General features: G+C 53.6%; 22 protein-coding genes across 22 annotated transcripts; 12 read left to right on the top strand and 10 right to left on the bottom strand.

Annotated features, from left to right (window-relative positions):
* The first annotated feature begins 1,310 nt into the window (after positions 1-1,310).
* On the top strand, positions 1,311-4,548 carry CONPUDRAFT_137736 (uncharacterized protein). The gene is made up of 15 exons (XM_007771343.1): positions 1,311-1,651; positions 2,003-2,058; positions 2,118-2,318; positions 2,474-2,654; positions 2,724-2,750; positions 2,813-2,971; positions 3,031-3,055; positions 3,124-3,152; positions 3,216-3,238; positions 3,305-3,577; positions 3,645-3,761; positions 3,812-3,854; positions 3,907-3,938; positions 3,997-4,143; positions 4,196-4,548. The coding sequence occupies exons 1-15, from the start codon at positions 1,585-1,587 to the stop codon at positions 4,262-4,264; spliced, it is 1,449 nt and encodes a 482-aa protein (XP_007769533.1). The 5' UTR covers positions 1,311-1,584; the 3' UTR covers positions 4,265-4,548.
* Positions 4,549-5,429: 881 nt separating this feature from the next.
* On the top strand, positions 5,430-5,734 carry CONPUDRAFT_154649 (uncharacterized protein; the record flags this gene model as incomplete). The annotated part of the gene is made up of 2 exons (XM_007771344.1): positions 5,430-5,526; positions 5,583-5,734. 2 exons carry the CDS (start codon positions 5,430-5,432, stop codon positions 5,732-5,734), a joined length of 249 nt encoding a protein of 82 aa, XP_007769534.1.
* Positions 5,735-6,470: 736 nt separating this feature from the next.
* CONPUDRAFT_82779 (uncharacterized protein) lies at positions 6,471-7,481 on the top strand. Its single transcript, XM_007771345.1, has 4 exons — positions 6,471-6,680; positions 6,744-6,893; positions 6,960-7,133; positions 7,201-7,481. Exons 2-4 carry the CDS (start codon positions 6,771-6,773, stop codon positions 7,345-7,347), a joined length of 444 nt encoding a protein of 147 aa, XP_007769535.1. The 5' UTR covers positions 6,471-6,680; positions 6,744-6,770; the 3' UTR covers positions 7,348-7,481.
* A 398-nt stretch (positions 7,482-7,879) lies between these two features.
* On the bottom strand, positions 7,880-8,919 carry CONPUDRAFT_82780 (uncharacterized protein; the record flags this gene model as incomplete). Its single annotated transcript, XM_007771346.1, has 4 exons — positions 8,619-8,919; positions 8,469-8,556; positions 8,242-8,418; positions 7,880-8,173 (listed from the first exon to the last, which is right to left on the bottom strand). Coding segments are annotated over exons 1-4 (838 nt in total), but the record flags the coding sequence as incomplete, so codon positions are not given.
* A 365-nt stretch (positions 8,920-9,284) lies between these two features.
* Positions 9,285-10,809, top strand: CONPUDRAFT_137738 (uncharacterized protein). The gene is made up of 4 exons (XM_007771347.1): positions 9,285-9,453; positions 9,535-9,581; positions 9,634-10,481; positions 10,534-10,809. The coding sequence occupies exon 3, from the start codon at positions 10,001-10,003 to the stop codon at positions 10,376-10,378; it is 378 nt and encodes a 125-aa protein (XP_007769537.1). The 5' UTR covers positions 9,285-9,453; positions 9,535-9,581; positions 9,634-10,000; the 3' UTR covers positions 10,379-10,481; positions 10,534-10,809.
* A 42-nt stretch (positions 10,810-10,851) lies between these two features.
* CONPUDRAFT_82782 (uncharacterized protein) lies at positions 10,852-11,937 on the bottom strand. Its single transcript, XM_007771348.1, has 3 exons — positions 11,480-11,937; positions 11,339-11,426; positions 10,852-11,270 (listed from the first exon to the last, which is right to left on the bottom strand). The coding sequence occupies exons 1-3, from the start codon at positions 11,912-11,914 to the stop codon at positions 11,065-11,067; spliced, it is 729 nt and encodes a 242-aa protein (XP_007769538.1). The 5' UTR covers positions 11,915-11,937; the 3' UTR covers positions 10,852-11,064.
* A 308-nt stretch (positions 11,938-12,245) lies between these two features.
* CONPUDRAFT_166106 (uncharacterized protein) lies at positions 12,246-15,059 on the bottom strand. The gene is made up of 4 exons (XM_007771349.1): positions 14,957-15,059; positions 14,583-14,889; positions 12,939-14,475; positions 12,246-12,872 (listed from the first exon to the last, which is right to left on the bottom strand). Exons 1-4 carry the CDS (start codon positions 15,053-15,055, stop codon positions 12,365-12,367), a joined length of 2,451 nt encoding a protein of 816 aa, XP_007769539.1. The 5' UTR covers positions 15,056-15,059; the 3' UTR covers positions 12,246-12,364.
* A 1,297-nt stretch (positions 15,060-16,356) lies between these two features.
* Positions 16,357-17,806, top strand: CONPUDRAFT_73716 (uncharacterized protein; the record flags this gene model as incomplete). The annotated part of the gene is made up of 4 exons (XM_007770929.1): positions 16,357-16,509; positions 16,583-16,674; positions 16,750-17,021; positions 17,085-17,806. The coding sequence occupies 4 exons, from the start codon at positions 16,357-16,359 to the stop codon at positions 17,804-17,806; spliced, it is 1,239 nt and encodes a 412-aa protein (XP_007769119.1).
* A 548-nt stretch (positions 17,807-18,354) lies between these two features.
* Positions 18,355-22,448, top strand: CONPUDRAFT_57746 (carbamoyl-phosphate synthase; the record flags this gene model as incomplete). Its single annotated transcript, XM_007770879.1, has 9 exons — positions 18,355-19,015; positions 19,072-19,331; positions 19,411-19,637; positions 19,700-20,156; positions 20,235-20,784; positions 20,848-21,043; positions 21,108-21,742; positions 21,816-22,218; positions 22,280-22,448. The coding sequence occupies 9 exons, from the start codon at positions 18,355-18,357 to the stop codon at positions 22,446-22,448; spliced, it is 3,558 nt and encodes a 1,185-aa protein (XP_007769069.1).
* A 3,952-nt stretch (positions 22,449-26,400) lies between these two features.
* On the top strand, positions 26,401-27,317 carry CONPUDRAFT_73718 (uncharacterized protein; the record flags this gene model as incomplete). The annotated part of the gene is made up of 7 exons (XM_007770930.1): positions 26,401-26,499; positions 26,645-26,677; positions 26,741-26,840; positions 26,895-26,923; positions 27,076-27,100; positions 27,156-27,232; positions 27,282-27,317. 7 exons carry the CDS (start codon positions 26,401-26,403, stop codon positions 27,315-27,317), a joined length of 399 nt encoding a protein of 132 aa, XP_007769120.1.
* A 1,519-nt stretch (positions 27,318-28,836) lies between these two features.
* CONPUDRAFT_56804 (glutathione transferase) lies at positions 28,837-29,738 on the bottom strand (the record flags this gene model as incomplete). Its single annotated transcript, XM_007770802.1, has 4 exons — positions 28,837-28,995; positions 29,082-29,196; positions 29,291-29,455; positions 29,521-29,738. 4 exons carry the CDS (start codon positions 29,736-29,738, stop codon positions 28,837-28,839), a joined length of 657 nt encoding a protein of 218 aa, XP_007768992.1.
* A 1,530-nt stretch (positions 29,739-31,268) lies between these two features.
* Positions 31,269-33,010, top strand: CONPUDRAFT_41728 (glycosyltransferase family 49 protein; the record flags this gene model as incomplete). Its single annotated transcript, XM_007770790.1, has 7 exons — positions 31,269-31,511; positions 31,695-31,974; positions 32,143-32,213; positions 32,297-32,478; positions 32,563-32,710; positions 32,764-32,816; positions 32,923-33,010. Coding segments are annotated over 7 exons (1,065 nt in total), but the record flags the coding sequence as incomplete, so codon positions are not given.
* Positions 33,011-33,640: 630 nt separating this feature from the next.
* CONPUDRAFT_90767 (alpha beta-hydrolase) lies at positions 33,641-35,360 on the top strand (the record flags this gene model as incomplete). The annotated part of the gene is made up of 3 exons (XM_007771350.1): positions 33,641-33,770; positions 33,879-34,318; positions 34,470-35,360. The coding sequence occupies 3 exons, from the start codon at positions 33,641-33,643 to the stop codon at positions 35,358-35,360; spliced, it is 1,461 nt and encodes a 486-aa protein (XP_007769540.1).
* Positions 35,361-40,574: 5,214 nt separating this feature from the next.
* CONPUDRAFT_73721 (uncharacterized protein) lies at positions 40,575-42,284 on the top strand (the record flags this gene model as incomplete). Its single annotated transcript, XM_007770931.1, has 10 exons — positions 40,575-40,641; positions 40,699-40,731; positions 40,788-40,807; positions 41,032-41,060; positions 41,193-41,211; positions 41,269-41,313; positions 41,543-41,645; positions 41,706-41,937; positions 42,022-42,103; positions 42,129-42,284. The coding sequence occupies 10 exons, from the start codon at positions 40,575-40,577 to the stop codon at positions 42,282-42,284; spliced, it is 786 nt and encodes a 261-aa protein (XP_007769121.1).
* Positions 42,285-42,454: 170 nt separating this feature from the next.
* On the bottom strand, positions 42,455-45,785 carry CONPUDRAFT_90770 (uncharacterized protein; the record flags this gene model as incomplete). The annotated part of the gene is made up of 9 exons (XM_007771351.1): positions 42,455-42,973; positions 43,038-43,481; positions 43,512-44,223; positions 44,304-44,442; positions 44,495-44,543; positions 44,600-45,357; positions 45,424-45,519; positions 45,583-45,658; positions 45,714-45,785. 9 exons carry the CDS (start codon positions 45,783-45,785, stop codon positions 42,455-42,457), a joined length of 2,865 nt encoding a protein of 954 aa, XP_007769541.1.
* Positions 45,786-47,435: 1,650 nt separating this feature from the next.
* Positions 47,436-50,073, bottom strand: CONPUDRAFT_73723 (uncharacterized protein; the record flags this gene model as incomplete). Its single annotated transcript, XM_007770932.1, has 4 exons — positions 47,436-47,648; positions 47,905-49,223; positions 49,317-49,728; positions 49,786-50,073. The coding sequence occupies 4 exons, from the start codon at positions 50,071-50,073 to the stop codon at positions 47,436-47,438; spliced, it is 2,232 nt and encodes a 743-aa protein (XP_007769122.1).
* An 870-nt stretch (positions 50,074-50,943) lies between these two features.
* On the bottom strand, positions 50,944-51,288 carry CONPUDRAFT_24349 (uncharacterized protein; the record flags this gene model as incomplete). Its single annotated transcript, XM_007770767.1, has 1 exon — positions 50,944-51,288. A coding segment is annotated over one exon (345 nt), but the record flags the coding sequence as incomplete, so codon positions are not given.
* Positions 51,289-51,653: 365 nt separating this feature from the next.
* CONPUDRAFT_154659 (uncharacterized protein) lies at positions 51,654-53,387 on the bottom strand (the record flags this gene model as incomplete). Its single annotated transcript, XM_007771352.1, has 1 exon — positions 51,654-53,387. The coding sequence occupies one exon, from the start codon at positions 53,385-53,387 to the stop codon at positions 51,654-51,656; it is 1,734 nt and encodes a 577-aa protein (XP_007769542.1).
* Positions 53,388-54,183: 796 nt separating this feature from the next.
* Positions 54,184-56,022, bottom strand: CONPUDRAFT_57853 (MFS multidrug transporter; the record flags this gene model as incomplete). Its single annotated transcript, XM_007770886.1, has 4 exons — positions 54,184-54,597; positions 54,652-55,374; positions 55,428-55,742; positions 55,801-56,022. 4 exons carry the CDS (start codon positions 56,020-56,022, stop codon positions 54,184-54,186), a joined length of 1,674 nt encoding a protein of 557 aa, XP_007769076.1.
* A 3,539-nt stretch (positions 56,023-59,561) lies between these two features.
* CONPUDRAFT_154661 (uncharacterized protein) lies at positions 59,562-59,865 on the bottom strand (the record flags this gene model as incomplete). Its single annotated transcript, XM_007771353.1, has 2 exons — positions 59,562-59,620; positions 59,670-59,865. 2 exons carry the CDS (start codon positions 59,863-59,865, stop codon positions 59,562-59,564), a joined length of 255 nt encoding a protein of 84 aa, XP_007769543.1.
* Positions 59,866-60,019: 154 nt separating this feature from the next.
* Positions 60,020-61,408, top strand: CONPUDRAFT_57480 (uncharacterized protein; the record flags this gene model as incomplete). The annotated part of the gene is made up of 2 exons (XM_007770853.1): positions 60,020-60,232; positions 60,287-61,408. 2 exons carry the CDS (start codon positions 60,020-60,022, stop codon positions 61,406-61,408), a joined length of 1,335 nt encoding a protein of 444 aa, XP_007769043.1.
* Positions 61,409-62,738: 1,330 nt separating this feature from the next.
* On the top strand, positions 62,739-63,761 carry CONPUDRAFT_57557 (uncharacterized protein; the record flags this gene model as incomplete). The annotated part of the gene is made up of 4 exons (XM_007770861.1): positions 62,739-62,987; positions 63,038-63,116; positions 63,175-63,503; positions 63,564-63,761. 4 exons carry the CDS (start codon positions 62,739-62,741, stop codon positions 63,759-63,761), a joined length of 855 nt encoding a protein of 284 aa, XP_007769051.1.
* Between the last annotated feature and the right edge of the window lie 845 nt (positions 63,762-64,606).

The following is a 64,606-nucleotide window of genomic DNA, read 5'->3' on the forward strand; positions in this document are numbered from 1 at the left end:
CATCCTCTACCGTGCCCTATCGCTGACAAGGCGGGAGAGGTACGGATCACGCATCGAGGCAAGAGGCTTTCAACGTTTTGATACGTAGCCCTCAATAACAATCTGAATCTTGGCTCTGGATTGGATGGTGCATGAACGTATGGCTTGCAGTGCACAAGTATAGACGGAGCGCGCGTTTCGCGTCTTCCCTGTCCCGAAGGCAACTTTGTCGTCCATACATCCCGGGCGTGTAAACCTCGTCTTCGGGCGTTCATGGCAAGGTAAGTAGCCGTTTTGCAAATTGCGTTCAAGGAGTGATAGGCAATTCATAACTTCCCCGCACCGCAGTTTGAGTGGTCGTGTTGGCACAGACAGCGGCCGCGTGTTTTCTGTTACCACGTTCTGGGGACACAAGTCCAAATACGCACAAAACACGCTGGTCCCTTTTGCACCGGGTCCGAGGGATTGTAGACATGGCTTGACAGGTCTGACGTGTTCAAGAGGCAGGACTTTGACGTCGATCGCACTTTTCTGACATCGCCTATGCAGCTGAAAGTCACCGGCGAGCAAGTAGGGCGGTATGGCGGTACAACTCACGGTGAGTTTGGGTGATCCTCGGTGCGTTTCTGTTAGGCGACAGGAGACGAGGAGGGCATGGTGATCTTGCTGGTCAAGGCGTTTTGAACGATAACGATTAAGCTTTAATGTTAGAGGCGTCTCATGTGTTGCAGACCTTCGGCCAGGGCGAGAAGCTCACCGGAAAGGGTACTTTGTCCTGTCACGATAGGCTCGAATGACTTTATCGATGTGCCTATCGTTCTTAGTACTGCATACAGATATCAGCTATCTCGAGGCTCTGAGATCTAAGAAGCTTGGTCGTGGGTTGGATAGCGGATACTTTGTGGGCATTACTCAGGGGCTTACTTGCCTTTTTTGATCCTCAAATGTCAGCGACGGCCCGTATGTTTTGTCAGCTGGGCATGTTGACCAACTGCTGCTGTCCCATGAAGCCGAAGGACACATCGGACTTTCTCGTGACCTTGTCCAATGTCCACAGGCCGCGCACGCAACTCGGCGCTGAGGTCGGTTGAAACAAAAAGTGGCGGCGTTGCTGCGCCCTGCCGCGCCTCCAACTCGGGTAGCACAGACGTCACACCGCCGCGAGCCTTGGCTCGGCGTTCGGCACAACGCGCTCTTCACACCGCCGGGCTCCCCTCCATGTCACTCTCAATACCCATCCACTTCTCGGTCCATCACGTTCACTAGTCTCAGCTTCGTCGTTAGTGCGTGCTCGCCTTCTTCATGCATTCGTCGCGTCTGGTCTCGCGTCTCGGTTCAACGCGTCGCGTGGCTTTGCCATCCACTTCAAGGCCAACCCTCACTCGCGGACGGAGGGTTGTAGATCTCGAGTGTGCGGATGCCCACGTCGGACAATGGCAACCCGTTAAGCGCCAGCCCTATTCGACAACATCCCAGAAACCCACGAACTCGAGCGACCCACATCCCGATGCTGGTTCGTCAAGTTCGCAACATACGCACGACCAAGCCACGCGTTCTACACCCCACTTTCAACAACGAGATGCGAAGGATGGAGACAGGCAGGGCATGTTCTCGTTCCCGACGTCGCCGCTGTTTGATTCGGCCTTGACCACTTTGGTGGGCATTGGTATACGTGAGTACCTCGATCTTTCGTTCGACATGTGCCACTAGCATTCCGCGTTACATATACACGAGGATGTCTGCGTCATTACTGGCGGCCCTGTCTACGCTCTCGAGTCCTTCTTCCCCGGATAGGATGATCAACAGGGTCCTCCGTTCGTGACTGTATGCGCAAGGCTGTTCGAGCGGACACATCTGGTTTCTGGCTCCGAGCCAAGTGCACACTCCGCGAACAGGGCGAGGAACATGGCTTCAGCGTCATGCTGACAGGCCTAACGTTTCCTGGCACGCGCGCATATATTCGCCATGCGTCCTGTTTCAAGTGCTCTCTTGATGCACGAGTGCTAACGTGACGCATATCCAGTGTTCCTCGGTGGCGTCGCTTACGTCGAATGGTACAAGAAACGTGTCCTCGACAAGGTGACATTCCAATCGTACAGAAACCGAGATCGCGTTTGCTAAGCCGCCAGTCACTGTAGATCGAACTCGCGTTCGCTAAGGGATACGACCCGGCACTCGAGCTGGCTGACTTGCCGCATAGGGTGAAGAACGAGCACTGGGACAAGGACATACCGCTCAGGGCATGGACCAGCCATCTTCGCCGCGAGGACCAAGACGTCATAGATGCGATTGTCAAGGGTGAAGCTGTAGGGAACTATTACTGCTTAATGGGCCCAAAGGTATGTTTCATGCGCCTCGCCGCGTCCTCGGAAATCAAGAGGTCGTTGCTGATACCTGTGCTCTTGTTCTTCCCGGTCATCGTCTCCATTTCTTGCTGCCATTAATCGCCTCGCATTTTACGGATTGTACGTGAAATGTCAACGATGCATCACAGGGCGCAGGGAAATCTACCCTGATCTTCGATGCGATGCGAACGATCCAGGCAGAGGGTGTGGCTGTTCTCGAGGCCCATCCAGACCTCGAAGTTTTCCGCCTGCGTTTAGGTAAGGCGCTGAATTTCGAGTTCAACGAAGATACACAGACAGGGCTGTTCCAGCGGCGAGACCCTAGGGAAGGTAGAGTTTTCATCAGACATGCGTGTTACACGATTGCTTACTGACGTTGATGCATTTTACGTCTTTCAGCCGGCCCCGAGCTAGATATTGAACGAGGTTGATCATCGCTTCTTCGCTCGATCCTTCAACTTACTAACTCGAGCGTGCTTCGTGTGCAGCGCTAAACAAGTTGGAGAAGGTTGCCTTACGTGCCGCTAGGAAACGAGGAAAGCCTTACGTACTGATCTTCAACAACGTGCACCACTTCAAGAATGATGACGCCGGACGGAACATGATCTTGCAGCTTCAACAGCGTGCAGAAACCTGGTCGGCGAGCGGTATATTCTCCGACAGCGTGTATCAATCCAGTGCTCAAGTCCTATTTGTTCTCATGCAGGTATAGTCACAGTCGTCTTCGCCACGTGAGTGCTCCGTTGGTGGCGTTTCAGAAGTTACCACCCACCATATGTTCTAACTTAACTTTGCACAGTGACGATTTCTGGCCTTTTCTTGAGCTCCGTAGGGATTTCTCAATTCTCCGTGCATACGCAGCCCACTGATGTGATACCCGTTCTTCCGTAGGTCGTGCTGGGAGCCGAATGAGGGTAAGCATCACCCCATCTTTCTGAAGTATTTTGTTAGTTTCTCACACTAGACCGTGTCACATGCAGATCCTTTCGATTCGCGACCTGGACCGCGCTCAGGCTTGTCATGCGCTCGCACTCTTCCGGCACGACCGGCACGGGCAATCCGCCACGCAGGAGGCGATCGAGCAGTACCACAACGCCGTATCACTCATCGGCGGGCGACTCTCTGTTCTTACGCGCATCGCGCTCGACAAGGACGTCGATGCGTCCGCGCGCAAGCTGGTTCAGGCTGAGAAGGCGTGGCTGCAGAGCCTGATTGGTCTTATCCCGGATCTCGACGACGACGTCATGGATGAGGTATGCTTCTTTGGCCCGAGTTATATGCGATGCGTGAGGTGTATGCTGCTGATGACGATGTGCACAGCAAAAATGGAGCTCATGTTCGTGGCTGCTCTTGAAGGAGTTTGTCGAGCAGCACCGTGAGCAGGAGAGGTTGCACGAGGGTTCGCGTGACCCGATTGATTTGCCCAAGATACCATATGTTAGTCACTTCGCTGAATCGTCTTGGGAGACTTACTGAGGACTTTGCAGTGGCGTTGCCGGCAAATCATGACGCGACCTGACTTCCTAGAAGGTAAGCAACGTCTCTTAGCCAAAGTAATGGACCGCATTAATGGACTCTGTAGACCTTGATAGAGCAAACATAATTTCCATCGACGTAAGCCCCTTGTCCGTTCGTCGTCTTCAGGCCCTGAGATGAGTTTATCCGCGTTCAGGTCAACCTCGACGTTCGGCCCGACTCGATGTTGATCTTACACGCCGCACGTGAAGTCGTTGAGGAAGAGAAGTTCGACGACATGCTTGATAATGTTCGCGCTCGTGTCGATGAGATTGAAGGCTTGCACCGCACTCGGGAGCTTACCGTAATTCTTACTCCGAATGACATGCAACCTCTCACTGATGTTTGCGTTGTAGTTCAAGAATCTGAACGAGGACGACGTTCTCCATCTGGTTGTTGATAAGAAGGAGCGCAAGAAAAGCTGATTTTCGGACTAGATGTTGACATAAACTCGATCATAGGACGATTGAGCACTTGAAGCCATCGTAGGCTTTCGTGGACCTTTCGCATTTTATTATGATAGAATTTAGCTAATACCCCAGTCTAATCGCACATATTTTCGTTCCTTTAAATGACGTTTGGACGCCGCTATCGTCCCCAGCCGCGCTGAACATTCCCGAGATTGAATACATCGATCTTCGATTCATTAGAAAACAGTGAGCCCTGACGTCGTTTATGTTATGCCCCTAGGTTTTGAATTGTATTCTTTCCAGTAATGTCATGGGGTTTCCTACTACTGCACCGTTGATTATTATCAGCCATCTGGCTTCATCTGCCAGTTTGGCAAGCTGTTCTCTGGTTCCACCAGCGCATTTGCAGTATCCCCAGGACGACGACAGCCCCAAAGGGTCGGTCGTGGCTATGTCTCGAGAGCTAACTTTGTGTTCCTTCCAACATGGCAACTCCACTAGATCTCCATGTTATTCCATTGCATTCGGCATGTGGTTAACGCGGTGTTGATGGTGCGTGGTTTTGTGTGGGCTAGATGTCACCAAGCTGTGCGATTCTCATCACGAGAGCATTGCATGCTTGACATTTCAAAGCCTCGTATGGAGGTGGAGTGGTCATGTTTGAGCGATCAATTCACTACCTTCTTCTATGGCTATCCGCTACGGCGCACTTCATATCCAAAGTGGGTCACTGTTAGCATGTTTCTCCGCGTATGCCATTCCGAATTCGCAGCTTCTTTTGAATAGGCCGCTGGCTTCGGCGAAGTCGTTCTAGCCGAGGCCTCCGTGCCAAGAAATTACAACGCGCGGTGGTCAAGTTGTTTCTGGAGGACGTTGAGGTGAGGACTCGTCTTACAGCACCGCCTCTGATGGCAAGTCCCCCGACTACAGCACCGCCCGGGGCAGGTAAGTTTGACTTTGAATACACTTTGCAGGCAACAAGGCCTGTACATCCGCGTCGGCAGGAAGAGTTAGCATTCTAACTTTGGTCATCGAAGCGATGCTATTCATGTTTTATGTAATCCCAGGTATGCGGTCTTCAAGGGGATGAATGCAGCTCGGAAACGAATATATAAAGCGGTCTTTTCGTTCGCTCAATTCTCCGTCCTCCAACTACTCTCGAACTCCAACCACTCACATCATGAAGCTCATCACGTCGATTTCCCTTTCTGCAATCCTCCTCGCCGTCCAAGTGGCAGCTCAGGACTATAACCCCATTGGACAGCCTTGCGACTCCCGTAAGTTATAACCTCGCTTCTCTTGAACCTATGTCTTACGCGTATTCGCCCGACAGCTGGCGCCGAGGGATGTAACGCCAACCCCAGCCAAAACGGTGGCAACGCGTACATTTACCAGTGTGGTCCGGCCGACACTTTTGTTTACCTGGCGGGATGCGCGTGCCCGACCTGCTGCTCGGCCACCGCGACAGGCGCTTACTGCACGTAAACGTCTCGGATGGATTGAAATGAGAGGTGATGTAAGATCATATTTGCTTAAGCCACCTTGGGCGTACTGACACCGCACCTTCAGAAGGTCCCTAACGTATGCGTTGGGTCATGTGGATGTCGCCCGCTGGGATAATGAGATACGGTTTTATCAGCTCTTGGGGATACTATGCGAGGATTGAATAATGATTCTTTGCGATCGAGTTCTCCTGAAACGGCTTACAGTCAGCGGTTTTGAGCAATTTCCTTGGCATGGTGTCTATGCGCATTGGCATGACAGCGAGTTACAAGTAGCATAGTATTGCTGCATTGATTCTGGTCTTGGAGAAGACGGGTAACAACTAACAAGTCGTTCGCGATGTCGACGGCAAGTCCCGGGCGGGAGCCAGACCGTGTAACGATGCCATTCTGGCTGGGTGTCTTTCTGTTCCTTGTGTTCCGTTTTGTCCGTCCGTTCATGTGCACAGCTTTGCCATTGTGTACCTGAAGGCAAGGCGCGGAGGCGATCGAGGCCCTGTTTTGCCTCCGTTCCAGCATGTTCTTAAAGATCGGTAAGTGGCGCCCGTAACTTCTTCACGCTGACAAACAGGCATGTAACAGATTCAGCTGTCACTTGCCACTCTAGACCGCGCACATTACGACCTTCATACTCTTTCTTCGCCTTACGCAGGTAAAACCTCGATCCACGGCTACCTGCGGTCGGTCCTGCCCGGTCTCAGGGACATGTTTTCCTGACGTACGACAGACGGCTCCTGGGATACGCCGCTCCCTCATACCAAATGGCAAAGCGATGCATCCACCCTGATGCCGAATCCATACATACTTGACATATGTCAATCGCCCAACGGGCATTTTACCCCGCATTGCTCGCGACATTCGGGTGATACCATCGCCATGGCTTGGCGAGAGCGCCGACCATGTCTCACGACACGATGCACTAATCAGAGGTATAAAAGGCACACATTGGCAGCGTTGGATTCTGTCTCACTTTCGCCCCACTTGCCTCACAGACCCTTTCTGCTTCAACTTCAGTCAACATGCAGCTTATCTCCACTGCCCTCATTTCCCTCGCCGCTGCCGGTGTCGCGCTCGCTTCGTGCGACGAGGCCTCCCGCTTCGGCACATTCAGCATCACCCCTACAACTGTCAAATCCGGCGACGTAAGTGCGCCATGCTTTGGTCGATATTCTCGCACCCTCACCCTCCTTGCCCGCCGACCTGCGTAGACCATCACCGGTAACCTGAACCTCTCCTGCGCGCACTCGTACGCGGGGATCTACCCAAAGTACATCGACTACTACATCGAGGTGCCGCAGAACAACAACGGGCACGAGGCACCGATTCTCCTCGCGCACCACGAGCCTGCGGCGGACGCGCTCACGGACACGTTCACCACCCAGGTACGGGCTCCGCTTGACATACCTGTCAAGCCATTTTACAGTCGTCATATCTGACGACATGCAATAGGTTCCTTACGCGACGTACTTTAACGCGGGCTACGATGTGCTTGCGCAGCTGACGTACGCGGTTGATGGCGAGCAGCCGGACTCGACGTATTATGTTACTGGCGGTGTCTTTGCTGGTATCAGCATTACCCCCACTGTGTCTAACTAAGCTCTTTAGAAAGGGATTTTGTTTGGGGATATTATCTAGTTTACCTTCAGTATAGGGTTAATCTGTGCGGGACTCATAATATTACTTGTTGCCGGGAATCACTTATCTGCAAACCCATGGTGCCTACCCGTTTGTCACGGTACTGTCTCCACCACTCGCTGCTTGTGGTGCTCCACGTTCTCTGTCTTCCGCGTTCTCGAGCGAATGTGCACTCGTTGGTGGATCCCCAGTATATACTCTCGGTACAGGTTTTTGGACGTATGAGCTCCCGAGTGACCTTGCCGCGTGGTATGTGCAGGTGCCCACTTGTGCCGTATAGGTCTGGCATCAGCGGAAAGTGCGAACAAAGATACACGGCTGGCGCTGATTAAACTTGATTATACATTCTGACATGACGGATTTGCGCTGCGTAGATTGCCGCAAATGAAGCGAATGTAACACCGAAATACATGACTCCAGCCTTTTATCCGCTCATTACCCTACTTCAACAACGTCAGCGCCAAAAAGAATGAACCGGCCTAGCACCACGTACGGTCGGGCACAACCTGCACCGCCCGCTCCTCATGAACCTGCAGCGCGCGATCTATCGCAACCTCAATCGAGCGCGGCGTCGTCGACGAGTCCCACGCGATGCCGCGCGAGACGCGCAGCATGACCATGAGCGGCGCGGTGATCTGCATCTGGCCGAGGACGGACGTGGTCATGTACCGCGCGGGGTTGTTGAGCAGATACGTGACGAAGAACAGGATGGTGAACACGGTGAGGGGGAGGTACGACTCGATGAGCATGGAGCCCATCGAGGTGTAGTGCATTGTGTCGGGCGAGCCTGGGGAGACGGACGTGAAATGTGAGTGTGAGTGCGGGAAAGAGGGAATGGGGTGGGTGGACGCGTACCCCAGTTGGCTTTGAAGCGACGTCTATAGAGGAAGAGGCGGCCGGCGATGAGGGCGGTGACGTAAATGTTGAGGCAGAACGAGGAAGAGAATATAGCGGTGATGAGGTCCTCATTGACTATGTTGCCGGCCCATATGGGATGGTTGCTGAAGATGACGAAAACGAAGAAGCCGGGGACTGGGCCGAAATTGGTGACTTAGAGGATACTATGACATCGTGACACGCACTTAGTATTCCCAGATAGCAGAGAATAGGCACAGATACGAGATAGCGGTAAAAGCGCGAGTTGAACCAGACGACTTTAAACCGCCAGATCTGGTAAGGAAAACATCCCAAAACATTAGTACGTGCACGAGGCGAAATGATCCAACACGCACCATCATCCCGTCCGTAAGCATAAGAATGACCCAGTACGCCGTATTTCCAACCGCCGAAGCCCCTCCCGGAGCGGGAGTCTGCGCTTGCGGGCTCGCGAGCGCGCTCGACGCGTGGTACACGAACATATCGACCCACACCGCCGATATGCCCCCTATCAGCACTGTGCCCGCCGCCCAAAGCGTTCCGACGTAGGCGAGAAGAAACGCGAGGTGCCGTCGTGACCGGCACTGACGCGTCTCGATGAGGGAGTGCACACATAGCGCTGCGGTGGTCGACATGAAGCCGTAGAATGTGCCGCCGACAGTCATCGAGCCGATGATTTCGAGGCTGGCCGTGAACCGCGCCTGAGCCTCTAGGTCGAAGTTTGTGCTGTCCAGGTTGTTCAAAGTGGATGTCATACCCCGAAGCTGGGCGGCTCTAGGGGAGACGGAGGAGGCAAAAGAGGAGGCATGGGGTAGCGTGACGGTTCTGAGTTGGTTTGATTTAGCGCACGCTTGTCATGTCAGGAGTGGCTGTGCTGTAATAATGCTTCTTTTAGGAGATGCGGTCAGTGTCGTCGGCGTTAGGGGTTGTCGCATTTTCGTCATAGTCTGAGCTGCATAGACTGCGTAGACTATTAGGAAAGTGGGCAAGGTGCCTCTCTTCCCTGTCCAAGTCGTTGTCAAGCCAGCAATTCGACGGTACCTGAGGGGCCTTGCCAGGGGCTTGTCTGCTCAAGCTGGCTCGGCGCATGCCTTCTCGTTGAAGGGGCCAAAACGCAATGTGAGTACATCCAGCCATGTACGAACCATGTTCGAGCTCGGTTGTATGCACGCAACATCTGGAAGTACCAAGGTAAGCATAATATACGTTTCCCGACAAAAATCGAGTTACTAGCCCACCAGCCTGATAACTCACCACCCGGTGTCCTTGCAGTCGTGCGCACAAATGTGTCCAAACCCATCCGAGCCGTGTGTGTTCGTGTTCGCACTCCTTTCCCTGTTCGCGCGGTCACCGATAACCTACATCCATCAGGATGTCGACACCTCGCTCTTCCACGATGCTATCGCCACCCACGCTTCTTCATGCAATCTTCATCCTGGCTGTAGTCATCGTCATCCGGCGCTCCAGTTTGGTACGATGACCTCCAAATCTTCGGGTTCAACGATCGGATCGTTCTCGTGGATTGGCCATAGCGCAGAGTCTCTCGCCACCCAAGTCGTCGGGAGGCACGGCTAAAGTGCGATGAGGCTTATGATTCCGAGTGGCTAGGGTACAAAGGGAACGGGAAAGTAGGCAGGTCCGTGACGGCCTACCCCGGCAGTTGGCGGTACTTGGCGCTGAAAATCGGGGTTCTCCTGGTCTGGAGCTCAGCGGCCATGCGCCATTGAAGGTAGCCGCGATGGAGTCGCAGTTGCGGTGGGTTGCGCTGGTAGTGTCGTCTTCGTCTCCCTTGACCGGCGACCGCGCTCCTCCGCCGTCTAACTCTCCGCGCTCTTCACCTCCCCATCCAACGCCGTCACGTCCGCCCGTCAAATCAGACGACACCGTCGCCCACCCCTACATATCCCTCTCCTACACCGGTCTATCACACGAAGTTGGATCAATACCAGCAGCTTGCTCTCGGTCCGAGACGGTCCGGAGACCAGGCATCCTGCCAGTTGCAAGCCGCCAAGTGCCTTTGGGCGCCTTGAATCTCTCACTCAAAGCGTCTTGGGACTGTATGTATTACACACGGATGGTAGGACGGGTGAAGGGAGATACGTACGATTCAGACTGAGGTTTCTGTCCAGGTAGGTTTGGACCCGAAGCTTGATGAGAAGGAGACCAGATACTCGCGAAGGCAAAGACAGTGGACCTCTCTCGGAATTGGCTGAACCATGGTAAGTTACAGAGCTTCCGCAGGCGAAATACCACTGAGAACGGAGTCAACAGCGGCGCTGTCGAGCGCATCTTCGCCATTCTCATCTGCTTCAACCACTATCCTTCCTATACAGGTGCCAGGCGTTGTCCATGCACGCGAGTGTCCAACACAAGCCTTGATCTCCCTCCCAAGCGCGTTGTCAGTCTATTATCCATTGTACAATATCAAATCATACATCCCACACCAACACATCTACGCATTACTCATCCTTACCATCCGCTGCTCATGCGCCTCCAGCGCCCGATCCACCGCGCTCTCAATCGACCGCGGCGTCGTGGACGAGTCCCACGCGATGCCGCGCGCGACGCGGTGCATGACGAGGAGCGGCGCGGTGATCTGCATCTGGTCGAGGATGGAGGCCATCATGAACTGCGCGGGGTGGTTGAGGCGGTACGTGATGAAGAACGGGATCGTGCAGAGTGTGAGGGGGAGGTACGACTCGATGAGCATGGCGCCCATGGAGGTGTAGTGTTTTGTGTCTGGTGTGCCTGCACGAGGGGATTGGGATGGTGAGGTGAGGTTGCGTGTTAGCGAGTGGGGATTTAACGAGGGGCGGGATGGTACGTACCCCAGTTGGCGCGGAACCGGCGTCTGTAGACGAAGAGACGGCCTGCGATGAGGGCGGTGGCGTATACGTTGAGGCAGAACGAGGAGAGGGTTACGGCGCTGATGAGGCGCAGGTTGACGTTGTCGGGAGGCCCCCATGCAGAACGGGAGTCGGAGAGCACGTATACGCAGAAGCCGGGGACTGTGTGCGACCGGGTCGGTCAAAGCTTCAAAAAAGAAAGAAAAACTGCACTGAATGCTGGCACGTACTTATTATGACCAGATACAGCAAAACAGGCGAGACCATGAGGTAGCGATAAAAGCGGGAGCCCGACCAGACGACTTTGAACCGCCAGATCTAACAGGAAATAGTATTAGCACATGCACCGCAACGTTTGCGCGAACACGCACCATCGCCCCGTCCGTGAGCATAAGAATGACCCAATACGCCGTGTTCACCACCAGCGCCGCCGCGCCCTCCGCCGGCGCCCGCACATACGGGTACTCGAGCGCGCTCGCCGCGTTAATCACATACGTCTCGAGCCACACGCGCGACGTGCCCCCGATGAGCACCGTGCCGAGCGCCCAGAGCACTCCGACGTACGCGAGGAGAAACGCGAGGCGCCGCCGCGAGCGGTGCGCGCGCGTCTGCACGAGCGTGTGCGCGCACAGCGCGGCGGTCGCGGTCGTGAAGCCGTAGAACGTGCCGCCGACGGTCATCGAGCCGATGATCTCGATGCTGGCTGTGAAGCGCGCGTTGGCCTCCATGTCGGCGGGGTTTCCGGGCGGGCCATCCAAGGTACTCAGGGTGGGGAATACGAGTATGCCCCGAGGGTTGGTGAGCATGGAGGGGGTGAGGAAGGATGCCGTGAAGAGGCCTGAAGGAGAACGGGGCACCGAGGCCAGGAAACGTCCATCAATCAATATCCGAAATTGCTGCGGTCGTTCTGTCAGCTCCATGTCGCCAGCCGATATCGGTTGTTTTACCCGAAAACATATCCGCAATAATCGAAACTGACCCACCCGCGGCTGTGCATTTCTCCGAAGAGGCTCGCTTCATCTTTTTTGAACGTCGGCGGAGAAATCAGTCATGGTGCAGGGCGTATGAAAACAAAACAGAAAAAAGCCAAGCCCCGAGTCAAACACACAACAAAAACGAAAATATATGTTTTGCCTCCGCAATTTTACTTCCGCCCCCCGAATACATACGTCAAAACACAACACTCTACGTCACAGGGGTATCGATCGTCACTAACAAACAAAATTCCCAAGCGTAAGTAAAAGTGGGGGAAAATATCACCACCGCATCCTCTTCGCAGAACTAGGCCCGTCCTCCGGCTCGCTCGAGTCCCGCGTCCGTTTAAGCGCCCTGTTGGTAACAGCAGCATGGGCATCGCGCGGCTCGCGCCCCCAGTCGGCGGCCGTGTACGTGTGTGCAGAGGAGGGGGTGGACCAAGTGGACGCGGATGCAGAGGGAGGAGCGACATGAGCAGCAGCAGCGGGAAGGGGCGGCGACGACGACGCCAGCCCGTCCTCAACCTCTGCCTCGCTCGCACTGGCTCCCCCACCCGCGTCTGTGTCCGCGTGCGTGCGAGAATGAGCAGACAGCGCAGCAGCGGTTGCAGCGGCGGCCTCTGCCGGCGGCGTGGGTGTGCCCTCGAACGCGTCCACGCCGTCAAACGGGTCGTCGAAGTCGAAAGTGCCGTCGTCTGCGCCGGGGCTGAAGCTCGGGCTCGGACGTTGAGGGTCCGGCGCTTGCGCAAGCTGGGCGGGTGTAGGCGAGAGCGGCTCGTACATCGGTGAGCTGGTGGCGTTGGTGTCAGGACGAGAGTGCACAAGAGGATAGATATTAGGGGAAGGGAGAACGAACTCGTTCAAAGCTTGGGCCTGATTACTCGCCGTCGTGGACGCCGGCCGCGCGACTTGGTCCTGTCCGGTAGCGTGGCTGCGCGCATGAGCATCTGCGTTCCCGCTCCTGTCCCTCTTCTCGTCTTCGTCCTCGCTCTTGTCGTTTTCCGCGCCCTTGCCCACCCGGCCAGCGCCAGACGCGCTCTCCCAGAACGCCGGGTTATCCCCTCTCCACGGCACCACCACCTCGCCCCCATCACCAAAGACATCGTCATCGTCTTCGTCGTCTCCGCCAAAGACATCGTCGCCACCAAAGATATCGTCATCGTCATCATCATCGTCGTCCTCGTCCTCGGCGGCATCGAGCTCCTCCTCGGTAGGATTTCTTACCGGCCACGGCACCGAGCCTACCGGTATACCTGCATAAGGATCCTCTGATTGCCCCAGCGGCTGCTGTTGCGCGTGGGGCTGCGCGTGGATGTAGCAGTGCCGGTTCTGGTGCTGGTGCTGGAGGGGACCGACGGTCCGTGCAGACAGGAGCGGCGTGAACTCGCGCAGGACTGTTCCGGCGTCGTCTAGGTACTCGAGCTCGGGGCTGGGGTTTTCTTGCGGGGGGATGCTGTGCGTCTGGGGCGGGGGCGCGAAGGTGGTGGGGTTGGGGTGGCGGGGGTTGGACGTCGGCTGGGAGTGTGGCTTTGTGCCGCTTGCACCGTCGTTGTCGTCGTCGTCCCCTTGATCCCCACCGCCGTCGCCTTGCTCACTGTCTCCTTCCTCGTCATCCTCACCCTCCTCACCCTCCTCACCCTCCTCATCTCCTTCCTCACCCTCGCCCTCGTCCCCCGCATGCATCTCATCATACGGCACCCGCTTCCACCTCTCATCCTTCTGCCGCTCCACCGCGCGCTGGCTCATCGCGCCCAGCTGCATCTCGCTGCTCAGCCGCAGCTCGTGCATCTCCCCTATCGCTGCCCACCCGCTGCCACTGCCACCGTTGCCACCGTTCCCGCCATTGCCACCACCACCACCACTAGCACCACCGCTGTCACCGTTGTTGCCAACGCCACTGCCGCCGCCGCCGCCGCCGTTAGAGATAGCATCGAGACGCGCAGCCTGCTCCTCGAGAAGAACGTGCGTCTTCCAGAGCGCCTCGTGGATGACCGCGTTGGCTTCGTGCAGCGCGAGGATGCGCTGGTGCGGAGGGGGCGTTGGGCTGTGGGAGCGAGTGTGATATGGTGGGGATGGAGAGCGAAATTGGGGTCGGGATTGAGAGTGGCGCAAATGAGAACGGGGATGGGGATGGGGATGGGAGCGCAGTTGGGAGGAAGAGCTGGCGTGGGCGCGGCCAGAAGATACTGAGCCCGCGCGTCCGTTCGAGCTGGGCGCGCGCGCATGTGAAGAGCGCCGAGAGGCGCGCTCGTGCGATGGTTCGGAGCGCGCGACGGTTGCTGGAGGCGGGTTCGCCGATACCAGCACCGGCAGGGGTAATGCCGGCGGGCGAAAACACGTAGGCGAGTGTCCGTACGTCTGTTTGTACTGTTCGTACGGCGACGGTGTGGGGTCTTTGTACAGCGGGTCCGTGTCGCAGGTATCCATAGTATCAGAGGAAGTCAGAAGTCAGCATTGACTTCGGCGGCAGCCTCCTCGAGACCCGGCACAGCAGACGCACCTCTATTAGCGCGCCCCCCGGGCGCCTTCGGCGGCATGTACGGCGTGTCCTCTTCCTCTTCGACGGCGCCCTGGATCTCGGGAGGGCGGGTGGACTGGCGCGAGCCTGTCCCGCGTTCTGCGTCGTAGTGCGCGCGATCGGAGGCGGCGAACGAGTGCGCAGAGTGCACGACGTGCAGCGACCGCGCGCCCGCGCTTGCATTAATATTGGGATTGAGATTGACAGCGATGTGGGGAGGCGGGTCCGCGAGCAATATGTCCTCGATCAACTCGGCTTTGGGCCGCTTGCGCTTCGCTATGTTGCGGCTCTAGAACCGGCCCCGATGGGTGAGTTCGTGGTATAGAGAGATGAAAGTGAAGTGAGACAGGACGTACGCGGGCTTGGTTCTGGATTTGCGCGTATGCGAGCGCCTCGAGCTGAGAGCGCGTGAGCGGTTCTTCCGAGGGGATGTGCACTGGGAGCTGGGTGTGCATCGGGGTGCCAGAGAGGGGTAATGTCATCGTCTTCGTCGGCCTTTAGGTTCCTGTTGGACTGCGGGTATACAGGATGGGGTATGGGATGGGGCGGTCGACTGTAGAGAGGTATAGAAGGGTATAGACTTGATCTCTAGGTATCTAGATGCAGAGAGACTCTCCAGGAGTGCACACTGTCAACGGCGTTCGACGAGCGGGAGGAGTTGAGCGGCTCGCCCGACGAAGTGCGCGTGTGCTTTAAGCTTCTCCATCTTCGGTATGACCGCTCTTGAGTGAAGCGAGGGTGGCACAAGGTGCGTGCAAAGACAAAAGAGAAGTTGCAGAGGATGGAGGACCGGGTGGACGGCGCCTTGACCTGTTTCGCGGGAGGACAAGAGCGCCTTGACAAACGCTTGACGTCGGCTCGCCATTCCGCTCTCCGACACTCCGACCAGGTGGCTTTCTATGAGACTACGATGACATACGGAGACTTTGGATTCATTGTGAGCACTGTCATTAACGAGAATGATTGTCTTTCATGGTTTCGCAAAGGCTGACATTGAAGCTATGTCGCGGGCACTCCCATGTTTTACGATGATCGACGCTGTCGGCGCTAGTATGTCGAATTGGGAACAATAACCATCTCCGCTCCCTCGTTCCTTCCTCGTCCGCGTGCTTTAGGCTCAGAAGACATACCACCCGGGAAAAGCGATGTCTCACTCCTTATTGTCTCTCCGTCGTCGCTCTGTTGGCATCTTTATCATCGTCTCGACGCTCTCTACGGTTCTCTTGCTCGTTCCGCGCCGGACACGGTCCCTCGCGGTGGCCAGGCGCCAGCGGTAATGGTGCCTCGCTGTCATGAATGTAAACCCGCAGGCGACATACCAAGCGGCACATACACAAAAAAGCGACAGACCCGATGCCCCACTCGCTTTGCTTTGCGGCGCCTAAAAGCGGCATAGCACGGTACGGTACTAGTACTGGTGACACCTCCCGAGAACAAGAACAAGAACAAGAACAAGCGTCACGTCATAATGCAGCTGTGACCTGTCTCAAAGGCGTCCATCACAAAGCGGATCTTTGTTCTGGACTTTGCGCTTGCGCTAGGCCCCGGATGCAGATGCAGATGCAGATGCGGGTGGCAAGAGCAGGGGTCTGAGTTATTGTTTCGGCGGCGGGATAACAGCCCGTCTGCTCTCGCCTTGAAGGTTCATACTTCCACTACCATCTACACCCATCTCAGCTCCCTCGAGTCTCGCCCACAGCACTAGCTTTCCTCGCTACGATAACGCCCACCGCCCATCCGCATCCACCACACCGCAATGTCCCGCTACGACACCCCCACCACCTCCGAGATCGCTATGGCGCACGCCATCGAAGCGGACATCGAAGCCCGCAAGATCCAGAAAGACATCGTGAAAGCTCAGCGCAGGCTCTGCGCGCTCAGCCGCGCGCAGCTTCTCCGCTTGGCCAAGGTGCGCTATAATTATGCCTTACGTCCCCTGTTATACCGCGGTCGTGCGGTACTATCCAGAGAGCTGACCGCAGACGCAGACGCACGCGCTCTACAGACACCTCGCGGACGCGCAGATTGTGGCGCTGCTCTGTCGGCGCGTGGAGAGGGGGAAGGCGATCGGCTGGTGAGTGGGCGGCTGCCCGGCTTTTCTGATGCCTTGGGCTGGTGGGGAGATGCTGACGATGGTGCGGGATGGTAGGCACGCGATACGCTCGACTGAGAAGGGTCTTCGGCGCTCGAGCGCTGACCACGGCAAATGCAAAAGCAGAGGTGTAGGAAAGGGGAAGGGAAAGGCCATCGACAGAGCAAAGGGCAAGGGGAGAGAGAAAAAACACCTCTCCTCCCTCTCGCGCATCCTGCGCTCCCCTTCGCGCCAGCGGCATGCTGTGCCGTTTTCCTCGCGCTCCAAGCCCCACTCGGAATCGAAGGCGAGGAGACAGCGTCTGAAAGACGAGTATTATCAGCGGCAACGTGAGTCGCATCACAGTTACGACAACTTTATAGAAGTAAGAGCTGACACGGATGGGCGGGCAGTGCTTCACGCGCCGGATCCATCGCAGGTTGCTGGGCCGAGCCGTTTGCCGGCTGTCTTGCGTCCTTCCCAGTCTCGGTCTCGGGCCCGTGAGGAGGGAGTACATGGGCGCGAGCGGGAGTGGCGGGGGATCGCAGGGGCGGGGAGCGGGGGTAGACGGAATGATCCCGACAATGGCAGCCCCGACGGCCCAGCCAACGGCCCACACGCCCGCACCCTCCGCACCTCCCTCCACACCGCCCTCTCCACCGCCCGCACCTCGCTCACCCGCGCGCGCGAACAGCGCCATCGCGTAGCATCGCTCCGCACGGACGCACAGCGCGCGGAATACGAGCTGTACATCGCGCAGGTGCGGCGGGCGCGGATGGAGCGCGAGCTTGTGTTTTTCCGGGACTGGGAGGAGGGTGTAAGGCCGGTGGTGGGTGTTGAGGAGATGAAGGAGGGGGAGGAGCCGGAGGGCGGGATGAGGGGGTATGGGTATGGGGAAAGGGATGCGGCGTATGGGGAGTGGAAGAGGGGGGTGAGGGAGAAGAGGGAGGAGAGGAGGGTGGCTGAGGGGAGGGAGGGAGATGATGATGAAGAGGAGGAGGAGACGGACGAGGAGGAGTGGTTGGAGAGGGAGCATGAGATGGTTCGGACGGGGGAGTTTGCGAGGGATCCGAATGAGGATTATTTGTTTGGAGATGAAGACGAGGAGGAGGAAGATGAGAGTGATCAGTCATAGAATCAGATATGTTTTCATGTGAGAGTACTTGATATGTTATAGCCGTCGAGGAGATATATCTTCAGGGACGCTGTCTGTGTTAATGACGATTTGATCGGATTTCGATGCCCTGATGATATCCTCCGCCGAACCACTGCAAGCTCAATGTTTATCTTGTGACAACATTTCAGAGAAGAGAGTTCATCTTGTGACTGTTTTTGTATACAAATTCTAGTGCACATGAGAATAAAAGAAGAGAATATGTCGCAAGTGCGAGGAGAGAAAGCGCATTTCGGAGTTTTTACGCGTGTCTAGTTTTGGCGCGAATCGCGTTGAATGAAAAACGGGTCGTGACTCACTCGACGTTTTTTAACCCGCCCGTCCTCTTTTTTTCCTCCTCCAACCACTTTCCTTTCACCGTAGCAGTCGTCGACCAGAGGCACTAGGTCTGTCTTTTCTTTCTGCTTGTGTTCTTGTATGCTCATTCGTCTGCAGGAGGCTGCCATCGGGTTCGCAAGGTAAGCAACGCTAGACTGGTCAATGTAGTATGCTCATTCTGTTCTCGCAGGATGGCACTCCGCCTCTCATCTCGGCTCTTCGGGCCCCTCACGCACACTCGAATAACGGCCCACCGCACCTTCCACACCACCCCCTTCCGCTCCCTCCTCGCACCCACACCCGCCCGCCGCGCAGTCGCCCGCCCCGCCGTCGGCTCCTACAGCGGCGGCGACGGCAAAGACGATAGTAGCGAGGGGGACGAGCGCACGCTCTCCTCGCCCTCGGAGCTCGCGCGCAAAATCTCCGCAAAGGTCCTCCCCAAGCTGCCCAAACCGGACGTGAAAAAAGTCGTCATGGTCGGCTCCGGCGGGCTCTCCATCGGCCAGGCGGGCGAGTTCGACTACTCGGGCTCGCAGGCGCTCAAGGCGCTCAAGGAGGAGGGTGTCGCTGCGGTGCTCATCAACCCGAACATCGCGACGTGGCAGACGTCGCACCAGCTCGCGAGCGAGGTGTACTTTTTGCCTGTGACGGCGGACTATGTCGCTTATGTGCTCGAGAAGGAGCGCCCGGACGGGATTTTGTTGACGTTTGGGGGGCAGAGCGCGTTGAATGTCGGGATTGAGCTGGATAAGATGGGCGTGTTGGAGAGGCTGGGGGTGAAGGTGCTCGGTACGCCGATTCGGACGCTCGAGGTCTCGGAGGACCGCGATTTGTTCGTGCAGGCGCTCAAGGGTGCGTTTGCCCTCCGCTTTCTTCAAAGTTGTGCATGCTGATTGGAGCGCGCGCAGAAATCGACATCCCGGTCGCACAGTCTACGGCAGTGTCCACGGTCAACGCCGCCCTCGAGGCGGCCGAGAAGATCTCGTACCCGGTCATTCTCCGCTCGGCGTTTACGCTCGGCGGTCTCGGTTCTGGCTTCGCGAACAACCCGGAGGAGCTCCGCGATCTCGCGGCCAAGTCGCTCTCGCTCAGCCCGCAGGTGCTCATCGAGCGCAGCATGAAGGGCTGGAAGGAGCTCGAGTACGAGGTCGTCCGCGACGGTGCTGATGTACGTCCTCTCCTCTCCCTCTTCCCCCTTTCCTCTTCTGTTCTGGAAAATCTGACGCTGACGAATACAACCCGCGCAGAACACGATCATCTGCTGCAACATGGAGAACTTCGACCCGCTGGGCACGCACACGGGCGACTCGATCGTCGTCGCGCCGTCGCAGACGCTGCCCGACGACGAGTACCACATGCTCCGGTCCGCCGCGCTCAAGGTCATCCGCCACCTCGGCGTCGTCGGCGAGTGCAACATCCAGTACGCGCTCAACCCGACGTCGCGCGAGTACTGTGTTATCGAGGTCAACGCCCGGTGCGCTCTCCTTTTCCTCTCCTTTGAGAACGTGTCGCTGACGGTGTGCGCGTCCGATAAAGGCTCTCCCGCTCGTCCGCTCTGGCATCCAAAGCAACCGGCTACCCGCTCGCATACACCGCTGCGAAGCTCGCGCTGGGACACACGCTCCCCGAGCTGCCGAACGCCGTCACGAAGACGACGACCGCATGCTTCGAGCCCTCGCTCGACTACATCGTGACGAAGATCCCGAAATGGGATTTGGCAAAGTTCAGCTCGCAGGTCGACCGGCACGTCGGGAGCGCGATGAAGTCCGTCGGGGAGGTCATGGCGATCGGGCGCACGTTCGAGGAGTCGCTTCAGAAGGCGATACGCCAGGTCGATCCGCGGTGGAAGGGCTTTGAGGTGTATATTGAGCCGGAGGATCTGGACGATGCGCTCAGTAGGCCGACGGATATGAGGCTGTTTGCGATTGCGTATGCGATGTATAGGAGGGGGTATACGGTTGATAGGGTGCATGAGCTTACGAAGATCGATAAGGTGCGTGTGTCTGGGTTTCTCTCTCTCTGTCTCTCTCTCTCTCTGTGGGCATGGTCGTGCTAACGTAGAGCGGAATAGTGGTTCCTGTACAAGATCGACAACATCGTGCAGACGCGCAAGGCGCTCCAAGTCGCCGGCACGCTCGACGCCGTCGCGCCCGAGCTGATGCGCACCGCCAAGAAACAGGGCTTCTCCGACGCGCAGATCGCGGACCTCGTCGCGTCCACCGAGCCGCTCGTGCGCGCCGCGCGCAAGGCGCAGGGCATCACGCCGTTCGTGAAGCGCATCGACACGCTCGCGGCGGAGTTCCCCGCGCACACGAACTACCTGTACACGACGTACAACGCGTCCGCGCACGACGTCGAGTTTAACGAGCACGGGACGATGGTGCTCGGCTCGGGCGTGTATCGGATCGGGTCGAGTGTGGAGTTTGATTGGTGTGCGGTGACGTGTGCGCGGAGTTTGAGGGAGATGGGGGAGAAGACGGTGATGATTAATTATAATCCGGAGACGGTGTCTACGGATTTCGACGAGGCGGATCGGTTGTACTTTGAGGAGCTGGGGTGGGAAAGGGTTATGGATATATATGAGCTGGAGGGCGCGAAGGGGGTTGTTGTTAGTGTTGGTGGTGCGTTCCTCTTTTGCTTTACTAGGACGAAGGACCCTGACGCGGTGCATTTTTGTGGTAAAGGCCAGCTGCCGCAGAACATCGCGCTCAAGCTCAAGGAGAGCGGCGTGAACGTGCTCGGGACGGACCCGGATATGATCGACAAGGCTGAAGACAGGCATAAGTTCTCGAGCGTGCTGGACAGCATCGGCGTCGACCAGCCCGAGTGGGCCGAGGTGACGACGCTTGAGGCCGCCAAGGCGTTTGCGCAGCGCGTCAGGTGAGCCTCCCTTCTTCGCTGTGTCACACGCACCACTTACTCACTGAAATGCGACCTCGACCAGCTACCCGGTGCTCGTCCGCCCGTCGTACGTCCTCTCGGGCGCAGCGATGAACGTCGTACACGAAGAATCCGCTCTCGAACACACGCTCTCCGCCGCCGCGGCCGTCTCGCCGCTGCACCCGGTCGTGCTCACCAAGTTCATCGCGGGCGCGCAGGAGATCGACGTCGACGCGGTCGCGCACGACGGCGCGCTGCTCGTGCACGCTGTCAGCGAGCACGTCGAGGCCGCTGGCGTGCACTCTGGCGACGCCACGCTCGTGCTGCCCCCCGTGTCCTTGCCCGCGGGCGATATGGCAAGGTTGAAGGAGATCGCGGCCAAGGTGGCAAGGGCGTTTGAGATCAGCGGGCCGTTTAATATGCAGGTTATCCGTAAGCCGCCCACCGACGCTGAGGCTGCGGAAGGGAAGGAGGCGGAGCTGAAGGTGATCGAGTGCAATTTGCGCGCGTCGCGGTCGTTCCCGTTCGTGAGCAAGGTGCTGGGGCACAACTTTATACGCACGGCGACGGCGGCGATTACGGGCAAGGATGTGCCCGAGCCGGTGGACGTGATGGAGGAGGAGCGGGGGTATACGGCGGTGAAGGTGTCGCAGTTCTCGTGGACGCGGCTGGGCGGTGCGGATCCGTTCTTGGGCGTCGGTGCGTTCTCCCCTCCGCTCCTTTAACCGTTAACGACGGACGCTGACGATCGTTCGTTTTGGTGATGATGCAGAGATGGCGTCGACGGGCGAGATCGCGGCGTTCGGAAAGGACATCTACGAGGCGTATTGGGCCGCTTTGCTCTCCCAGACGGGGTTCAAGCCCCCGCGCGCGGGCTGCGGCATTCTGCTCGGCGGCGACGTCGTCGCGTTCCCCGCGGAGCTCTCGCGCGTCGCGCGCGGGCTGACGGATCTGGGGTTCAAGATCTACTGCGCGACACCCGCCGTCGAGGCGTTCCTCAACGGGGGCGGCGTCGGCGACGAGCTCAGGTATGTGTCGGCGAAGAAGATATTTTTCCCGACGAAGGATAAGCGGCTGCTGAGGGAGGTGTTTGATGAGTATGAGATTGGCGCGGTTGTTAATCTGGCGAGGGAGAGGGGGGCGAGTGTGACGGATGAGGATTATGTTGCGCGCCGGTGCGTTTATGTTTTATTTGGTTTCTTTTGGGGAATGGGAGAAGCTGACGTGCGGTCGTAGGAACGCGGTCGACTTTGGGCTGCCGCTGCTGAACAATCCCAAGACGGCGGAGCTGTTCGTCGAGGCGCTGAAGCGCAAGATGCCGCAGGGCGCGCTGCGCGGGTACACAGAGGGCCGGATCCCGAGCGAGGTGCGGTCCTGGGCCGAGTTCGTGGGTGCGCACGTGTGAGCGCGTGGTCTGTCGCTCGGGGGAGAGGAGGAGGCGTGACACTCAAAAAGAAAGCCGTTTTGAGGCTTTCCAAGTTTTTCGAGGAGGAGCGGTGGCTTGATGTTGGAGTCAGGTCGGAACGCGATACCGAGAAGCTTCTTTGCTGTATTTACCCCACTTTTTCCTTTTTACATAGATCGCATTAACACGTAACTTAGAATAATAACTGACTTTCTCTTGCAACCGTGCATGGTCTCGATAAAGACAAAGTGACGTTCGAGTAACGTCGAGGGTGAGATGGTTGGTATGCTGAGAGTGTTACTTGCAAGCATGCCAATCTCGAGGTTTAGAGGCCAGAGTATAGCTTTCGGGGCCATGCAGAATAGTTCACGAATAGGTGCGCCAGTCGCTGTGTTCGTGTTCGGGGAGGAGGTTATCCGAGGCAGGGGAATTGATGCGTCTAGTGGCAGGTGCCGGACCATATAATGTTTTTTAACTAAAGTAGCGAGTTAATGCGTCTAGTGCCGGACCATATAATGTTTTTTTTTTAAAAACTAAAGTAGCCCGCGTTGTATTTGCTGTCTGGCAGTGGCAACCGGTCCGAGCGGCCTTGCTGGCATGTACTTAGAGCACCGAGACGATGACTTCCATTGAGCACTTCTCCACCCGCACCCGTCGATACCCGCTAACGTCTACGACGAGGCAGATGCACCGCGCTCTCGACTTGCCCGAAATCAGGCGGGAGATATGAAGCCAGGCAGACTCGCTGCGCTCACTTGCGGTGCTTGTTCGGACTTGCGCAGCGTTCAAAGGGCCACAACACTCCGCCACTCCGACATTGAGCATGTGCTCTCAACTTATATCTCGGGGCGCAGTCAGAGACATACGGTGCTTACGAGGCTGGATTTGTTGGAATCCGCATTATCGGAGGACTTGGCTGCGTTTACTGCCATGCCGGGAGGTATTTTTGAGGGGCTGAAAGGGATCTTTACCAGACCTACGAGCCAGGGGCCCACTATGACACGGACACATCTCCCTCAATTGCGTAAGGTAGGGTTCGAAGGTGTAATGGCTTTTCAAGGTGAAGATGGAGTAGAACGGAATCCTACGCTACCTTAGCAGATGTTTCGTAGGAAATGTATCGGGCAGAAGGAATAGTACGCGATGTAATGGTGATATATCACTACTATAAGCTCACAACTAATTAAAGAGATCAAGTATCATGCAGCGGCGCTCTTAGTCGATTGAGCAGTTCGATGGAACGCACAGAGTCCAGTGCACCACAACGTCGGCGACCGAGCGCGCGTAGAATAAGAAATGTACTATATTAGACTGTGTTGCGTGCGTATTTCTGGTGGCAATTAATTATGGGTCGTAATCGCGGGGTTGAGGTCGCTTGCGTCGTTTGTTGACTGTTGGTATGAAGTTGAATGCGTGTCATAGTCAGCAGCAAAGAATGAGATGTACAGGGGAGGGGTCTCTGTGTAGCTCGCCCTTGCAATCCTCGACATCTGAGGCGACGATAGTCGCCAGTTCGACTGCAGCCAGCTAGTCCTCTTCCTCAACCACGCGCACACGACGGTATGTATGCCTGAAGGCGGCGGTTTTTATAGGAGCGTTTTCTCGCGGACGACGCTGGAAACAGAAGAAAAGCAGATTCACTCGGCGAATGTTTGAGCTAGACATGGCGAGCAATCTATGGTACTGTATGCTCGACTTATACATCGTATTTCACTTTAACGAACACGCGAATGCAACCAGGAGTTCGTAAAACACAAGCAAGCACCGTACTCGCACCACTCTCTGCAACAATGGTTCTAATTTACACCTCCCTATGAGTTAGGTGGAAGTTGGCTACTGGACTCAATGTAGTTGATAGTTGACGCTGGTAAGAAATTAGCAAGCCTGGAAAATATCTCATGCGTTCACTGAAACACCAGCAACCAACCTCGTTATTCCAGCAGTGCCAAGCCTTTGCGAAATTGGACTCCAGAGCTGGAAAGTCGGCTTCCGACATCGCTAACGTGCGCATGATATTTTGTCGGAGTAACGACGCGTGCGAGAGCGCCAAAAGCAAGATGGTAGCGAAGAATCGGCCGCCCGGAGCTGGAGCTATCATGTCACCATCCATCTGCCCCAGTCTGATTTCAGGCATCTGCTGAGGTCGACCCTACCAGTACGACGAGGTCCAAGATGTAAACGGCGTAAAAGCACGGAAGAGTGTGTTCAATAAAACCGAAGAAGATGCATCATATGAGTTAGCTACCAGCGCATCGTCAAGAGGATGAAGTGCTGACGTCTCGATCCCAACTATTCCATGCTTCTGCAAGGATTGGTCCTAGACTGGCACACTCCTCGTTGGTCATCGCGAGGGCATGTAGGAGGTCTCGTTTTATGAGTGGTGCACAGGCCAGCGCGAGCAAAGACGTGGAGGCAAACAGTTGGCCGCCCGAAGCACCGCACGGAAGACCTATGCCGGTCTCGTTCAGCGCTGCAGATTTCTGGAGTGACAATGACTCCATTGTGGTCTCTTCAGTGTGTAAAGAAGTCTTGAAAGAAGTGTGGCAGTGACGTGCTTTTGAAGCTGTGACATGCGACACACATTTGGAAGCCGTTACCTGAATGCATTCGCACGCACTGGCAGAACGCCTCGGCTCCCCTCCGGCAGTCGAAGGTTTCACACAGGTGGCTTTGCTCCGGCGGTACTCTCTACGGTCACTTTCTGATCTTGATTAGCTTGGGGGCTCGTCATTCTTGGCAACATGCACAATTCCCGGTTGCGTTCGTGGGATCCACCGACCGTCGGTATTCTCAGGCAACAGGATTTCTGGTTCATCTTTGTCGTGACGGTATTGTACGTGTTTCTAGTCTTGGCGGTCATGATCTGGTCTGACACCATTCAGCTAGTCGACATGAATGATATGTTGAATGTTATGTCACACGTAGCTGAGAAAGATGAGGAGGGTCACATCGTGCGTAGTCCTTTGTTTCATTGCACTCAGCCGTCTCACCACGTCACTTACCACTCAGGACGATTCGTTTCTGGAAAGGATCAGGATTGGAAGCGCCTCATTGGTTTCACGATTCTTATACGGCCTCTCATGATTGGCACCGAGCTCTAGCTCACCTATACCCAAAAAAAACCCGCATCAATATCAGGCCACTCCAGAGACTTTTGTCCCCGTCGTCTAGGCTCGCTCAAGTCTTTCCCAAGCTTCAACAACTGCCCCTGGATGTTCACCGGATCCCGCTCGACTGTCTGCCCCCTTGCATTGACTTTATCCACCGCAATCTAAGCAAGCTCTGAGTCACCTTAAAATACGTCCCGCGCTCCGAAGCTCCCATGCAGGTCTTACGGAGTATCACCGAACGCTGCCACTGGTAGAATCTGAAACATTTCAACTATATACCAAGCGTGGTGATGGCGTATAGAGATAGCGGTATCTCACAGCTCTGGAGAGATAAGGACATGCCGAAGTGTCCAAGATTTCACGGCGATCATGACCATGGAAGATGACATAGACAGCGTGATACGCCGCAAGGGCTATGAGAATTTTAGCGTGGGAGCAAATGTATATCTCGCACACGTTCAATTACTTGAACTATGAGCTCAGATCTAGACAGTCAGCCGCAAACCTCTGGTGGGTAGCATCAGGGCGTCTTGAGTCGCGATTTTACTCACCGCTGAAGACCTTGAAAATGTGCTTACTCCCGGGGGATATCCTAACACCAACGCGGGTTGACCATCACTCCATGAACCAGTGCATCAGTGTAACAACCAACACGATTATGAAATTTGTGGATATGTCAGTGATGCTATGCTAAAACTTTCTTCCTATATATAAGAATCGTCGCATCGTGTAGAACATACAAGCTCCTCTCCTTCCCATACATTCCAAGTACGCAACCAAAAGATCAGGTACCCGACTTTTACTCGAACGATAACCAGTCTTATTGACTTCGAAAGCGGCCGATGGATCAACTGGTTGATCTCGCGACAGGTTTTCGGACAAGTAACGTGCGCGTCCGATTTCAAGCTCCATATGTTCAATATGCTGAAACTTTCATGTATGTACGTGGCAGTATCTCGACGGTAAGCAACTCGGAGTTCTACAAAACTGCTTCATTGACGTCAAGCGTTTCCAAGTTTCCATATGCACCCTTTTTGCAAGTTAAACTACTATTATACATTGCTGCTCACGCTCATCAAGCTGTAGGTATACGACTACATCTTAAATATTCCCGATGAGGTAACTCAAATGACATCCGTTGTTTGCTGGTCATACATGATAAGTGATCCTTTCGACCTTCAGATCGACTACCTGTGGAAAGGGGGCACACTCGGACCAGGAAAAATTCTATACAGCTTGGCTCATTATGTGCCGTTTGTAACAATACCACTGGCGCTAATTTGTAAGACTTCGTGGCATATGAATTTCAACTTCATTGTACTCATCTGTTTTCTAGTTCATCTGGTTCCTGGCCTTGATATTCATGTGAGTATTCATACATTGTACTTTGGGAAGAGAGGTCAACAACGATATGACAGAGATGCACATCCATTGCATATGCCTTGTACTGTGATATTTTCTATTCCTTATCTGCCACCTGTAACGTTAACATCCTTAAATTATGGTCAGTCATGCAGGGTGCTGGAGTCACGTTCTGTGAATGTCAGTCCTTATATTGAGTTTTCTTGCTGATCAAGTAACATAGTATTAACTGCAGGGCTATTCTGGTTCAGAGCTTGCATTATGTGGAATTATCACAGGGTTGTTGTCTTTGTGTGCGTTGCGCACGGCTTAGTAAGTGCAATGAGTTCACTTATTTTTGATCTTCCACCTTACACAACAGCACAGCTATCTTTGTTTTTGGTACCGACGGTTCTAGCGTTATTTGTTCCAACTATAAAGTGTAAGATTCCTACTTGGCCTTCTTTGTCTTACGTACTCAAATGTCTATTGTCATACCGCCTCCTGTGTGGGAGGTTGAAGGATGTGTCATAGGGGGGGCTTCGTTGATAATCGTCCCCGCCTATGTTGTCATCATCACATCTGAATTATGTGCGTACAAATTTGAATCAACTCTTTAGCTCAGATCAATCTAACATATACCAAATAGTAATCGTCTCTGTGATGGCTTTGCATGCTATAATGCGGCCCCGTCCACTTGGACCCTGGTCTCACTCGGATCCTCTGAAAACTATCATGCATGATGGACTATTTTACTGTATTTGTATGCTTTGTGAGTGGAAATATTGCTCGAAATACGTTCTGAAACTTTACAACCGAAACAAGGTTTCTCTGTAGCAAACATCATCACAATGCTAAGAACTCATGTTGGTGCTTCATGTCAGCGAAATACACACTTACCTTACTGATGACCACAACTTAGGGAAGTTATTCTGACCTTCTCACCGAGTAAGATGTCCCACTTTCTACATCATGAAACATTGTTATTCACTCCGCATTTTCTAATTTACTAAAGATACCAAACAGTGGTTCATGCAATTCTGACTGCACGTTTGCAGCTTAACTTGCCTAGAACTTTGACTGGGGGACGACACAATACAACTCTAAGCATGGATCAGATTACCAACCACATAAGCAACTGAGTTCGATAACGGAGCCGTTTTACTAGGTCATCATGAAACCTTACTGAAACCTGATGGGCATTTACATTTGCGTGAATGCAATGAACGCACATTAAATAGAAGTGATCATGTATTAAGGTGTGCAAGTTTTTTGTGTGGCGAGGAACGTATGCTGCACCAATCAAATATTTTTATGTGAACTTCACTGTAAGGCATAGAGCACCGTAGATAAATGTCTGGAGAGGTGATCCTGTTATCCGTCTGGCATTAATATTTTAATCATGAGATAATGAACCTTACACGTCTGCAAGCACAGAGTTTTCGAGTGACTTCAAGAGGGGTTCCGAGGGGACCGAAGTTTAAATGCTGAGTGAATGCGTGATTCTAAACCATGATCCTAGATTGGTGCAATTTCAACATCAATGGTAACAAAGGGGAATGTCGTATTTTACTGGAAGGAGACGAAGGACGAAGGTAGTTGAGACACAGCTTTATTAACGGCTGGACTTCTCGTCCATTGGGCTCATCCCCAGGCATATCAAACTCCCGCGGCTGTATAGGAATTGGCGGCGCGGAACGCCAACCGAACACCATAAACTTGGGAATGTCTATCAACATTTGTCGGTCCTTTCTTATCCAAATGGATGGTCCTTGGACCCGTTATACAAAACGGCGGGTGAGACCTGCTCAGGAACAAAAAACTGTGCGTTGCAATAATTGATCGCTGACAAGAGCTTGAATATGTCGGAATGGGCATTGTAGACCTTGCCTTTCGAACAATATGCTACTCTCGTACACTAAATCATAGCGTAGTCCTTATGCGCCCTTCTCAGAAACCTCCAGCCAAGCTTTCCTGTTCGAGATCTCTTTCCACCACCTAGCCACGTTGGGACGCGACTCGAAAAGCGTAACTTGACCGCCCTGAATGAGGGCTGCACCATACGCGAGGTGGAATATGTCCGCGAGGGTGTATTCCTGCATAAGATCGGATGTCGTTATCATCTCAGGGTAAACTCGCATAGTATTTCATGGCTTTGCGGTCGATATCGGAAAGGACTTACGTTGCCGCCGATATACTTCTGCTTGCCCAGTAAAACATTGTACGCGTCAAGCTTGGTGTTGAGGGTCGCAAGGCACTCTGCCGCACGGGTTTCGTTGGGAGTCGCACCGAACATCCTATAATACACCTCAGCTCACCGGATCCACAGTGGAGAGAAAGAAATGGGGAAGAAACCACGACCGGTGGGAGAAAGGGGGAAGCTGAACGTACGGCTTGAAGACTTTCTCCGATGCATATCCTACGGCCGATGGGTAGAAATTGGACGACTCGATCGAGACGCCTTGCTCAAAAAGGGCCTCCTCCTTCGGATCAGTGGGAATCAACTTTGCGCCATTTCCGGTATATCTCTTGGCGAGGTAGCGCGAGATGGCGCAGCTTGAAACCGTCCTCGTCCTATCGTGCGTGCGTGCATATACAATGGGTTAGTGTCAGCAGATGACAGACATTGAGATATAAAGTCAGGAAAGCATGCATAGATGTGACATACCATGTAAGGGATCTGGCCGAAGGGATGTATGGCAGTGAACTCGGCCGTTTTGTGCTCCCCGCCAGCCCAGTCGACACTGATAAATTCGTACGGGATATTGAGCTCCTTGCACGTAACCGCCACAGTGCGTGTGCACGTGGAAATGGAAGAGCCGTAGAGTTTTAGAACCATGTTGATATTACTGTTAGGAATTTTTAGAGCAATTTGTGGTAGAGCGAAGGAAGTGAGAATGAGAGGGGTCTGGATAGACGATGGACTGACGAATGCGCCTTTTATACTCCGTCAACAAGGCTGGTAACGGTAACATGGAGGAGTATAGCGTGCATCTCCTTGACGGTGCTTTTGGCCATATCAGCAACTATGAGTAGCCAAGGCGAGCTTGCAACGAAGTCTATGGAACACATTGTCGCCGAATTCATTCTTTCGTAATACAGGAATCGTAATACAGGAACATGTACCATCTCAACTCGGGTTCGTTTCTCCAAGTTCGGCTCTGACTTTCTCATCATTTCCGGAATATGACAAGAGGATATACGCGGTGCATCCTGCGACGGTGGTCACGGCGAGAGTTGCTGAGCAAACCACCGAGCAATTTCAGAGAGAAAACACTGAGAAAACGTCGGATTTTGGAGAGACATAACTAGACGTGGGGAGTTTTGAGCGTGAACTCGACACCTTAACGTGGGTTATTCTGTCCTGTTATCCTATTTCCCGACCGTCGGGAATCAGTTCGCTGTGTCTGACGTCAGCCTACTGTACTCGTCTCGAAACAAACCTCGATGTTCATCATTTCAACATCATTTCCCCCCTGTGTGCCGTTTATCGAGCCACCGCAAAACCAGACGCCAGGCCCCCGATATAGTTGTATGGTATAGCGAATGGTAGTAAATATACAAACTGTTTATGCACACTATGTAGTTGGAGCCCTAGCACGATAGAACGCGAGGACAAATGATAGGGGCTCTTGTCCATTTTCGGAACCACGGTGGCGCTACCGACGCGGTTCGCTTTCGACGCGGTTCGCTTTCGACGCGGTTCGCTTTCTCGTTTCCTTTCCTCCACCACCTCATCCTCTTGGCCAACCGAGTTGAGCTCTACAAACAACACGTCCGCCAAGGACGTCTTAGTATCTCTTGTGCTGAAAACTCGCGCTGCTCTGGGCTCGTTGCAGCTTTCTCCTCGCTTCCGGTCTAGGTCTTTCGACTGTGAAAAATGGGCTCGACAGCAACCTCGCGCCCCCGCCCCGCCTTTCGTGCTCTTCAAACGATAGTGCTAGCGTACGTTCTTCTCTCTGTCGTTTATACAACTGGATGGCTGCTCCTTAAGGCTTCTTCTCCTCGGGCTGTGCTGGACGCTTTTGGATTGGGAGGAGACAGCTTTGCCAGTAATGAGGGCTTTGGGTCGTCCTTGGGCTATGGGATTCAAAACCTTCAGAACGATGAGGCTCTAGATGGCTCTGGGACTCACAAACATGCCGGTACAGCTGTAGTATCTTCGATGCTCAAGGACCTTGTAGACTCAAAGTCGACATCATCCCTCGCTCTTACTACTGGAGGCGATACACAACTCTTTGGCGGCACTTCAAGCTCAAGCTCTCAGCTTGTGGAAACTATCCCAGATCACGTAAACTTCAAGCCTTCGTCTTCCTGGCTTCCCGGATCTACGAATCGCAGCATGAAACACGGCCTTTACTCAAATATCGATGCCGAGTTTCTCGCCTCCTCTCTTCCTGAGCACATCATCCTTTCTAAAGCGCTTGCCAACTCACCTCGCCCACGCGCCCTCGTACCCTTCTACTACCGCGCCACCCCTGCCTCCCGCACCGCGAAGGCGGAGTTCGCACACGAAGACATCACGCTCGCGACGCTCGTCACTCATTCTCGCTTCACCGTATTCAAGCGGCTCGTCGAGCGGTACGATGGTCCCATATCAGTAGCGGTGCACGTCAAGGCGCCGCCGGCGCTAGTTGAATCGCTGGGCGAGGCGCTGGTTGCATCTCGGGATTGCTCCGTATCCGGCGGCTCTGGCGACTGCTCGCCGACTCACGGGTCTGGCTTTGGCTCTGCGGACCCTAGATCTACGACGATGGCGGCGCCTCCCGTTGCGACCAACCGACACGGAGCGCAGCACGAGTGGTCGCACGCGCACCCGGCCGTCGCGTCGCAGCTGCGCGCCCTGCACGTGCTGTACACCTCATCCCCGCGCTTTGCGGAAAGGGTGGACGTGCACCTGGTGCTTGCGCCGCACGAGCGGGCGCTGAATACGTGGAGAAACGTCGCGAGGCAGCTGGCGAGGACGGGCTTGGTGATGATGCTTGATGTGGATTTTGCGGTTTGCACGGATTTTAGAGGGGCGCTTTTGAATCTTGGAGTAGTGGGCGCACGGGATGCTGCTGGTGCCGGTGCTAGTGCTGCTGGGGCAACATCTGGTGTTGGTAGTGGTATCGATAAGGTCTCGGATCTGGCGGGCGCTGGAGAGAGAGCCTCGTTCAACGGTGGCGGAGAAAACAGCACTGAATCCGATATTAGTGCAAGTGCGCTGATGCAAAAGCTCTGGGCGGGCGAGGCTGCGCTAGTCGTTCCCGCGTTCGAATACACACGTCTCCGCGATGGGATGGATTCACGTACGTTTCCGCGCGATAAGCAGGTTCGTTCATCCTAAATCTCCCCGTCTTCCCCCGTCTCTTGCCTTTATCATCTTCGCGTGCTTACCACAGATACAATCGCCAGAGCCTACTCGCGCTCGTGCATAGTGGGAAATTGGACATGTTCCATCGTTCGTGGCAGCCAGGGCATAATAGCACCGACTATACGCGCTACTACGCCGCTGCGCCTGGCGAGGTGTACAAGGTGGATCGGTACCAGGCTGCATACGAGCCATATGTGGTATTTAGGAGGGATGGGCCGCCGTGGTGAGCCTTGAATCATTTCTCCACCTTATTCCCTGAGGGTATTATCTCGCAATGCTGACAGCATCATTGGTCTCTTCGTAACAGGTGTGACGAGCGATTCGTGGGGTACGGAGGAAACAAGGCGGCGTGCTTGTTCGAAATGTACCTGTCCGGCGTGTCTTTTTATGTCCTCTCGGACCATTTTCTCATACACCAAACGCACCCATATGAAGAGGCTGCGCGGAAGGCAGAGGTGAGCTCGTTCGCCTCGCTTATGAAATGGTAAATATCACGATGGGGTTATAGAGAAAAAGCAACAAGAAACTGTACCAGGACTTCAAGGAGGAGGCGTGTCTTAGGTACGTTTTTGATTTGCGTTACTCCGTATACCACGTAAGAGAACTGATGCATTGCACCCTCCCGCCCACTTGTCGTTGTTGCCTATGCCTTGTGTATATCGAAAAGGTATCTGAGAAGGCACCGAGATGCTGGGACGCTGGCCGGCGCTCTAGGCCACAACGTGCGGAAAGAATGTCTGAAGATGCGAGGTGTGGCAAGGATCGCCGCCGAGGTATGTAAGCTGCTATGTTTTCCCCTAACCCCACAGCGGCGGGTCTGGGGGAGCCCAACATCACCTGAATACCAGCTTGATACCAGCGCTAATTCTGATTCTTTGTCAGATCGTCGAGGGTGCTGTATGATGTCGACACGGCACCTCTCAGTTGGGCTTCGTGTTTCAAACTTTACGAAGACAAAACTTCATGCTCTGTTGTACGTAAATGCATAAGATAGCACGATGTTGTGTACCATTGTAAAGGTTTTTCGAATGTGATTGATGCAGCTGTTAGTCGCCAGCCGGAGGTAAATAGGGTTATAGTTGAAAGTGTGCCTGGTGATGGCAGCTGCCAAACAGCTTGACTGAGATCAGAATACCTGCGTGCTCCTGTTATACAGCAATGCCACCATTTGACCTCTCCTCCCTCGTTCACCTCTCGTGTTTTGACCATACAACTCATGGACACTGACTGAATCCCCGCGTACACCCTTCTCTCATCTAGTGCATTTTCTCGAGTACTCACATACCGAAACCCGCTCGGAGATTCAGGATACGGCGTTGCAATTGAGCTACGCCTGTGATACTCGGTGGCTTGCTCGGTGGTGAACCAGCAATTTGAACACCAGGATGGAGGACAACTATCTTTCCATCTCACAATGGGGCCTGCCTTCGGCCAAGAAACGCGCGCTACTCATACACGGCATCGCTTCCTCTTCTTCATCATGGTACCGCGTCGCGCACATGCTCGTCGCTGGGGGTGAGCCCACCCCTCCTCACTTCGCCATTTCTTCTTAATGACCATCGTCCCTGGCGTATTACCTACGATCACCTTCTCACCATGCTCGCTCAACGTGGTGCATTGCAGGCTATCTCGTTACCGCCCCCGACTTGCTGGGCCATGGCACAGCCCCGCACTCCCAGAAGGGACGCGTCCAAGACCTCGCCGAAGCCCTCCGACCCCTATTCGAGTCCCCATATCCACCATTCGACCTTATCATCGCCCACTCGCTCGGGTGTGTCGTCGCACTCGTCGCGCTCGAGTACCTCGATGCCTCGCGCACGACGGCGGTTGTACTCGTCGACCCGCCCATCCTGCCCGACCCGCCGCCGGACCGCGTCCCGGACGAGGAGCGCACCAAAGAGGGGATGGACATTGTCAGGGCGATGTTCTTAGAGGAGGTGCTGAATACGCCGAGCATTGAAAGTTATATGCATGCGAACCCCGGGTGGGCGAGGGAGGATGCGGTGCTCAAGGTGCATGGGGCACATATGTGTGATCCCGATATCATTGATAGTATTTTTGAGGTGTGTTCTCTCTGTGAACCTTTATCCCCCCTCTCTGCCTCTGGTCTTTTCCCTTGCCGTTCTTCCTCAAGCTTCTTGCTCGCCCTCTCGCCGCTGACTTTGAATATCGAATGGCGAGCGTCGCACTGACGCCCATGCCTTTCCTACACAGCAAAACTTCCCCTGGTCCTTCGCGCACCTCCTCGACGGCCTGCCTTCGCATGTCAAAATGACCATCCTCGCTGCAGACCCGCAGCGACGTCCAGCGTTCTTCGTTGAAGCGGTAGAGAAGTACCGCTCGATCCGCACTGTCGTTGTCGACGGCGCCACGCACTCCATCCACCGCGAGTTCCCCGACGTTGTCGCAGAGACGGGACTCGAGACGGTTGCGGCCATCGAGGCTGAGGCGCAGCAGGCGTTCAAGGGGCAAGGGACGTCGGATGGAGAATCTCACGAGCCCGATGTATCAAGGCCCGTGGAAGTCCCGAAGGTGGAGGTGACATCACCCACTTCCCCTACCGCACACGCCGACTCCCCGCCTAACGCCCAGCCCAAGATTACATCTCGTTCCCCGAGCGGCCGAGCGCGTGGGCACACGCTCGCGCACGTCGACATGGCCGGGTGGCGCACCCTCGGTGTCGAGGTGTTCAACCCCGTCACACAGACGCACGTGCGTCGTCCTTCTGCTGCGTCTCGCGAGCCGCACCCGCTGTTCGGCGGTGGCCAATCCGATGGGGCCGGTGCGGCGGGTAAGGAGACGCTGGAAGTCTTGCGTGAGACGATCGCGAGCACCTATGGCGCGAGTCTGGGCGTGCTCACGCACGAGCGTGTCTCGGAGGACAAAGCGTCGCGGGATGGCGAGGGGGAGGAGACGGAGACGGAGGGCTCGGGACATGTAACGCCCAAGATATCGGCCACTGCACGCAGCGACTCTCCGGGACGATTTCCTTCCCAGCAATCAAACGAGCCGGGACCCATACCGACGCACGAGTTGATGCGTCAGCTCTCAGTTGCCAGAGTCGGGGAAGAAACTGTGATTGAGGTGGAAAGGGCACAGAGATAGAAAGGTACGTTTTCTGAGTTGATGCCATCGACCGCAATTGTAAAGCTAAGGTGACTGACAATCAAAGTGTCCAGACACATGGTACTGTCCTCTTTTTTTTTTTACCTTGGCGCCCGATTTCCTTCGGCCTCCCGGCATCCCCCGACTTCTTCTATGTTGTTTGCCATTGATCTCCCTGTCCGTAAATCCCATTGTTTTGTCATCTTTATTGGTGTAACCATCTCCGCTCTTGAATTCATCGTTCGCCTCGTCGGCGTGTACCCATCTCATCGCTTCACCAGCCATGCTCGCGCACATTTCAGCGAGCAATGACTATGATCACTCCGTCGTTGCGCACGTCACCAGATGAGAGTACTCTGTCATCGTTTCTGGCCTCTCTTAGCGTTGTTGGTGGCCCGATCCCTTGTGTAGCGTCCCAAGATGCGGTAGCGAGCCACTCTTGCTGCTGTAGCTGGGATGGACGGATGGGGGGTGTACGCCATAAAGGCATCGCTGAATACGAACTGGTTTTAAGCCGTTCACAATCCTCATCCTTTCCGCCTTCTACAGCAATAAATCCAGCTCCGGCCCGTCGACGTGCAATTCCGGCGACCCTAGGGTAGAGAGGTCTGGACCGGGGTCTTGAGGGAGCCACTAGGCAGGCACATAGTGTTTCCGTGCGCGTTAATAGCTACTCAGACCCCCTATCGAAGTTCCATCTCCAGGACCGACCTAGTCCACCGCTCAACTTCGACATTTTTGGAGGCACTCGGCGCAATCCCGACGACGCCGATACCGCTTTGGCCAACAACCCACAGCATCCTTCTTCGTTCGCGCACGGGGATGAGAGATTCTTAATGGCTAGCACTTCTAATCTAAGATCACGCGCAGTGGAAGACCGCTCCCAATTGACCACTAGCGCTGTTGACGCCGTCTTTTACGTCGGCAATCTCCGATATTGAATATCTGTGTTGTGGGTGCATATGGGACCATAAAATATCCGGTAAAACAGATCCAGGCACTTGAATGACTCATGTGCCCCTCCACAGGTTCACGTATAGCCCTACACCCGCTGTCATGGTGGAGTTGATGTAAAACATAGAATGTCCGCGTTAGCACAGATAAGGTTGCTGTTTTTATTAATAGTTCGGATGTTTGGCATCGGATAGCACTCCGCTTTGACCGAGATATCTCCTACGATAGTCGATCCATGTAATTTAGGGCGCACGCCAATTGCGAAGTTGCCTAGTCAGATGTGCTTTCAAAGTTTATTGAATGGGTCGCCTCGATGAAGAAGGCCCAAGCAAGATGTTATCCCCGGGCCTTCATGAACTGACGACACAGTATTCCGGCTTGAACTTCTGACGAAGAGGGGAAGAAGAACACGAGATATTTGTTGGCTACGTCAGTCTGGAGATGTCCTTGTTCCCATTGACGGAAGTTTGCATCGTGCAGTGGTCAAAGGTGCCATTAATATGGTACCACTTTTCCGGATATCTCCGTGAGTGACTCGTAGACGCCTTCAAGTTGTGGGTGCTTGTGATACCACCTGTCACCCGAGAAATCTTGATCAGCTCCCGACACCTGAAGTGGTTGGTGTGCTCACGATTCACAGACTAGCCTTATCCAGTTTGGGCTAATCGCTGATTTTCTGATGATAGTGTCTGTGAGTGAGCACTAGCTGCGTGTCCCGGAAGCCGCGATTTGGCTCGGTCACCTTCATTTCCCCATGAAGTTTATATGCTTATTTTCTGTTCAGATTCGTCCTAGAGTCCTGTCTTCGCTCTTTCTATTACCATCGCCCCCGCCTCCTCTTATCTGTCTTCTCTCTGCCAAAGCCGATATTCATCCTGCGCATGTTCCCCTCCTTCCCTACTAGTCTCTCTGATATTAACCGTATCATCCATTGGGCAGAATCGCCTCCTGGGACTCAAAGGTGTCGTCGACTAGACGTTGGATATTGCGCATTGTTAGCGACACCTTTGAGTTCTGACGGAGGCGATCCTTCGTCGCATGCAACATCAGATGGCCTCGCGATCCACTAGTATTCCAGGTGAGCGATCGTCGACGACAACAGCCCTCAGCACCTTCAGCATGTGCACATATGTATCATGTCTCAGTAGTGGGTATATGTTCGTCATGGAGACGGTATAGTCGAACAAGACCAGCTTGTAGGCTACAGCTCTAGGTTCAGCCGTTAAGATACGGTGCCTATATCCTCAATCGTCTAAGCTCTGTGCAAGGCTCAGCTTCGTGCAGCGCTTAGTCTACCATTTATACGCTCATCAACAAGTTAGTTAGAGCTGTATCGTAAAGTTCTCTTTACCCAACTTATGTCATATTGCTCGTGAATAACAAGTAGCCATGTGCTTCAGATTATCCCACTTGCCAGAGGAGAAATTGGAAAACTCGTAGCCACCTCTTGCGGATTATGAGTCTGAGCAGCAGGGTTCGCGTTCTGATCGGGACAATAACCGTGTTCATTGACCAGCCCGGATTCGTCGTATGGGTCGGAACTTCATTTACGTGGAAAGCGTGGAGCCTGCGCTCATCTTTATGCCGGTATTCGATTGCAATGTCAAACTAGATGCTACAAACATATATCCGAGTCGGACCCGACAGGCGTGCCGTACTAAGCCTAGCACATTGTTTTATTTAGATTACCGGATAACAGTGTTGTGATGGTCTCTAGCCAGAACCGCCGACTATCAAGCTCATTTCATGTTTAGATATACAAAATGCTATTTAAAGAGCTTAATGCAGCGTTCATCGGACCGTGATGCTTTGCCTTCATCATTACATCAGTATAGCTAACCGCCTTCTTTGTCCCACATATAACCACTGTCACAGAGTACGCCAGTACCTTAAGTCGTCATATTCCCCACTTCTACGAGTGATGGCCTGCAACTCGGCTCCAATTGTGTCGTACGTCCAAGAGAGCTTGGTATTAGAATACACATATGGTACGGTTCTTGTTTTGGTTCTTCGCTTGTATCTATAGCTTACACGGTTTAACAGTGGCTGCACTGACCGTTGCTATATACGATTATTGTGAGTCCTTCTAGTAAGCTCTCGACAGATTTGGATGAAGATTATACCTCTACTTAACAGTCCTAAATATCATCGCTGAGGTATGTCTTGTACTTGTCTCATTCTGCATTTCATAGAGTGATCATCTGGGTAGATCGAACATATTTGGGTAAGACACGTCTCTCGAAAAAAACATATAGCAATAATAGACCTACTAATGGGTCACAGAATCAAAAGTTCCGCTGGACGACTTTGGCATATGCGGTGGTACCTATGTCGAATGACTCGTGTATCAAACTAGGTTTTCTGACGATATATTCTGTCTATTAGCTACGATACATTGGTTTTGGGACACCGATGTGAGTGTTTTGGTGAACGTTCCGTCTCGTGATCTTCTGAACCATCTCGTAGCTTCAACTTAGGTACGCTACTCAGGAATATAGTGCCTCCATCCAAGTTCTAAGCTTCTGTAGTGCTCAACTTTACTAGCGTCCCGCTTTCCAGCAAAGTGAGTAGTTATTCTCGTTAATACTTCGAGAAAGCCTTTGACCTCCGTGAGAAAGGTGTATGTTGCATTTTCATAAGTAGTCACATACTTACCCAAACGTCGGTGATTGCGACCAGATGCAAGTCGTTACTAACCTGAGGTTTAATACTTGATACTAACTGTCCTGCAGCATTCGCGTTGCTCATCATACAACAGACAGCTCTTTCAGTTGTCGTACTTATATTACAGGGTTGGCGCTAGGTTTCATTGACAAGCCAGCAAGAGCCTGACTATTATTTCACAGGAATGCTAACAACGCGAGTACACGTTCTTCTGGGGAAACCAAAGAATATTTTAGCCTTTCTCCTTCCTTACTACGTGGTTGTTCAAGTCATCAACTTGGTGATACTTTGCTTTGGCCTTATAGGCTCGGCTAATGCTATATGTGGGTTAAAATCTCAACGTCAACTTTCATCCATCTCGTACTGAATCATAATGATTATTTGCCGCATAGCTTGTTTTTCTTGCCACGGATTTTATTTCTGTGACATCAATTACCCCGTATCTCTGTCCTGGATCTATCCGACGTGGAACGCGGTGTTGCTCAGCTATGAAACACTTCTTTGCGGGCTTGTCATACGCTATGTTGCACAGCATCTTCGAGAGCCTTTCTGGGTAAATCCGATGCGCACTGCAAATACTCTTGTCGCTGTTATTGTGCATGACAATCTCGTCTATTTCTTCGTGTACGACAGCTTCATTCTATCTTGCGTGACATTGCTTACCCACGTTTTTGTTGAAGAGCCATTTTTACAATGACCATAAGTGCTCTGGGTCAGGTTCCACAGCTGATTACTGTAAGAATCTTATACACAGCCATGTACCAATTTCCTCACTTGCTAACTTCGCCACAACACCAGTCAGTGTCTTACACTTCCGTGAAGGTTATCCTTGAGACCTTTCTCTTGAGTATGGTTGGGCCGTGGATGATAATTAGCCTGCGAAAGAATTTCGAGAGGGGTCTGGATGGACAAAACTCCAACGCGCATGTGGCGACTGTCTCAACATTTGCTGCTGGTTCTCCTCCAGTTGAAGAAGATGCGTAACGACGGCCTCAGATAGCTATATGTAGTACATACAGATGATGGACACATAATCATGCAAATTGTGATATAGGCTACAGTAATAAAGGTATCTGTGCGTCACTAAATAGGATGACGAAGTAAGCGACTCTTCAACCTGTGTGAGACTGAGTGGCAAGATATGCGTTATGATCGGAATTTGGTTTCATTAGACATTTTAATCTGGTTTCCCCGCCGAAGTTATCGCTTCTCATTGCAAACGGTGAGCCTTTGCACAAATAACATGTGTCTGGCGATCTTCTTTACTGTAGCGATGGAACAACGCGATCAGATTATATGCCATAAATTGTTCGAGGATTTATGCGCAATATATTTCGCGCGTGGTAGTAACTTTGATGTTTGGATGGAGGACGTTTCACTGCAGGGGTGTTAACGTCGTTCACAGACTTCATCGATGGTTTGATGAAACGTACAGCATAGTACTATTCAAAGGCCAGTGATGCACCGCTAAATTAGTGGTGCTATGTCGTCACCAACACACCCGTTACTAAGCGCGTATTTAGTTCAACTATGATAGGAATAACATTTATCCAGCCGTATATACCAGCACGTCAGTCCTTTACTCCCACTGCATGAATGGCCTCCCCACCCGCTGTGCTTGTGGCATACGTTGAAGAAAGCCTCGTACTGGAGTATGCATATGGTGAGGTCCATAGCAGCTGTTCCCCAATCATGCCAACTGAACTGTACCTTTCTGTAGTGGCTGCTATCACCGTTGCTACTTACGATTATTGTGAGTCCCCATGACTCTCAGAAGCCTCTTCAGCGACATAAAGTATCACTTGGTAGCCTTGAACATTTCTCGCGAGGTAAGCTCTCTAGGCAATTTAACACGAGGAGCTCAAATGGTCGTCCAGATTGAGTACATTTGGGTTAGTATTTTTCCTTTAAATACGTACGGTAGCAATTGAAACACTTATCGTCGACAGAGCCAGAAACTATGCTGGACAACTTTGGCTTATGTAGTGGTGCGGATGTATCTCATAGTTTGCAAGCGGAATAGGTTCGCTGATGTGCTTTGGCTGCCGCTTAGCTACGATACCTCGGTTTTGCCATTCCGATGTGAGTGTACTATTCCAAAATCTCTGGTACATAGGGTTTTGAGAGGAAATATCACAGCTTCAATCTAGGTACGGTATTCAGAGATAAAACGTCTTTATCACTCATCACTGTCTTAGTGCTCAACTTGACTAGTGTCCCGTTGTCCAGCAAAGTGAGTGGTCCGCGAGATTTGATCTAAGCCGAACTGTGCTAAAACTGTATGAAACAGATGTATGTTACTCTTCTTTGGTTGACCACACTCAATCATACAACGGTATGCTTTAACAGCTGTAAGTTGGGAATCCAAGCTAGGATAACCTGGTCCTCACTGTTTGGTGGCATTGTTGAAGCATTTGCTTTGCTTTCTCTGCAACAAAACATCATTTCGGTCATCATACTTATTTTGCAAGGTTTGCACTGACGGATTTCGACTGACCTGCTGAAGCACCAGTTAACTCGCTGTAGGAATGATGACTCTGCGCGTGTACATTCTTCTCGGAAAGCCAAAGAAAGTCCTGGCATTCCTCCTTGTCCACTACACGGTCGTTCAAGCCATCACTGTGGTGGTGGTTTACTTTCGACTTACAGGCTCGGCCAACGCAATCTGTGCGTCGGATTTTCAAGTCACGTATCTCATATCCTATTTACTCACCATTACGCGAATAGCCTGCTTCTCTTTCTACGGATTTCATTTCTGCGATATCGAATACCCCGAATCCGTCGCCTGGATATACCCAACGTGGAACGGGGTTCTGATGAGCTACGAAATGGTGCTCTGCGCACTAGTCTTACGTTACGCTGCTCGCCATCTTCGCGGCACTTTTTGGAGAGACCCCGTGCGCACCGCAAACACACTCATCGCGGTGATCGTGCACGACAACCTGGTCTACTTCTTCGTGTGAGTCTGCCCATCCTCTTCTACCCTATGCTCATTCAGAACACCAATGCAGAGCTGTTCTCGCCATGATCATTAGTGCCCTAGGCCAATTACCGGGGCTGATTACGGTAAGAATGTCAATGCGCTTCACCGAGTTCCGCCATCGGCTCACTTCCCCATGAAAATAGTCAGTGCCTTATACCTCAGTCAAGGTTATCATGGAGACCTTGCTCTTGAGCATGGTCGGTCCCTGTGTAGTGCTTAGCCTGCGAAGGGGATACGAGAGAGGTCTGAGCGACGTACATGGGTCGAGTGTCACAACGTTGATGTTTGTCGCTGGAGCTCCTCCAACCGAGGAAGAGGAATAAGACAGGTATAATAACAGAATTTTACACATAGAGACTAGGAGCAACCAACAGAGTCATACTGTAATAGACAATCTATAACAAATACTATACAACGAATGAAGACTTATAACAAACGTACCCAGCGTTCTAGGAAACAAGAAGGTACCCGAATCCATCACCCCACCCCCAGCCTATGCATCCCCCGCCTGCACAACCACCATCCCCGCGCCAGCGCCAGGCGCGCCAACTAGCACCGCAGCGCCCACATCGCCAATCGTCTTGCGCACGAGCGCCACCTCTCCCGCGCCTATACCCGCGCCCGCGCCGTGCTGCTCCTCGACGAGCTGCTTCAGCTCCGCATCGTGGTTCTCCACCGCAAGCCTGCGCGAGCGCCCGCAGAGAACGAGCAGTCGCGTGCTCAGACCGGTGCCGTCGCCGCTGGCGGACGCTGCGAGTGACTCTTTGAGCTGCGCGAGGCGCGTGAGAGCGGCATGCAGCGGCACGGGGGAGGATAGCTCGTCGAAGGTGATGCGCGAGAGCGCCGCGCGGAGAGCGGGGGAGGCTGTTGTCCGGGGTGCCGTGGTCGCGTCGTCTTCCTCCGTTCCGGGGCCTGCGACGCGTGCCCAGGCGAGGTCGTCCGCGGTCGAGTTCTGCAGGCGTGTATGAGTCGTCGCGTTTGCGTAGATGGTGTCCGGCGGAAAGTTGACCATCTACAAAAAGACAATGATCATGAGATGACTTTGGATTTGAGACACAGCGGGGGCGAAGACTCACGTATGTAAGCCCAGGAACGCTATCCAGCGCCTCATCCGCCTTCTCATCACCGACAAGCACACCCTCCGGCTTCTTCAGATCCCCACCCTGCGCTAAGCCCTTGCTCACCCTCACAACCGTCGCCCGCACTCTCTCGTTCGCGCACAGCTGCACGACGAATTCGAGCGCAAGCCGGTCGTCCGGCCCGCCAAAGAACGGCACGAACACGTGCGCACCGTCGCACACGCCCATCGTCGTGCACGTGTCCGCCGCGGAGGCGTCAATCCCAGAACCAACAGCGAGCGCAACGTCCGTGCGCGCCTCCGCAAAGACGCTGCGCACAAACTGGGAATGCGTCGAGTTCGCACTCGCGCTGTTGGGCGACGCGCCGTCCTGCACGCCAAAAAGCGCCTCGAACGGGCTGAACGCCGCCGCCGTCGTAACACCGTCGCCGTCTGCCCGGTCCTCGCCCGAGCTCCTAGGACGAACCGGAGCCGGCGCAGACGAGGGCGGCAACCACGGCAGCACGACGAGCTGCGCCCCGCCCTCCTGCGCGTGGTCCGCCACGCGCCTCGCTAGATCGTCGTACGGCACGATGGACAGGGCAGCGGACACCGCCATGCCGTGCAGCGCGCCGAACGTGCGGAACACGGCGAGGAGTGGGTCCGAGCGCGCGAGGACGTCGACGGCAAAGTGCGCGGTGCGCATGACGGCGGACGTGCGGTCCGTGAGCTCGATGAGGCGGAGCGCGTCGACGGACACGGCGCGCTGCTTGCGTTTGCCCGCGGAGGCGGGAGCTTGGGCGGTGTTGTTCGAGGAATGCGAGCTACTGTTGTTGTTGAGGGCGATGAGCTGCGTGAGCGACATGAGCGCTGGTACATGCTCGAACTTGTCCAGAACGACAGTGAGCCTGCGGCGCCACACTATCCCATCCGCGCCCGCCGCGCCTTCGCCCGCTATCAACCCCGACCCATCCTTCGCGTCGTTCCACTCCAGTGAGTCCGCCTCGTCCGAGCCGCCGACACGCTTCTTATTCGCAGACGTGCGGCGGCGTGCGCCACCCTTGATCATCTCGGGGTAGAGCCAGCTCGCGAGCGGCGTGGTCATGAACGTGAGCACGAGCGCCTCGAGGACGAACATCGAGAAGACCTGCTGGGTGAGGATGCCCGCTGAGAGGCCGGTGTTGAGCACAATGAGCTCGACGAGTCTGTTTCATCGTCACCCGAGCACAAAAAGCAAGGGGTAGGGTTGAGCTCGGTGGTGCAAATGCGAACGAGGTTTGCTCACCCTTTACAACTCATCAGCGCACCAATGGTGCTCGACTCGCGCCAGCTGAAGCCGAGCAGGCGAGAGCCCATTGTGCAGCCGCAGAACTTGCCCGTGAAGGAAAGCGTGATAATGGCGATGGTGAAGCCCCAAATCGTCCCTTGAAAATGGTTAAGCGTTCAGTAACCCAGTGTACAGAGTATGTAGCTCACCAGTGTTCAACAAACCTAGATTAGTGTTCAGGCCAGAGATCGTGAAGTACTATCAACGTAAATGATCAGAACCGCGACATCATTGGGAAACTAAAACTCACTTACCAGAGGTATAAAGACAATCGTGACCATATCTTCCAGCTTCTCCGTCAAGGCAATGGCAAGGCCACCGTCGCGGGGCACAATCAGTCCAGCCAGAAACGCTCCAAAAATAGCATTGACGCCAATGATGTCGGTAAAGAACGCAGAGCCAAACAGCACAAGCATCGTCGCGGTCATGAACACCATCGTCGGTCCGTTGTCGATCGAGCCCGTAACACGCGCGAGATAGTGCATGACCCTCCTTACGACGAGAAGCAGGAACAGTATGAACGCGAGGCACGTGAGGAGGATGTAGAGCGCGGTGATGCCCGAGCCGGCGTTGACGAGCGCGACGCTGAGCGCGAGGAGCACCCAGCCGACAACGTCGTCCGCCTGCGCAGCCGAGAGCACGATGACGCCGATCTGGGTGTCGAGCAGCTGCAGCTCGGTGAGGATACGGCACAGCACGGGGAAGGCGGTGATGGAGTACGCGACGCCAGTGAAGAGCATGTAGTGCGTGAACGCGACGTCTGGGTCGATGAAGCGTTTGTAGAGCGGGACGGAGAGGGCGGCGCCGAGCCCGAAGGGCAAGACCATGCCCGAGAGGGAGATGACGGCGGACTTTGGGCCATTGCGCTTGAGGATGGTGCCGTTGATTTCAAGGCCGATGATGAAGAGGAAGAGGCAGAGGCCAATGTCGGCAACGAGGGTGAGATAAGGGATTGATTGGGAGGGGAAAATATGGGAGGTAAAGCCAGGGATGCGTCCGAAGGCGGTAGGACCTATAGATAAGGATGAAGTGTAAGTTTAGGTCATCGTTGGGAGCGGTGCAGAGAGGTGGTACGTACCGAGGAGGATACCGCCCAGGATCTCGGCAATAACCTTTGGCTGCCCAATTCTCTTGAGGCCAAAGGAAAGGACCTGAGCCATCATGAGGATGACCCCTAAAATATAGGCAAACAAGTCAGGGAGAGGAGCCACAAGCACGAGAACGGGTCAGGGCTCACCGAGCTGTATGATCCATAACTTGAGCGTATCGGTCGCGCTGAAGGAAGCAGGGTCTACACCTGTGAGCAGCCCTCCCTAGAGTATAAACGTCAGGGGCAAGTAAGAAAGAGAGGATAAGACGATAACTAACCTGAGCTGGAGCCTGTGCACGCTTTGAGATAGCGCTGAAGGCATGAACCGTTCGCCCTGAGAAACTGGCCATGGCTGTTTCGCTCTCGGACGAGTAGAGCTACGTCAGGGTCAATAGCAGAGTCTTGAGAGCTGGAAGAAACCGTGGGATGGAGGTCTCAAAGAAAGGTGCGCACGAGGGAGGAGTCGAGCCACTCGTCGTCCATCTGGCAAGGGGACAATCAAAATACATAATTTGTGGTGATGTTTTCCTCTGTTTCACTTGGCGATAACCGCGCCCTTTCTGTCCGCCGACACGCGATTGGCTCTCGGCCTCCGTCGGCTCTCGGCCCAGGTCAGGAACCGCACAATCTGCACAGCTTTCTGTCAGGACCCGGTTCCGACCCAACATTCCCGCCCTTTATGTTAGATTCTTACACCCCCGTTTACACATAAGCCACAGTGGGTTGACTAGTACATACCGGGTCGGCTAGCTTTACATTGAGAGTCTCACAGGCAATACAGATTTTTAGCTTGTCTTGCCAGGAAAACTGAGGCCAAAGCTAAGAGTTAGGGCTTGCTAAACCTGTGGCGCTGGCGAAGAGACGCCCTGAAAAACTTGCGAGCTGGGAGCGCGCAGCGGTGTCTCGGGTCCCGTCGCTATCCGTATCTGTCGGGCCACAAATATAGAATGATGACCGACACCGATAACAAATTTATAAAGGTAAGAATGTGGTCAAGAGCGTCTTAAACTTCGATCGCCATTTGCACAGGGATGGATGAGGCGAAGAAGTAGATCAATACATGCATACACAAAGGAAGCTTCATGCCTAGCTGGTGCTCTCGGCCTGGGGCCCTTCATATTATTGTATAAGCGTCAGCACGCCAGTGTTTGCCAGGAGCTTATCAATTTGAGGAGCTGCGGGAGTTGCACAGGCTCCGGCTCGGAGGCTCCCTCACTTGGTATCTTTTACAGCACTGACAGTGGCATCAGGCTCAGTAAAGTTATTGTACCTACACAACCATACTAGGTTCGCCACAGCTCACGCTTGATCCGTACAATGAACTTGAAACCTGATACGTAATCCATCACACAAGATAATGAACCTCAACACATGATGAAACATTCCAAGCTTATATTTGATGTAGCAGAATTATTCGCAGCAGCTCATGCTGTCTGTACTCCCCGTATGGTAAGTTTGAGATTATGAGACGCTAAGTTGAACCATGACCTTACTCGATCAGATATGGGAGCTGCTTTTGGTAAAATCTAAGCACTCATTAAAACCACTGGAACGTCCTATGCTTCAATTATTCAGCCATACCGGTCGTAAGTAATTGAAAACCCTGTGGATAAGTCCCATGGACGAGGAAGTCAGTCATCACAAAAGGTGTAACGGCGTTGGCTTACTCCCTACCAATGAAATTCCCTCTTCACTCTCGTTGTCCTCAGCAACAATGTCACACCAACTTGGACCCTGGTTCAAAACCACGCGTTCTCCGCACATTTGAGCTTCGGTCTTGTCGGTACTTATATACAATGCATGTCCGATGCATGTCACGCGAAACCACTTTGAACTTACGGCTGTGAAGGCAATTAGAAGGCATAGTATGTCACGGGCTTTGTTGGTAGCCCATTCATTGTTTCCGTGGTATAGTATCACTCCAAGACATACACAGTATATATACGCTATCCATTTTCTCTAATCAAAGTATCTAATGTCCGTTCTAACAAGGGTTATAGTTATACGCTTTTCGCCGTGAAGATGTAGTATCGTGACTTGGTTGTCACGAACGTCCAACTGGAGGCTTCGGTAATCAAGGGAAGCAGGTCTATAACGCGAAGGAAGCCAGCAAATTCTCCGTGTCCCCTTCCTAAGCCAGCCGTCTTTGTCGAGGGAGATGTCTGTCCAGGAGAGGACGTCGGGATATACACTTGGATCGCTGCTTTTGTCAACTGTGTAGACATACTGTAGGTCAGGCTGCCCTGCAGTGCTTGTGGCGCTAGTGGCGGACATGCGCAAATTCATGGTGTAGTCGCCACCTTCAGTCCTACAGTATATCCGTCTGAAGTTTGGAGAGTGCGCTAAATACCATGGCCATTCGAAATTAGGGCGGGGAAAGGATGCAAACGTAACGGTCGTCGACGTCGATCTCTCCCAATGACGAAGATTGATGGTTGACTTATCAGCATTATTACTCCATAGGCGTACAATCTCCCGAGTTACGGATGCGACTACGCAGAACGCAGGATAGTCGACATCTGCATCAGGAAGGAATGGCGTCTCGACCAGCTCGAGTGCGTTACCTGCCAGAGCGTACATGGCAATCCTCTTTTGACCATTCAATACAACTTGAAGGGCGAAGACGTCCTCGTCCTCGGAAAAGACAACCTCTAGGACGCTCCAGGACGGCGTGAAGGCCGAAGCAATGTGTCGTCCATATTGGGGGTTCCAGAGCTGTACGCTGGGGCTTTCGAAGGAGTCTGCAATCAAGAAGTGCTTAGATCTTGGCGAAAAGAAAACTCTAGGTTGGCCTATCGCGCTCTGTGCCTTTCTCAAGAAAATCTCGCAGAGCAATCTCTCTGGTGAGGATGCCGCATCGTATACAAGGTAATTGGTCGTTGTCTTTGATTGATAGGCCCGATACCCAGTGTCCTTTGAGACGCAGACTAAGATGTACGCTTCATCAAGATATGTCTTGATATTGGCAGGCGATGAGGTATGCGGAAATGACTGTAGGGAGGCTTGGGCGAGATCAATGATCCAGATTTGTTCGTTTCTCTTGATAGCCCCGAAGCATTCCTCGTTTGTAGTCATCCAGCCACTGGTCGTCCTGTCCTTGCCGCAGATTCCGAGGATTCGATCGCCGAGTTTTATTCCCGCGAGAACGTCAAACTGAACGATGGCATTCGGGTGGGCGTCCACAAGTGTGAGCTTTTCCAGTCCAGGAAATCCTTCTGGCTTGACGTCTGCTCGTCCATGGAACGTATATTGCACAGGAGATTCGCGTGCTACAAGAGGGCCTGCTCGAAGCAGCTGGTAGTGTTCTCCATGAGATTCAAGGCGCCGTGTGGTTGGTATGGAGGATGTCCTTGGGACGACTAGTGCCTCTGTCCCATCCGCTTCAGTGAAAAATAGTCGAGAGACCAGTGGGCCGTGTTCTCGCCAGGAAACATGGATTACCGAATCGTCCGAGGGATCAAAGAAGCACCACGAAGCAGACAGGTTTTCGTCGCAGCAGCCTGTTCTTCCAATCAAGTTTCCGGTGCTGGTGTCAAAAAGCAGGGTACATCCAAGGACATGTGTCATGAGACGATCGTCTGAGTGAGAAAATGAAGCCGTCAAATCCAGGATTGACTGATCAATATTGATGGAGGGGAGATAAATATGTGATAGCTGTTGGCATGTTTTGACGTCGTAGATTCGGATGATGGGATGGAAGTGTTGAATGGTTCTTCTGGTCCATAGACAGGCAATCTTGCTTCCGCTGTGGGAGAATGCCAAAGGTCCGCGCAGAGCTTCTGATTCCGCTGGAAAACCGCAAAGCGAAGCAAGTGTACCATCCGAAGGCTGCCACAGAAAGCACCTAGGAACGTCACGTTCGTGAAACGCCACGTGCGAACCGTTGTAGAGAAATTTGGTGGACCATCGACTACTCGGATTGATATTGTGATGCAACGCTCTGAGAAGTCCTGTCGCAGTCGCCCATACACATATCACATTCTGAGAGATAGCAGCGACCTGTGAACCATCGGGGGATAGCGCCAGCTTGAAATCATTCGTCTTCATGTCTATAACTCGCGTGAACAGGCCCCATTGCTCGTCCAAACCTTCCTTAATCCTAAGAGAGGACGTTTCGATCAATAAATGCTGGTAAGTGAGGCGCAGCGCGGATTTTGCTGGGCTGCACGGTAGCGCCGACTCGTAGACGTGTAGCGCAGAAGTGCTGATTGGGTCGAAGAAGTCTAGTGTCAGTCTCCAAGCATCGTAGAGGAGATCAATGGCTACACGGGCAACCAGACGTGTTGGCCAACCCTGACCAATTATCGACGTCAGTCCTTAAACGACGTGGACATAACAACGCAGTCTTACCAGTACTAGTTTCCTGGCTGTCCTAAATATTTGTAGGCCAGTGGCTAGTTCGCCAAAGATCGCGTATGCTTCGATTGCGAATGTCAGTCGTGACTGGAGGAAATCTAGGAAAAGTCCTTGTATCTCATCGTCCGGCGGGAGCTGTTGAAGATGGTACAACCAGTGTCGGCAGGCGTACCGAAGTGCCAGGGGAATACGACCACGTTTGAGACCAAAATCAGGTGTTCCAGAGTGCGGCAACGACGCATCTAGAAGTCCACATATGTTGTGTTTGAGCAATCGTGCCATTATACGAAAGCAATGAACAGTCAAGCGACGATGTATTTTTAGGACAAAGCCATGTGGTTCGCGTTTCAGCAAGAAGTCCCGGAGCGAGCTGTGAAATATCTGTACGCTATCAGGTGAGCTGGAGGAAGGAATGGAGACCAAAGCTGAGAATGGAAGGAGGTATGAGCGGATATCAACACCAAGAAGTAGATGCAGGTCAGGGAACGAAAGCGGCTCAGAGAGAATGGGGACGAGGGAGATGTATTGCAGGCTCGCAGCGTGTGCAAACGCATCCATGTCTGCTTCTTCAATAATGGAGGTATATAGTTGATCGATGTTTCCCCAAACGTTGACCAGCCTCCCGCGAAGCATACCACATACGAGTGGAAGTCGGTCCTGAGCCTGTTCTTGGTTGACCAATCTAACGATAGTTGCTGCGAAGATGAATCGACCATCAGCTCGTTCAGACAACAACAAAAGGTCATCAGGAGAGGGCCAAGGCTGGGGCGCAAATACGGATAAGCCATGTACATCGTAGATGTGTGCGAATTCGTGCTGAAAGAAAAGCGTGATGTCGTTCCTGGAGTCGTAGTCTTCAACCTGGACAGTCTCCACGACGTGTGCGAGATCAGAACTGCGAATCGCGGAATAAATGTGAGGCGAGGTTCTACTGGTGATTAAGATGTTGCAGATGGGCAGACTGGAGTCCTCAACAAGGCGAGCGAGCAAGGAAACAAAAGGGCCGATCTGATGGGTCAGGCTACCGACGCCCTCTTCGAGGGCGTCCATGATGATGGAGATGCCATGCTTGTTCTTCCAGAGAAGCGCCAGCTGCTTCAGCGTGCGAATGATGAGCCTTTCTAGCTGTTCGTGGCGAGACTTTTCCGGCGAGAGGAGTGATGGGTCATTTGAGATGGCTTGAACGATGATATCCTGTGCGCGAGGATGGTGAAGCCCAAGTTGGTAAGCAAGGCTGACAAAGACGTGATCGAGATTGCTGCGTTTTGCATGCTTCCGTGAGAAGAAAAACGTGGCTGCGAGCCTGCCCTGTCTGTCTAGTTTCTCTGCAAGAGTGTGGGCTATCGTTGATTTGCCGCACCCGGACTCGCCTGTGACCCAAAGGAGCTTTCGATTGCGATCATTGAGGTGTGCTTGAAGAGACTGGAGGAGCTCGACTCGGGTGCCTTGTAGGCAAACAGAGTGAGGCTGACGTTCGTTGGAGTTGTAGACAGCACCGTGTGCACATTCTTGAGAGAGCTTCTCCCATAATCCTACCTAGACTGAGATCGATGTTAAGGTGTAAATAGTAGACAATACGTACTCTGCTTCTCCGCGTTCATGGAAGTCCGCTGTCAACGTGTCCGCGAGAAAACACGAGCCTGTGTTACCATCATCCCGAAAAAAGACACAGGATGTTTCGGTGCCTAACAGAGACCATCACCGAGTGATGGCTTTCGGTATTATGATTCCGCGACATCAAACATCGTGCATAAGACACTCTGAGCTGCTATGGTGATTTTCTTATTATTTTCTTGGATACTTGTATTGTAGCAGGAGTCGACCAGAAACACTCACAAAACTCACAGAAGAAAGACACATACTCATCGATATTCATCACCTAGCCCCGACGCTTGATCAGGCTCAAGTTCGACCACCACATGACAATGCGAGCCCAACTCATCTCGCGCTGCCAGAATATCCCCAACTTCTTTGAAGAAGGTGGTAATAGTAAAACCAGCGTCGTTGAGCTCATCATCGGCCGGCCACCGTATGTGCAAGTCAGTCAGATTAGGCAGCAGACAAGATGATACGACTCCCGAAACGCGAGGCGCCAGCTCGCCGACGATAGCTCTGAGACTCGCAGGGTCCACATCGATAGCCAGTCGTCGTACGCCCGGGAGAGCGGCGAGCAGTTCACTCCAGGAGTAGTTCGTGTCCCAAATGACAAGGTTTATCCTCAGCGTGTCGATCGCAGTCAGCGTGCTGGTTCCGACGAGGGAGGTGAAGGTTGCACTGAGATGATCGTGCTCGCCATGGCAGTCCAAAGAGAACCGACTGTGCAGGTGCAAGTCATTTTTGGGGGCTTCCACGTCGTATCTGGACCAGAGCGGATATTCATCCGAAGAATCTTCACCTGTGTCGCCAGTGTCGAAGCTGCCGTAAACCTTGAATCCAAGGTAGTGCGCCCTCCATGCGACCTCGACATACTGGTAATCGTCCAAACTCTCCCAATCAATATCCGGCTCATCAACGTCGACGTCCAGAGTCAGGCCCTGTTCACCATGATGCGCCCGAGTTACATGCTCCCAGATCGACAGCGGCAGTAGGGCGCAGTCCGCCGGGTGCTCCGCCTCTGGCGCCCACGTCCATATCCTGATCTGCGTCCTAGCAGAGCAGCCGAGTCCGATGTACCGCACCAAGCACGCATAGTCCAGAAAATGACCCTCAAGAACCAGAGACCTGAGCTTCTCGAGTCTAACCAGAGTAATCCCGGGCACGTCGTCCGCCGTGGTATCGTGATCATAGAACGGAAGAAGCTCATCCCCTTCGCGCGGCAAGACATCGCTGATATACAGCTCCTCCAGATCCGGCGTCCTCCCAAGCGCCAACAGCACGTCCAACGCAGCAGGACACGCGTTATCCGCCGGATCACTAACAAGATTCCCGAGCCTCAGCTGCCTCAGCTGCCCGCCCACAATCGGCGTCGTCGCCCACACCAGCGAGAGATTCAGATTGAGCGCGAGCCGGCGCAGCGCCGGCGCGCGCCCCGCGAGGAACGTGTTCGGTATCACACAGTCGGAGTCGAACGCGCTGCAGGGGCGGAGCGCGAGCGTGAGCGCCTCGAGCGCGGGCATGGGTTCTCCGAGAAGGGGCTCGGGTCCGGGCCCGAAGAGGTCCGCCCAGAGCGTGTCGCCGAAGACCATGTCGATGCTGCGCACGCGGTGCGCCTCGTCGCGGAGGAGGCGCTTAAGAGCCTCCATGAAGACTACGAAGCTGAGCGTTCTGTGGTGCGGAGGGGGAGCGTGTGTGGCGTCGATGATCAGCTCGAGCTTCAGAGGCTGAGAGCGTATGATGAAGTTTCGAGCCCCCATCCAGGTGGTGCGGTTGTTGTACGTGAGCGAGATCGTTGTCCAGAGCTCCGAGAGGTCGAGTGCTATGTCGCGCAGATGCCTGCAGATGCGAACGACGCTACCAAGGTTGTGCACCTCACCTTTGCAACACACGTACACAATGATAAGTCGCAGGAGCTCATGAGGGAGGGCGAGAAGAGGTGCTGATCGGCATCGATGAACATCACGAGGTACGATGCCGTCTCTGGAAAATCTTGGAGGCATAACTAGACGGGAGACATACCTACATAGAAATTCAGCGCTAATAAAGTTATAGAGAATTAGTACACAACTCACACGAAACCTTCTCAGTGACGCAAGTGACAGAGACAACAACTTCAAGAGCGGCGCCAACAATGTCATTTTTATAAGCATGCCCCAGGACCAAGCAGAAATCACGAGACTATACAATTGACCAAGCAAACCTATATGCGCTTATTCCATACATCGCACAGCTTGGACTTGAAAGGTACATGCACTAACGGACCCTGCGACTCAGGCGAAGTCATCGTTTGCCAGGGCGCTAGTACCGCCCGTCGCGGCGAAGAGGAAGGCAAAGGCGGTGTGTTTGCATACCAGTACAAGAGCGCTAAGGATCCTAAGCAAAGATAGACCAAACCTCAGGGACGTTGTGACGATGATTGTTGCTGGATGCGTGTCGAGGGTTATCAGAGGGAGAGCTGACACAAGAGCAGGTTCCGTTTAAAATCCTGTTTAGGAAATTACCCCTATTGTCTCGGAGGCACATTTTTGTCGCGGCCGGAAGTTCAATCACTTGTTACTCTGATTCAAACGGATTCAATGGTCATAAATGCTATAAGCATAATGTATCAGATTACAACAAATGTAATAATTTACTAGGATATGTCAATGATGCGAATCCATCCCGGACTGAGAAACAAGTGGTTACTGCTACAATTAACGATCGCTCTTGCAAAATCATCTCGTGGTCGTGAAAGAAGGTAGCCACTCAAGCACGGAGAAAACAAGGAAAGAAAACAATCACAACAGCGGGGGGATATTAAGCATTCTCCACATGCTCCACACTCTCCTTTCTCGACCGCGCCCTCGACGGGCTCCTGAGGCTTGTACCCCGCACCTCTGAGTGGCGTGTCGACACGCGCACAATGCTCTCCGTCCGGCGTAGCTCATTCTCCTTCGCCGCGTCCGCGAGCGAGCACGCGAACGGCGAGCGCTTGCGGAACCACTCGCCCTTGAAGTAGAAGATGTACACGGGGATCGTGATAAGGAACGCGATGCAGCCCAGGATCGTGCACGCGTAGTTGACGTGGTGATCCGGCCCGATGTTCGTGAAGAACGGCGTCGCGGGGATCGTGAGTACACCGGCGAGGAAGTCGCGCGAGAAGCCGTTGCCGCCCGTGGCGGAGGCGGAGTAGGCGCCGTACGCGCAGATCATGTAATCGATCGTGGCCATCTGAATCGGCAGAGTCAGCATCGAGAAGTGTATGGGAGCAGAGGGGAGACGTACGTAGATGGAGTAGTTAGCGATACCGATGACAGCGGCGAAGATCATGCTCGCGATCCAGTGTACGTTCGGAAGCGTCGTCCACGCGAACCCGAACAGGCCGATCCAGAGGCACGGCGCGGTGAAGAGGAGCCACCACAACCGCGACTCGTACTGAATACGCTCGTTGTGCGGATGCAGCTCACGATCGCGCTTATTTCTGTTGAAGAACGGCATGAACGAGAACCAAGCAATAAAGTACCCGATCAAGATCGGCGCGAATGCCATGTTGGTAGCGATCGTCCCAAACCCATAGATGTTCTTGTACACCAGGGCGAACGACTGGAGGAACATGAAGATGAGAGCGTCCGAGAACCCGCTGAGGAGCGAGAGGAAGAGGACGATCGGCTCGGTGAGGAACATGTGGAACGGACGGATCCAGATGATGCCGATCTCTTTGGCGGAGAAGCGCTCTCTGACAGGTGTAACTTCATTCGGGCCGTACACGTTCGGCTCGCCGTTCTTGCGACGGCGCTTCGCCTCACGGTCGACGAGAATCGACGAGCGTGTCTCTGGAACAAGGAGCAGGTGGCAAACCTGCGTGAAGAGACCGAAAATAAGCTGCACCCAGAAGTTCCACTTGTATCCCAGGTATGCCTCTGTGAATGCGCCGATGATAGGTCCAAAGATGGAGCCGCCGACGGAGGAAAGAACGATGTATGCGACGGCGTATTGCTGATCGTTTGGCTGAATGCGGCGTTAGCGCTGGATACTCTCGGGTGTGTCCAGGTAGTGCTCACCTCAAACATATCAGCAACCATACCGAGGGTAACAGAACCGCCAGCGGAACTGAGACCGCCGAGGGCACGGGCTACCAGCAAGCCACCGAACGTCGGCGACAAAGCAGCGGGTATCTGCCAGAGATTGACGAGGAATAGCGAGAGCTGCAAGATAGGCTTCCTTCCAAGCTCTTCACTCCACGGGGCCCAGAGCTCACACCCGAAGGCGTAGAAGACGAGGAAAATCATAGCACCGCACCGTGCGGCCTGCGCGCTAACACCGAACTTCTCCTGGATGTTATCGAGGTTGTTCGAGTATAGAGAGGAGTTGAAGTTCTATAATGGACCAGCAGTGAGAAGGTGATAGTGATGTTTGAAAATAAGAAAAACGCACCATCGACACTTGGACGATGAAGATGACAGTGAGAATAGTCCACTTCTTCCACCACCCAAAGTTGTAGCCCAACGCATCGTAGCAATCGTCTTCGGTGAGGACAACCTTGCCCTCTCTGCGGGCCCTCTCAATGGCGTGGACCTTCTCGTCCTCGCCAGCTTCGCGGAGGGCTTCTCGTTTGGGCGAGGTGGTTGACGAGATCGACTCGCGATGCTCGATCATGGTGACGGAGCCATTCTTCTCCTTGAGGTTGTTCATGGTGGCCGAGGTATACTCAGGCTGGATGGGAGGATGTGATAACGTTGGCCAGCCAGCAAAAATTGTGGGTAGGTAGTCGGTAGCAGTTGTTGGCGACGCGTCAAGTCGCGCTTGTGGCGGAAGGTGAAGAATGGAAAAAGTGCTTGAGTGCCAAGGGGAGAAGGAAGAGGTTAGTAGGAAAGCCAAGCGAGGGAGAGGGATTAAAAAGCACCTGGCGGAAAGGGGAGTTAAAGGCGAGGGGGAGATCGAGTAGATGACGTACTCGGGATGGGCGAGGGGCTTGTTATACCGTTCCTCCTCGGAGCGTTATGTCAGCGATGGTGGAGTTCCCCAGGTGCCCCCGCAATGGGGCAGGGCCTTTCCATCCGGCAGACCCGGTCGATGGAAGAAGCAAACCATGTTCGCTGTGGGGCGTAGCGTGATGCGATGCCGTTTCACGAGGAGAAACTTGGAGCCAACCTAGAAGCTTCCGCACCGTCATCCGACCGCCGGCTCCCGCTTTTTCTCACGCTCCCCTTTTGTCTTCACAGAGGGGCCATTAGACGTTCTCGCTACCTTTCTCCTTGCCTCACTTGTATCATCCATTGTTTCAGACTGATAGACGAACAAGCAAGGAGCTTCCAGGCCGTATCTCATCCAAGTGGCTAGGCTTTGCCTGACGTTCCATTTCTTCAAATGTTCCAGCTGCCGGTGGATAAATTGTTTCCCGCGTCGGCGACACGGAGGATCCCGTCTAAGCCGAGCAGCCGAGCACTGTCCGCGCTACCGTCGGTCGACGGTCGGGCGATTCCACCACCGACAGAGATCAGCGTAACCCCGTTTATGTTTCTCCACTTGGTCGTCAGAGGCGTCCTGCTGACAATGCTCGTCAAACGCTGCACTCAGCTGCATGCGCTGCATGGGAAGAACAGTGGCGCTTTGCTTGACGGGCTCTCACCGTCCTTCGCCCTCTGCCGCAGTCATGAGGTCATCGGGCCGTACAGCTTGTGAAATGCAAACACCCTGCATGCCACTCCACGTACATGCATCGCCGACACCGATCTCCACGGGGCGGAAGTCTCGGACAAACATTCACTATCTCTAGGAAGTTTTCTCAAACATTCTCAAGGCGCAGTGAGACCGTTTTCCTTCAAATATTGTGAATCGAGACACCAGAAGTCGAGACAGCCCAACAAAAACGGTGCCGAGCTGCCTCTCTGAAGCAGCGGGCATCCTGAAGGCGTCTTCAATGGGCGCCGTCGTGATGGAATTGCAGTGAGCCGCTCCACTCATCTGAACGTTGGGTCTCGCAGAATCGGTGCAATACCGCCTAAACCAAAGGAGTCGCGCGCAATAACGTACAGCGGATGCCACTGCGACTTCACGCTTCTAATTTTAATGCTGAGATGTGAGCGCGCGAATCAGCACGCATGTCCCCCAAACCAAAACCCAGACAACGGATGAGGGTACTAACCATACATATGGTCTACGTGAGCAGGTCCAGCTCCGGATAGCAGAAGTTTTTTCTCGAACAGAGTTGGCTTTTAGCTCGCATACCTAAGTCGGCGCCCCCGTGTAAGGAGCTACGTCTGCTGACTGGGTACGGGAATTCTCGCGAAGCGCGTGAGGGTTTGATAGAGTTAAGATAGTGCTGGACTTAGACTCCTGCCATGCCCTGCGGAGATACAAACGTATAACCGCGTTTCTCCGGAATGAAAGTCGACTGATCCACCATGTGTGAGCGGCGTGTGCGTCCACTGTGAGTCCTCGATTAGCCTGATCTGCCTTCACGGGCAACATCCTCGCAAAACCAAGCTGGTTATGCTCAACTTCGTCCTGTTATCACCGAGGCTATCGCTTCAATCATGCCAGACCCCCATAGCAGGACCCGTGAATATCAGTGGTAATGCCTGGTGCTATGTACGCACCGCACCTTCCTTTTTTGGACGAGAGGCCTAGTAAAATGTACGCACCCACCTTCCAAAAGGGGAAAGAGGCCTGGTTGGATGTACGCACTCGCTTAAGGACCATCACCACTGAGACCTACTAGCCTGGCACTATAAGTACGCACCGGCCTACGTACGACACCTAAAAGTCCGAAAGTTACCTGATTCCGCCATGAACGACAACTGATGGCGGTACGAGCCCCGCTAGGCCAAGGAATGCACTCGGGCCACGATCTTAGCCAGAGTACATGACACAAATGAGCCAAAAACACTTTCGGGTGCAAACCAAACACACGCGCAAGTTGCCCGCAGGATGAAGAGGTCCCTACATTCTCATCACGTAGACGAGAAGGCTATACGAGGTTGGGTTTGGGCTTGTACATCAACTTACGCTGGAAAGAAGCGTACGAACCGGCAGGCAAAGCATTCGATGCATGTAAGCGGCAGCAAGTTGCTGATAGGCTTCTCCGAGTAACTTACCAAACTTATATTGTATGTTATATTGAAATGACGACTATCGCACTTTCCTTACCTAGCCCTTCAATACCGAGATTGACCAAACTGAACGTCCGGGGGGTGTAAAACATCAGGCTTGAGGTAGTAACTTGCCAAGATCTCCAACAGATGCTTAGTGTATTGCTCAGAATCTACGCAAGTTCTTGGTATATGTTGGAAGGTTTATATATACACTGACTTAAATGCAATACAGTATTTTCAACTTACTTACATACCTGATATTCCTCTACCTCTTTGTATGCCTGGTAGCATGTACGCACCGACTCAGCCCCTATCTGCAAAAGGCCTGGTGGTATGTACGCACCAGCGAGCATCACGTGATCGGTAATTAGCCCCTATGTACGCACCGGGTTGTCGCCGAGGTCCACCAGGCCTCGGTGCCTATATTCACGGGTCCTCCCATAGCCCAGATTCTCCCCCTCGAATCAAAAGGATGGCCGAGACTCAGACGGAGGATGGATGATTGTAGGTCCACCGGGATCCCGGTGCCACCCGTCGTGGCGTAAACGAGGACGATTCGGGCCGGCATTTACCTGCGGGCCGGTGGCCGCTTCCCACAATCTGTGCATCGCCACCTTCTGGGCGCTTATTTCTCGGTCCCCTTCCATCGACATCCATGCGTTGGACATTGTCTCCCTACGTCTATTAGGAGTATGAATCTTATGGCTGTGGGAATGGCGGAAAGATGTGTGAGGTGTCGGTCAAGGAGGGGCACAATGTGCCCAAGGGAAAGGGGCACTGGAGGAGTTGGGCATGTTTCATTTGGGAGGGTCAACGATGTGTTTGGTGTTTTAGCCTGGGGCGAGGGAAGCTTTTGAACAACAGGTGCGTGGCTCGGGGTACAATATGTTAATGAAATTGTTGCTTGCGTGCGTCGATGAGCACACGAGTCCAGAACTCGAGGGATGGCGACTTGCAGACGTGATCCCACTGGGACACCGTGACTCTGGTGCGAGAATCAGACCAATAATCATTGAGGTACGCATAGCTTTCATGCGAATCGTCGAGGCAAAAACCTTCAATGCAAGCTTCGCGCACGCCAGACTTCAGTACTTCAGTACTTCAGTCTTCTGGTATGGTGTAGGTGGGCCGTATCTTGGGCGCGGACCGCGCGGTAGCGACTTTCCCACGCTTAAGCGCTGCCATGACAAGCCGACACTTGGTTCTTACTTTCGATGTTGACTTCGATGCCTTGACGCGACAGCTTGAAAGTACTCGACTTCACAAGCTCGCTGCTATCCAGTATACGGCATCGTTCCATCGCGCCCTTGGAGCGAGGGCCCACCTTTCCCCGTTCAATGGACCGCAGCGGGCTGGTCTCAACGCGGAAGCGAACAGCGGTGATTGGATGACGTTCATTCAACATGGTGAACGATGGCAAGCCGTGTCTGTGCTCTCGACCTTAACCTCCCTTTTGTCAGCCCCGAGGCTAACCGTTAAGCCCTCTTGAACTCACTAGCTCCCTTTACATGTCCCATCCAGGCATTAGCAGTCACGATATGGTCTCCACGGCGCGAGGGATGCCTGCGCCAAACCAAAAGGTCCTCAGTTCTTGGTTGAGCAAGAAGATCAGAGCTAGCGATGTTATCCACCCTGACGACTGGCATCCCGCCATCAAAGACTTTCGGGGAGTGATAGAGGGCGACCCGGAGCTGTACATGCTCTTCCACATGATGTTCGAGCAGATCCCGGAGAAACCTCCGTACTGCAATGATCCGTCAGGCAAGCCTCAGGTACGACACAGCACCAGTATATTAAGGGAATACTTACCTACACTCTGGTCACAGGTCAAGGACTACATGACGCTGCTCAGCCTCTTCAATCACATCATACAAACGACATGCGAGTGGGAAGACCACCACTGGGTCGGTTTCCCCATCAACGCTGTTCTCTGTTGGCCCATGGGCACAGCTGCCGGCTCGGCTGCATTCACAAACGTCAAAGTGAACAATCAATTTAAAGCGATGTTCGATGTCTGGGCAGAGCTCCTCCAGTCCCCTGACTCCCGAGAGCACCTCACGACAGCCCCTAACGGGTGGTTCGGCCCCGCAGCGATGCAGCGCACACCCGACTTCATCGACACCTTTATGTGCGACCCGGACGCCCCGCATTCTGGCTTCACGTCCTTCGACGACTTCTTCACTCGGCGCTTTCGCGACGGTGTGCGCCCATTAACACGAGGGGACGATGACGCGCAAATTGTCAGTCCGAGTGAATCGACTACATACAACATCTCGTATAGCGTCAAAGCCCTCGACCAATTCTGGCTCAAACAACGCCGATACTCGCTATACCATATGCTCGCCGCCGACCAAATACCCGACCTCGCGGAGCAGTTCGTCGGCGGGACGGTGTACCAAGCCTATGTTGACACGCTGGACTACCATCGGTACCACAGTCCCGTCAACGGGCGGATTGTACGCGTGCTGCACGTCCCGGGGACATACTACGCTGAGAACCCTGCTTTCGGCTATGAGCGCGCCGGTGGGCCGGCGTCCACGGCGTCGGAAGAGCAGGCGTTCCTCACAGCAGTCGCGACCCGGGCGCTGGTGTTCATCCAGGCGCGAGAACCAGTTGGGCTGATGTGTTTCATGGCGGTTGGGATGGCGGAGGTGTCGACGTGCGAGGTGACGGTGAAGGAGGGGGACGAGGTGCGCAAAGGCCAGGAGCTGGGCATGTTTCACTTTGGAGGGTCGACGACGTGCTTGGTGTTTCGGCCTGAAGTGCGGGTAGTGTTTGATGCGGAGGTGCGCGAACTGGGACGCAGGGTGCTATTAAACTCCCCTCTCGGACGTGTTGAGGACGGGCCTGATCCATCACTAGCAGACTGGCTTTTCGTGGATGAGGCTCGGGTGGACAGTATTGAAGGAAAGTGCAGCGGATACGATCGGGCTTGTACCATCGCTTAAAGTAGCATATGATACTACTAATACTACCACGAATTATCACAAAATTTTATGACAGAACTTCCTGCCCGAGTACTTAGTATTTTAATGTTCAAGTAAGTTGTATGTGCGGGGAGCCTGCTACCTCATTGTGGAAGTTCTTTATAAGTCAAGATAATGCGTGACGTGCGTCACCAATAGGAATCATGTTTGGCAATATGCAACATGCACGAAAGTTCAACTAAGGGCTCAGTCTTATAAGCGACGAAGACACGTTGCTCTACTACGTAGAACAAAGCCCAAGCCGCCTCCTCGAAGATCTCTGAATGCCTTAGAGTGAATCCCAAGAAGTTGTGCCTCTGAGTCCCTCACAAGTGAAAGGTGTATTTGAATCTCACAAATCGGACGATTGGGTGTTCGACTACTTAGCTACTACGCAAGATGTCATATTGATATGTTCACAGGATTACCTATTTATATATCCTGGGAAGTACTGTCTCAAATCAAGCTGCGCTTTGGCGTCGGAGGCCGACAGGCCAACGAAAGCCCAACCTGTTATAATCACAAGTTGCTCTCGAGAGGATATACGGAGGCCACCAGCGGCGCTTTGTCACCAGTTATTTTGAAACAACCTAGAAGCGGCTATCAAATGTAACGCCCGGTCATGCACTTCCTCTCTGTTACCTTCCCAGACGCGCTTGGCCTTCAGTTTAACTGTCGTTGGGACGGTCAGTCCTGGAGACGACGACGACGGGATTACTCGTATAGCAGGGATGAGTAGCTGCGAACACGCGCAAAAACGCTACGTACTGCCTACACTGGCCATGCCGGCTCTAAACTACTGCATCGTCACGCCTTTCTCAGGCCTCAAGGCTCGGTCCGACCCTCCCTACTCCACCGTTCAGCTCGGAGAAGAAATGTCGATTTTCATGGATAAATTCGCGTCTTGACTTCGCCACATTCATCAAACTCTAAGAATAAATGATCTGACAGCCATGTGAGAACACGGAGCTTAGCTGATGGTCAGTGTTTTCCCCAGATTTAGACGATCACGCGGTCTCATGCTCTGATTTGTGATAACAACCGATGAATTTATCAAGCAAGCAGTACATCAAGTAATCCAACTCACTACTATAAGTTACGGGCACTCCTGTCTCTTCCGTTTCGACTTTTCCATTTCGTTGAACGACTCCTCATGGCTAGCGCCAACTTTGACGAGCGTGCCCTTCTTGCGGGATTTCTTGTCAATTGCATCGGATACGGTGAGCAGTCGGAGAAGATCAGCTCTCGATGGCGAAGTATTGACTCTCCCCGCCAAGGTGCTATTGTGGTCTTGTTCGTACAGACCACTCACATGATTCTTTCACGGCCTTCTAAACGCCGCATGAACTGGTTCAACCTCTGCTATATCGTTATAATGTTTTCACTTAGTACTGCTGGAACGGCACTGAACTGGCGATGGTGCGAGATCCTCTTCGTTGAAGAGGCTAACTATCCTGGAGGCCCCTACGCATTCAGCAATGAGAATTTGGGGAAGGAAAGAATAGCTCTGGCAGGGAATGTAGTCTATATCATTGCCATGTGGTTTTCCGACGCACTTTTGGTGCGTTGCTGCATTTACCGTCGACGTTTATAAAGCTTAGGCCGTAGCAGCTATACAGGTTTTCCATCATATGGAACCATAACAAGCTGATGATGATCGTCCCCGCCTTGACGTTTCTGGCAACAGTCAGTGAGTTTTCTTCCCCGACTATTACTTCTAGAAGGTGTCGCGCTCAACTAGGCACAAGTCGTCGGGTGTCTTTTGATAGTCAACATAGTTCAGCCCGCCAACAACCCATACTTCGGCGATTCAGCCCACCTCACGATGGTTACATTCACCCTGTCAGCATTCTTCAACGCGTGCACGACCCTTGCGATCTCCGGAAGACTCTTGTACTACCGCAGTACGCTCAAAGGAATGAAGGCTGCAGCCTCTCTCAATAATTACGTATCTATCAGTGCCATGCTAATCGAAAGCGCGGCACTGTTTACTGTTACGGATGTCTTTCTGGTTGTAGCCCTTGGTCTAAATAACGTTCTGGACGGCGTGTTGATGCCTCTTTTGGGCCAGATCGTGGTTAGTAGCTGCTCACGTCTCCTCCATTTGCCTGACATTAACTGAATGTTGATTTACTAGATTATATCGCCTCTGATGATTGTGTACCGCGTGCAGTTAGGGACAGCGTTCTCGTCGGAGACGTATTACAATTCCATCCATCTGACAGAGCGCGGAGCACCAAAGGGTTTGGAGTTTTACCCCCATATGCCAGCGGATACAATACGCTCGTCTGTTACAGAGGTTGACGGACGCCGTGTCTATTTAGAAACGCTGTGATGTGTAGGATTATAGTGTAGCGCCTTCTCGTCTACAGCTTGGATGACGCGGAGAGGCGGAGAAGTAAATAAAGAAAAACTCGGTTGGTGACGGAGAGCAGAGCGAGTACAAAAAATGTCGCGAGAGAAGAGAAGCAGAAGAGATTATGAAATGCGGCATTAGATCGTGAAAAGCGCTGATACACTTGTTCCCACTATCGCACATCACACGCCGACAATTGTGTGCTATGCATTCTGCTTGGGAGTGATCGATATAATTTCATTACCGTCCCGGTGACGGAGCGTGAGCTTACGGCAGTACTTAGCTTCACAAACAGGTGCATTGCCACTCGCGCCTACCACAGCGGACGACGCTTTATCTCATGTATTAATTACGCATACGATGCATTAGCATAACAGCCCACGGAAAAACTAGAACTCGGACATACTCAATGGAAGCCGATTCCAATGGATCAACGAAATAAATACGCTCTCATGCGTGGCGACAGAGCCCATGTTTCAAAACGCTCTTACACTTTCAGTATACGTATTTTCAAACTCTTATTTCAGAACTAGCGCAATTACACCATTTGATTACGATTGCAGCCTTCTCACACACTTACTAAACGCGTGCATTGCGAGCGGGTGTGTGCGGAGAATCCCTTCGAAGGAAGGCTGCTAGTTTGAAAGCCGAAACCATATTCCTGTCTGCATTTCAGCTCAGTATTCGCCCGCTCGGACCCTTCAGAGTTCAAAAACAACAGTTGTCGTATGGGTCTATCAAAGCGCCACCACGCTCAATTGCTGTGGTACGTCATAAATGAAGGCCGTGAGACTATATAATCATAGCAGCTCTAGAAGTGGAAA

The sequence above is a fragment of the Coniophora puteana genome (genome assembly GCF_000271625.1).
Source record: "Coniophora puteana RWD-64-598 SS2 unplaced genomic scaffold CONPUscaffold_7, whole genome shotgun sequence".
NCBI classification, from domain to species: Eukaryota; Fungi; Basidiomycota; class Agaricomycetes; order Boletales; family Coniophoraceae; genus Coniophora; species Coniophora puteana.

Bases quoted from the DNA above. Each gene is read 5' to 3' on its own strand.
- CONPUDRAFT_82782 (XM_007771348.1), bottom strand. From the start codon at position 11,914: ATGCTCACCAACCCTCGGGGCATACTCGTATTCCCCACCCTGAGTACC. The intron at 11,427-11,479 runs GTGCGTGTTCGC...ATTTCCTGTTAG, and splicing joins TGCTCACGGACGGGGCGATG to ATCTGGCGGTTCAAAGTCGT. The intron at 11,271-11,338 runs GTACGTGCCAGC...GGTCGCACACAG, and splicing joins GCTGTATCTGGTCATAATAA to TCCCCGGCTTCTGCGTATAC.
- CONPUDRAFT_166106 (XM_007771349.1), bottom strand. From the start codon at position 15,055: ATGCACACCCAGCTCCCAGTGCACATCCCCTCGGAAGAACCGCTCACG. The intron at 14,476-14,582 runs GTGCGTCTGCTG...CGCTGTACAAAG, and splicing joins CGGGGGGCGCGCTAATAGAG to ACCCCACACCGTCGCCGTAC. The intron at 12,873-12,938 runs GTTCGTTCTCCC...CAACGCCACCAG, and splicing joins CAGGCCCAAGCTTTGAACGA to CTCACCGATGTACGAGCCGC.
- CONPUDRAFT_137736 (XM_007771343.1), top strand. From the start codon at position 1,585: ATGTTCTCGTTCCCGACGTCGCCGCTGTTTGATTCGGCCTTGACCACT. The intron at 3,056-3,123 runs GTGAGTGCTCCG...AACTTTGCACAG, and splicing joins GTCACAGTCGTCTTCGCCAC to TGACGATTTCTGGCCTTTTC. The intron at 3,939-3,996 runs GTAAGCCCCTTG...ATCCGCGTTCAG, and splicing joins CAAACATAATTTCCATCGAC to GTCAACCTCGACGTTCGGCC.
- CONPUDRAFT_137738 (XM_007771347.1), top strand. From the start codon at position 10,001: ATGGAGTCGCAGTTGCGGTGGGTTGCGCTGGTAGTGTCGTCTTCGTCT.
- CONPUDRAFT_82779 (XM_007771345.1), top strand. From the start codon at position 6,771: ATGCAGCTTATCTCCACTGCCCTCATTTCCCTCGCCGCTGCCGGTGTC. The intron at 6,894-6,959 runs GTAAGTGCGCCA...CGACCTGCGTAG, and splicing joins CAACTGTCAAATCCGGCGAC to ACCATCACCGGTAACCTGAA. The intron at 7,134-7,200 runs GTACGGGCTCCG...GACATGCAATAG, and splicing joins CGGACACGTTCACCACCCAG to GTTCCTTACGCGACGTACTT.